The 72,089-nt window shown below is 35.6% G+C and overlaps 3 protein-coding genes across 4 annotated transcripts; 2 read left to right on the forward strand and 1 right to left on the reverse strand.

Moving 5' to 3' along the window:
* Nucleotides 1-19,499: 19,499 nt before the first annotated feature.
* LOC110095427 lies at nt 19,500-34,948 on the reverse strand. The gene is made up of 4 exons (XM_028699657.1): nt 34,829-34,948; nt 26,506-26,708; nt 25,519-25,599; nt 19,500-19,759 (listed from the first exon to the last, which is right to left on the reverse strand). Exons 2-4 carry the CDS (start codon nt 26,617-26,619, stop codon nt 19,520-19,522), a joined length of 435 nt encoding a protein of 144 aa, XP_028555490.1. The 5' UTR covers nt 26,620-26,708; nt 34,829-34,948; the 3' UTR covers nt 19,500-19,519.
* A 7,756-nt stretch (nt 34,949-42,704) lies between these two features.
* Nucleotides 42,705-58,254, forward strand: LOC110095426 (calcium and calcium/calmodulin-dependent serine/threonine-protein kinase). 2 transcript variants are annotated; one of them, XM_020820966.2, is made up of 8 exons: nt 42,705-43,012; nt 43,198-43,980; nt 44,094-44,148; nt 55,977-56,087; nt 56,198-56,430; nt 56,835-57,042; nt 57,714-57,773; nt 57,841-58,254. In XM_020820966.2, exons 2-8 carry the CDS (start codon nt 43,280-43,282, stop codon nt 58,015-58,017), a joined length of 1,545 nt encoding a protein of 514 aa, XP_020676625.1. In that variant the 5' UTR covers nt 42,705-43,012; nt 43,198-43,279; the 3' UTR covers nt 58,018-58,254. The 2 variants fall into 2 exon arrangements, with proteins under 2 accessions (XP_020676625.1, XP_020676624.1); XM_020820965.2 differs by having other exon boundaries at nt 42,706-43,012; nt 43,191-43,980.
* A 3,932-nt stretch (nt 58,255-62,186) lies between these two features.
* Nucleotides 62,187-62,754, forward strand: LOC110095425 (late embryogenesis abundant protein Lea5-like). Its single transcript, XM_020820964.2, has one exon. The coding sequence runs from the start codon at nt 62,308-62,310 to the stop codon at nt 62,599-62,601; it is 294 nt and encodes a 97-aa protein (XP_020676623.1). The 5' UTR covers nt 62,187-62,307; the 3' UTR covers nt 62,602-62,754.
* Nucleotides 62,755-72,089: the final 9,335 nt, after the last annotated feature.

Raw genomic sequence — 72,089 nt, forward strand, 5'->3', positions numbered from 1 at the left:
TTAGGCAACCTTCCAATTCTTCTTCCAATTGCAATTTGAGAATTTCATCCTTCAGCTTGTCCTTGAGCATATTCATATTCTTACACTTATTTTTATTCTTGAAATAAAGAGACTTTAGAGTTCTCTTGATTTTCCTTTTTAAAACTTCAGCAGCCTCACCAAAATCTTGTTTCTCCCACGAATTGGAAACAATAATCCAATTTGTTGGATAGGATTTCCAAGTATCCTCAAACCTGAAAACTTTAGAATGAACTCGAGGCATTCCATTAAATTTAAAAGCAATGGGGCAATGGTCAGATGCCACCCTTGCTAGATGTCTAACCGAAGAAGAAGGAACTAAATGAAGAGCCGCGGAATTCAGTAAGCATCTATCCAATCTTTCCCAAATCCTAGCAGTTCATTATTTATTGTTACACCAAGTGAACCTTGGACCAATAACACCTAAATCATAAAGATCATGATTAGCCATAAAAATTTCATCTCTTTCGGTCCCTTGGACATACAAAATCATTTACCACCTAGCTTGTCCTCCTTAGAAAGAAGACAATTGAAGTCTCCAGCAACAATAGTGGCAGTACCACCCGACATATTCCTGCCAAGGCTCTCCCAAAGATCCGTTCTAACTTGAAATTCTTTATTACCATACACCATGGCCACATGCCAACATCCCTTGCTAGTAGTATCAAGGACCCCAAACACAAGTTGAGAAGAATGTTCTACCACCGTAAAGGATACAAGATTTCTATTCCAAAGAACCAGAATGCCTCTAGATGTACCTTCAGCCGGCTGATGGAAAAAGTCCCAATCAGCACCAATAATTCTATTAACATCTCTTCTATCTATGTTAGATAACTTGGTTTCAGCTAACCCAACAAAAAACACAGCATTGTCTTTCACAATTTCCCTGAGGTATAGAGAGGCTTCCCTCTTTCTTGCCCCTCTACAATTCCAAAAAATCAAGGAAGTCATTTATTACATAATGGGGAAAAGTCCCGGCCTTTCTTCTTTGCCTTGCCTTCAACTTTCCTCTTTCTAGATCTTTAGATATAGCAATATCGATATCTTCAGCAATATTGGTTCCTTCAGCAATAAAGTAAGAGGCAGCAAGATCAATAACGGTTTCTTCAGCAATAATATCAGAGACAGCAAAACCAGTAGCTACGGGATCCAGAACAGAATTTGCAATACCAATAGAATTAACAAGAGGATCGATAAAAGGAGATGCAACTTGTTTAGACGGATCAGAAAAAGGGTCAACTTTTGCCGCATCAGAGATTGTATTTACATTGCCGATAGGCTCAGTCAAAACATCAAACCTGTTTGACAGACAAACATCAGAAGAAGACTTCTCGTGAGCAAAGCCCTGATGGTTGCCACTAAGACTACTTTCCATAATCTGTGCCTCTTCTACTTGATTAATATTCACATCCTGGACACTAAGGTTGCACTTATCAACAATAGTGTCATTAAGATTATCAGGATGCTTGACATTAGCTTCCTTATTCCTGCTGCCCAGTCGGTTCCAGTTCTTATTTGTTCTGCTTTTGAACTTGACATGAATCCATGGGCCATAATCCTCATTTTGCCAATGATGTATAGTATCATTATCAGTGGCAAAATTCATCTCACTGTGTTTTCCTTTAGCATTATCATATTCAGATCGAAGAACATGACATTCGGATTTTACATGTCCAATTTTAGCGCAATGATAGCAAAAAGAAGTTAACTTCTTGTATTCAACTTTCTGGATGAATCTTCCACCCATACCATCTACACAAACTCCCAAAGGCAACTTGGATTCTAAGTTGATGCGAACACATACCCGAGCAAATTCCTTCTTTCCCCACTTAAAAGAGTTTCCATCTAAGTACGTTGGAGTTCCAATCCTTGAAGCAATTTTTGAAATATTTACTTCATCCCACAATAAAGCAGCAAAAGTGGAAATTGGATCCAAACGGGAGCAGTAAACCTTTAAGAGATAAAGGTGAAAAGAGGGGAAACCATTTATCCATACCTACATCTCTAACATTGTAATAGGATTCCATATAAGATTCTCCAAGGTGTCTAACATTGTAAGTGTCAATAATAGGACTCTTTTCTTTAGGTACCCATTGTTGATGATTCTTATTAAAGGCGGATCTCTAAGAGGTTGTATTAGATGTCACAATCATACTCTCAATTACTCTTCTTTCATGAGGCCTTAGCCTCCAAATTTCTTTGCCCTTCCACCAGAACCTTTTGACAGTGGATTCCTGAATACGAGGTCCAGGTGTGACACTCCAATGCTTATCACATGGAGCTGATATTGGTTTATCTAAAGTTATCGTGGTAGAAGATAACTCTCATGGTTTAGTTATTCTTGTCCCTGATTGCCAACGGCCTTTGATACCTCTTTTTCAAGCCATTTTCTTTTGTAACTTTTAGAACTCTATATACCCTAACGGACAAAGTTTCATGCTTCTTCTTCTGAGGAATAAGAGCTTGATGTTGTTACTCCCAAAAAGACTATTTTAGCTCGCCAGTAGAGCTGTTTCTTTTCACTCACTTCAAATTTGCAAATTTATTTTGCGTAGGAACGCTCATTTCAAGATCCTAGGCTGGCAGCAATAATGGATGGATGGCCAATGATTGATGAGCTCACAACTCTACACTCATCTTTCTCTATTGCTTTTTGGATAATCTTCTTCCATATTAGAAAGCTTCATGATCATAACTTCTTGATATGAAAGGCTCGGTTTGCAGTGTAATGACGCTTGATAAGATTGACGAAGTCTTCTTCTTAACTTCAGTCCTTTTTGAAGTTAAACTTCAGGATGTGAGAGCCTCTCAAAGACTATGACTAAGATCCTGTTTTGTTGAACTGCTTTAGCAGTAGCAGCTCTAGTAGCTTGTGTCCATTGCATGGAATAAGCACATCATGCATAAATTTTAGTAGCGTTAGGCCTCTTGGCAGGCCCTTTAGTATCCATGTCGTAAACAGGAACATTAACAGCCTTCGCAGTAGCTGTAGAGAATTGTAGTCGACCAAATTGAATGGTGGCTTCAGAGTTTCCAGTATTGATGTGTTGGCTCAAGAAAAATGGCACGTATGCACGAATCCTGCTTTACAGCTGTAGGATTCCATTTCCCTTAAGTTAGATTGTAGTTAACCAGATTTCCCCTGAGGGTAGTGTCAGGGTTTAAAGATCTGGGGTTCTTACTTCCTATGAGCGCAAGCACTCATAGTTAATTACCCCTCTTACTATGTAAGAGAGAACTCTCAATTAAGGATGAATATATTTTAGGTAATTTAGTCTCAATAATGGGAAGATGGAGGTAAACCCGATCAAGATCCCATGGTTTTGTCGTCCCGGGTATAACATAGTTCCAGTCTACCAACACTAACAATCATTGACCGTAGTGTCCAGGGAATCTGATTAGCAGCCATGGGTTGCCTCTTCTCAGGGATCCTGAGTAGACTGAAGTGGTTAGATATTAATTTTAATTTTATTATGTATTTTTGGGTTTACATCTATTAGAATACACAGAGATTTATTTAGTTTAGGATTTATGACTTCATTTAGAAGTAACCCAGGGATTTTAAATTTAGGTTAGGACTTACAACTTTCCTATGAAAGTAGCCCAGGGATTTGAATTGAAATGGGGCTTATTGCTCTATCTATAAGCTGCCCGAGGATGGGTATTACAACCTAGCTCTATAGCAAGGCTGTCCGAGAATTTTAATTATTTGGGTAGGACTTATGGCTTCCCTTAGGAAGTAGCCTGAAAAGCAGGTCTTAAAATTTAATCATTTAAATTAAGATGCCCAAAGATTTGAATTTGATTGTTTGGGTTTTAGGTTCATTACAAATTTATTTAGTAATTTTCCTAAAATGTTGGGGCTTGCTACTTCAATTAGAAGTTGCCCGATAATTTGTTTAGTTTGGGGCTTATGGCTTCAATTAGGAGTTGCCTGGGAATTATTTATAGGATTGTTAAGGTTGTTATACTTTGTTTTAAAAGTATCCCTAACACATGGGATTTACAACTTCACTTAGAAGTGGCCCGTTGGTGGGTCTTACAACCTAACCCTATAGGCTAGGATGCTCATTGGTTTGATTTAGATTATTTTGGTTAGATTTAGGTTAGGTCTTATAACTTCCTTTAGAAAGTTGTCTGGTGATGGATCTTATGACTTAGAACTTTAAGCTAAGTGGCCCGAGTTGTGGGTCTTACAACTAAGTCCTATAGACTAGAATGCCCAAGTGAGGGGTCTAGGATTGTATTATCACCTAAACATTTCCCTTAGAGGTCGGACTTACGACTTCTATTAGAAGTGGCCAGGGGTTTTAATTGAGGGTTAGGAGTTAGGTTAATTTTACCTAAAATTTTCCCCTAAGATCGGGCTTACTGCTTTCCTACGAAAGTTGCCGGGTAGTGGGGCTTACAACCAAGTTCTTATAAACGAGGCTGCCCATGAGTTTAAATTTGATTGTTTGTTTGTTGGGTTGGTTTGAGTTTGTAATTTTGATACTTCAGAGCTTTGACACTTGTGTTAGTGTTTTTTGTTGTTTTGTACTTGTAGTCTTTTCCTTACTACAGTAGTTCACGACTCTACCTGTTTTTAGCACTTCTGCTTTACTAGCTTTTTCGTACTCAGCTTTTCTTGCTTTTTAGTACTCTATTTTACCTGCAGTAGTTAGATTCATTTAATTTCATTTATGATGCACTGACTGCTCATTTATTTGTTTGCAGGTTCAAAGCCAATGGTTTCAGTAGTTGAGGCTCGCAGTTGCAGAGGATAGAGCCCAATTATAATTGCAAGATACAAGAGAGACTTTGGAGAACTTGCAGAGGAGTTCAGTTTGAGTGTGTTGAGTTGTTGCCGTTGTCAGAGAGTTTTAGAGTAATTTGTACAAGAGATTTGGGGAGTTGGTGAGGATTCTTTTGAGAGCTTGCATATATCTGATTCGTGAAATCAGTCTTTTTTTTTTCTTTGTTGTATTTTTATTTTAAAATTTCTCATTTGATTAATTAAATAATTAACCAATAGATCAATTCTAAGTTTCATTGCTCTCAAAATTTTTAAATAACTCTGGAATTATTTTTTTTTAAAATTTAAAAATTATTTCAAATTTAAAATATTTTTATATTTTAAACAACTCTTGAATTTTATATAATTAAATTAGTTTTAAAATGATTTATCACGCTCTTTATTATCTCATTAACTAGAAGGAGAGGTGATGAGTTGAAGATCAGAGATCTTAAATGTTTCAAAGAGAAATAATATTTGAAATATCAAAACAATTCAAAGCTTTCCACTTAATATTACTTGCGTTAGAATCTTTAAAGAGGGGTCTCATTTAGAGACAATTAAGATAGTTTCATTTAAAGTCATTCGAGTTATCTCAAGAATATTTTTTTTTTGGGCCAACAAATTATCATTTATGATGAGCGACACTTAGGAGAGTAATGAGTGTTTGTAAGTTCTCCACTTCCGCGCATTTGATGACATAGGAGACTTTGAATATCTCAATTAATCAATCATTTTGATTAATTTTAATCAAATTAATTTTATTAAATCTTAATTAACTGAATTATGAATTAGTTAATTAATACTTAAAAATTCATTTTGATATTTTAGTTCATTTAAAATTCAAATTGTATTTTCATTTGAATTTTAAGGAAATTTCGGCAGCCTCCCGGCGTCTCCTCCCCACCGAGAGAGAAATCGGGACGGCACTGCCGTTATTCTTCCTACCCGAACCTAAGGTCGACGGCGTAGGGTCTTTGATTTCAAGCCATCTCACCAGGATCTAAGATCGACTGCGTGAGGTCATCAATTTGGAATCATCCGCCCAGATCTAAGATCAATGGCGCGGGTCTTCAAAATTTTAAAACCATATTCCTGGATCAAAAATCAACGGCGCAGGTCTTCAATTTCAAACCATCCCGGTCGGACCTAAGGTACGATGACCGGGGTCTTCAATTTTTGTTTAAAATTCAATCTTCCCTTCTTTCTTTTGCGAAGCAACAAAGTCGAACAGCGACGAGGAAGCCGAAGAAAAGAGCGTAACCCCCACTTTTCTCTTTTCTTCCTTTTATTTGATCCCTTCACCGAATGGAGGTTACGTGAACGAAATGGCGATTCGTTTGGAAAGATCACACGAAGTGGGGTCGGCTGGGAGGTATGCCGGTTGTTCCGATTCATTTTTTTTTTAATTATTCCTTCTTCTTTTTTATAGTCAACATGATGACAACATTGGCTACCTAAATGCTAGCGCCACATCCCAACTGGACGATAAAAAGAGTATTCTGTAGTTTCATTCTGCACAAATGAAAGGTAAGAGTTAGTAATCAAGAGTTGATATATAACCCCATACTTTTAAAGTGTAGAAACTAGGCAGAATGAAATAATATATATAGTAAATTTTATTTGATTGTATTATTTCAAAATCTTAATTTTAATGAATTTATTAGGATTTTAATAACTTTGTTGACATTATAGTTTATGTATAACTAGTCAAAGATGAAAAGAGAAATCAATATTCAGCGGAGTAGCAAGCCAGAAATTTGTGGGCTCCAAAAATTTTGTGCCCCGACCTCTATGCGCCTGCTCTTTCTTATTTGTTTAAGTATGTGGGGGAGGAGAGTTTTGAAGAGTTTAGGTTCCGGGGTAAATTTTTAGAAGGCAGATTGGGTTTTTATATAAGACACTACCCAAAAATTTCGCTCTCATTTTGTAAGGACTTTTTGATCTAGTTTTGATTTCCTATAAGCGTAAGCCCCTATAGTTAACTACCCCTCCCGATAAAGAGATGGAACTTTTGATTAAGGCTAGTTGTAAGATAGATCTCATAAGTTGTAGACAGTGTATAATAGCAATAGTTTTAGGGTTTTGAGTTTGAAATTGAATTTTGAAGTTTATCATCATATACTTAAAATAAGTGATGGGGGAAAGGAAAACGAGCCCAATCAAGATCCTATGGTTCCGTCATCCCGGACTATTATGGTCTCTAGTATACTTAGTTAGAGAAGATAGTCGACCCAACCATACAGAAGACAGACCTAGGGTGGTGTTTATCTAAGAGAATAGATCTGAATCCACCTTAGATGATAGAGGGGAGGGCTTTATGCATATCAAATACATCTTATGATTTATTACTCAAGAGTTTGACGTCATTAGGGACCATACAGGCTTTAGTTTTGATTGTAATATAATGGCGTCATTTTGCGGAAAAATCACCCGATCAAAGGACACTTGTCACGTCCATGCTAGCAAGAGACTATTTGAGAAAGAATCTTAGTAATACACCTGATATGACATTTATTCTTAGTGAGCTGAGATTAATTTCAAATTTACCACCCCCAACAAATAGCTGCGGTAGGTGAATAAGCTTAGTTTTAAGTTTTAGAAATTATATTTTGATGTTTAATAGGCTTTTGAGAATTGACTCCTCCGGTTGAAGTTTACTGTCAACACGACCATCATCGGGATGACATCAAAGTCATTTGTATTTTTGTAGGAATTTGGGAGGTATTTTAAAATTTTGGGGCCTCCACCGGTTAAGATTTTCTATCAACACGGCTATCATCAGAATTCATGTTAAAGTCATTTAAAAAATATTTGTATTTTGTAGAAATTTAGGAGACGTTTTATAATTCAAGTTATGAGGACTCCAATCCTTTTAGGATGATAAAACTTAAATATTTGACACACGCAACATTCTCTGATCGTTGGAATTAGATGTTGGATATGATGATCGGAGCACATACATATAGATTGGAGCTATTATAAAGATATCGTCTTCTATCCGCTTATACAAGTGTTGCGGATCCGGTGGCATACATTATCAATGAATTTTGCTTCAGAAAAGATGTATTTTGGCTTTTCAAATAATTTTGTCTTCTTCATGATCATTCATGCTTCTATTATTTCTATGGTCCAATAATTTTGTACTTTCCTTACTCTCATTTTGTCAATAACTCTTCACGTATGCCACTTTCAATAACATTTCTATTATTTAACACTACAATTGTGTGGACACTATTAATTGTGAACATACCTGTTAACGGCGAATGGCACACCATGGCGCAAAGGACCCTTTGGAGCCATGGCGCACAGCGCATAGCGCGGCGTGCGTCATTTTGAACATGGTGCAAACTATATAAGAATTATAAAATAATAAGCATGAATATAAAATATCATTAAAAATAATTTTGAAGTTATGCTTATTTTTTAAGTTCGTAAGTCGTTTGTATGGAAAGATACCTAGCGGTACCGATTATGTACATAGCAGTACCAAGCATGTACCTAACGGTGCCGAGCATGCACATAGCGGTACCGAGCATGTACCTAGCGGTACCGAGCATGCACATAGCAGTACCGAGCATGTACCTAGCAGTATCGAGCATGTACCTAGAGGTACCAAGCATTTTTTTAATTTTAAGAGGTGGACGCCTCTAAACATGGTTGCTAGTGAAACACTTCAAGTAGCAATCAATAAGAATCATACTTGTTAAGTTGTAAATTCTTGTAAAAAATATTCATAAGTATAATGAAATTTAAAAATAATTTGGCGCCCTATTTTGCACCGTGCGCCATGTGTCATAGCTCACATGTGGCGAAAATAACGCGCGCTATTTTAAACACATAAGCCTCGCCATGAACATGGCGTCATAGGTGCGCCGCGCCGTGCGCCATGGCGCGCGCTATTTTGCGCCATTGACAACTATAATTGTGGATAGCATATGAAATATCATAATTGTTATCATATCAAGAAATTTTATATCAATCACTCTAATTCATAGTCCAATGCACTAGTTACCTTGCACATAGAGCATAGTGGCACCCGGAAAGCTTAAACCACGATTGCTTGAAAAAATTCTAATTTTTAATTTTGTTGTAAAGTTCATTCACTAAGAAAATCTCACACTCAATCATTGTAGATCTCTGTCGTCTGAACATATATTTCATACTTGATGTCCTCTATAATGTAAGATATTTGGAAGAGACCATTGATAGCTTTGTTGTTAATTCCAACATCTTTAGCATATCTAATTTCTAGTCCTCAAATAGAATATATTTTGCCAGAATTGTCATTTTCAATGTAACTATAGTTCTACAAATTCTCTGACCAGGAGCCAGTGATAGCTGCAGTTGTTGAAAAAGTCAGTATTAATTTATCAGATTACTTTGATGTTGTTAACCTGCCTACGGTTCACTTCCACCCAAGTCAGCAAAATCTGGAAGAATCCTTAATTAAACTTTATGAACTAACTGTCAGATGCAATTTCCCTGAATCTCATCGAAATATTGAAAAGTCTAACAGTTCCAGCAACATATCAACATCAAGCTCTAATGGCTCAAAACAAGATAGACCAAAAGAAAATAATTCCATAAGCCTGAATGCTCCTGATGACTTGAGCACCTTAAAGTAACTCTGAAATGTTAAATTGGACAATGTTGCTAAAGGAGAATAGCAAGACTATAGAATCTAAACTTGTTTTCTTCATGTCCTTGTGTGTTATGTAGCATATGACTCTACAAGCCTCGCTGAAGTAGTTAAATAATACATATAACGTGTATCCCCATTATATATTTTAACCATGAAATGGAAATCATCACATAGGTGTTATTTTCTTATTAAATGATTAATTTTATTATTATTATTATTGTATTTATTTTAAATTATTTAAAATAACAATTTGATTGTGTGAGGGTCCCCTTTTGTTCTGTTTTACTTTCAGCTGCCTCTCAACGTTCCTTCCCTACCAAGGGAGGTTGGGAGGCACTTGCCTTTGTATCTACCCGCTCGGATCTGAGATAGAACAGCTTTGATTTTACGAATTGACAATCATCCCAGGATCTAAGATACAACTGCGTGGGGCCTTCAATTTAAAAGATCTTCCCGCCCAGATCAAAGATCAATGGCGCAGGGGCTTCAATTTGTGCATTCCTGGCCGGATCTAAGATCTACGGCACAGGTCTTCAACACCTGTTTAAAATTCATTTTCTCTCTTTTTTATTTATTATTATTATTATCTTATTATTATTATTATTATTATTATTATTATTATTATTATTATTATATATATAAACATAGTGAAGGTGGGAGAAGGCATCGAACTCGAGCACGGAGTTGGGAGTCAAGCCGGCATTGAAGAGACGCTAGAGGAAGATCGAGGGCTGGGTTCGTGGTCAAAGTATGGTGTCAGGCTTACAGGAGTCGAATCAGGGGAGCCTGTGGCTGGTCTAGGCGGTCAGACCTGATCGAATCATAGGGAGGTCGGTGTCGGAGACAGAATCCAAGGTGTGGTTTCTTCTTCCTGCTTATGTGCGTGAGAGAGAATGGATTGAGAGGGAGGTATGGAGGAGATCGTGGGTAAGTCGGTTGAACGGAGGGAAATGAGGGCTTCGGCTTTGCCTGTGTGGTTTTGGATGAGAGGGAGGGAATTCCATCTGGTTTTGAGAAGCGGCGAACGGCAGTTGGAGGGAGTTACGTGAGGAGATTGTGGGTAAGTCAGTTGGGTCGTAGGTTAGAGGTCAACATTAACGAATGGCAAAGACGATTTCAATCGTCCCAGAGTTCATCCTATATGATCTGAAGAAGATTGAACTAATCTTATCGTACGATCTCAAGATCGTACTATACAATATGTATGAAAAACTTGAACAAATAGTACTGAAATTGTTCAAACCATACTGGTTGAAACGGATTTTTGAACTAATCACACAATACGATCCTCGATCGTACTATACGAACAGTTTCAACTGAATTGAAATTTTAGGTTTTTTTAAGCCGTGTATAAAAACTTTATTGTTAAACTCTTGAGAAGTCTTTTGGGTGTTGAAGGAATTCTAGGAAAAAGTTTTGTGAGGTCTAAGAACTTAGGAGGGAGAATGAGAAGTTGTGTGAGGAGTAGTGTAAGGGGGTTCACGCGATTGCTCCAAGCATGTTTTTGCCTTGATTCCTCGAGGTGAATTTGTTGGTCTCTTGGGCAACTCTGAGGATAAAGGCTTCAAGGCTGAAATCGAGATTCTCTACCTTTGCAATGAGCGTGAAAAATGATTCCATGTTCGTTGCCTTCACTAGAAGGGTGAAAAAGCTTCAAGGCTCTCTGCCTTATTGGGATGGTGAAAAGAATTTTGGTTTGGTACTCTGTCGTACTGGATTGGTGAAAAAGATTATTGTAAGGGCTTCCCTGCCTTGCTATGGGAGCTAAAGGAGAGTCACTAAAAATTTAGTGTAATACCCGTAGAGGAATCCGCGCAGTGGACGTAGATCAAGTTTTGATTGAACCACTATAAAATCTAGTGTGTTTGTTCTACTTTACTTTCTGCACCTTTATTTTTCTTGTGTTTTTATTTTCTTGTACATTTGTTATTCTTGCAAATCTATGTTGATTAACAAGTTGTGTTTAGTTTGATTCTTGTTTGGAAAAATAAAATAAAAATTTGAAAAAAATAATAATAATAAAATATTGACATAGATATTTGTTACAAAAATCAAAGAGCAAATTTATATTTTTTTATTATTAAGTTCTTACGTTTGCATTTGTGATTAGTTTAAATAATAAAAAAGATTTCACTGAAAAAATTTTTAAATAACCAATTTACCCCCCACTTGGTGTGTCTAAGGCAGTTCAACAAGGTTTAACAACCTCACTTGAACTTTAAATTTATATCAAAGAGCAGTCTCAGAATTAGTGATTTAAAAATCCCTGAGAAAAGATCAAATGAAACAATTTAAAAATCAGAATACCGCGGAGAGTTATTATATAACTCATCCACTGCTATTCAATAATATGTCATTTGACTTTTGAAAATTTTGTATGTCTATGTTTTTACAATCAATTGATTTTCGCATGTGACATATGATTCAAGAAGGTTACTCTGCAGCATTTAGGTTTGTTAATGGTATTAAAGTAGAAACACATTTTACTGAATGGAGCAATAAGGATAGAGATCTCGCACAACTTAATGTGAAATGCTTAAATTGTTTCTTTTGTGTACTCAAATCTAAGGACTATCTGAGAATTATTACCTATACTACTGGTAAGAAGATTTGTGATAGGTTATGCCTAACTTACGAGGATAAAAATGAAGTCAAGCAATCTCGTTTAAATATTTTATTGCATGACTATGAACTTTTTCACATGAAACCAAATGAGACTATTTTAGACATGTACACTAGGTTTATTGATATCCCCTGCATACTTTAGGTAGAGAACTATCAAACTTAAAGAAAGTGCTAAAGTTATCGTTATATATGAATCTAACGATATGAATGTCTACTTTATTGACAATTTGCTTGGCTCTCATTGTCTACGAGCAAAGTGAGAGTCAAAGACTTTTGCATGCAAGTGACACGAGAAAAGAGAAAGCAGTGGCACTGAAGACTAATTATTTAAAAAAGTGACAGTTCTGCAGCTAAAGAAGATGATGTCATAGCACTGATGACACGGCAATTCAAGAGCTTTTTGAAGATAAAACAAAGACGTCATCAACACTGGAATAAAAATAATTCAGGTAAAACTACTAAGATTTCCTCTGAAATAATCTATTTTGAATGCAGGAAATTAGACCACTTGAAATCCAATGCCCCAACTTAAAAGCACACCCAACTAAGAATAAGGGTGAAGAAAAGTAAAACTTCAAAAAGGAGAAGCAAAGGATGCAGAAGATTTTTTCGGTAGACTACGCCTCAAATTTATCAGAACATGAAGCAAAGAAACTAATTTGTGCCTTATGACGAATCATAGTCTTGATTACTCTTATCAAGATGAGATATGTGAACTCACCTATGAGGATTTATTTGCTCTTTGGAAAAATGCATGAATCATATAGGAAACTAAAGAAACTCCATGCTAGTTTGAACTTAAAATTTTCTGAACTACAAAAAAAGCATGATAGTTTGAGAACTAAACATTCTTCATTAGATAAAGAACATGCTTCTTTACTCAACGAGTTTGATGCATTAAACAATGAGCATATTGAATTAACCAAATCACATGAATCATTGAAATCTGAGCATAATGATTTATAGGAATCATAAAAGCAATTAGAAACACTTGCAACTAAATTAGACTATAGTAAGCATGCATTAATACATGACGTTCAAAGTCTTAAAAGTGTAAATGAGTTTTTGAAAGCAAAAATTAATGCACTTCAAAACAATAAACCATTGCCTACAATAGCACAATAGTATCAGCCGAAAACACAGTATGCATCTCATACCCTACAAGAAGGCACTACTACTCACATAGGTTAGTGGATCCATTTTCAGGTGTTAGGTGCTATTCTTGAGGTATGGTAGGACACATAGCCCACACTTGCACTATGCACCGTAGACACATCATGTATGGAAGCCTAAATCAAGTGCATCACAGCATAGTATGCATGTCATTCATTCAAGTAAGCATAAGGTGAAACTTAAACTCACTTGGGCTCCCAAATTTAACCATTGATTGACATTGTAGAATTGCTCTCATAAAAAGTCTAATGAGAGCATGTGGTACCAGAACAGCGGATTGTTGGCTCAAGAAAAATGGCATGAATGCATGAATCCTACTTTGTAGCCGTAAGATTCCATTTCCCTTAAGTTAGATTGCAGTTAACCTGATTTCTCCTGAGGGTGATGTCAGGGTTTAAAGATCTGGGGTACTTCCCATGAGCGCAAGCACTCATAGTTAATTACCCCTTTTACTACGTAAGAGAGAACTCTCGATTAATAATGAATAAATTTTAGATAATTTTAGTCTCAATAGTATGGGAAGTTGAGGTAAACCCGATCAAGATCCTATGATTCTGTCGTCCCGGGTATACCGTAGTTTTAGTCTACCAACACTAACAATCAATGATTGTAGCGTCTAGAGAATGTGATTAGCAGCCATGGGTTGTCTCCTCTTAGGGATCCCGAGTAGACTGAAGTTGTGAGATTTGAGTTTTAGTTTTTAATTTGATTATGTGTTTTGGGGTTTATATCAATTAGAATACCCATAGATTTATTTAGCTTAGGATTTATGACTTCCTTTAGAAGTAACCCAAGAGTTTGGATTAGAACGGAACTTATGGCTTTTTTAGGAAGTAGCCCAGGTTTTTTTTTATTTAGGTTGGGACTTACGACGTTCGTAGAAAGTAACCCGGGGATTTGATTAAGAATGGGACTTATTGCTCTATTTATGAGTTGCCCAATGATAGGTCTTACAACCTAACTCTACAGCGAGGCTGCCTGGAAGTTTTAAATTATTTGGGTAAGACTTATGGCTTCCCTTAGGAAGTTGCTTGAAAAAAAAACGAGTCTTACATCGTTTAGACTAAAATGTCCATAGGTTTAAATTTAATTGTTTGGGGTTTAGAATCTTTGTTATTTATTTAGTAATTATCCTAAAATGTGGGACTTACGACTTCACTTAGAAGTAGCCCGTTAGTGGGTCTTACAACCTAATCCTATAGACTAAGATGCCCAAGTTTAAATTTGGTTTTTAGTTAGATTTGGGTTAGGTCTTATGACCTCCCTTAGGAAGTTGCCTGGTTATTTGCAGGATTGTTAGGGTCGATATATTTCATTTAAAAAAATTTCCCTAACGTATGAGACTTACGACTTCACTTAGAAGTAACCCGAGGATTTCAGTTGGGTAAGTCTTAGTACTTCCTTTAAAGTTGCCTAATAATGGGTCTTACGATCTAACCCTGTATGCTAAGTGTCCCGAGTTGTGGGTCTTACAATCAAGTCCTATAGACTAGACTGCCCGAATGAGGGGTCTAGGATTGTATTATCACCTAAACATTTTTCAAAAAAATTTGGACTTACGGCTTCTATTAGAAGTGGCCGGTGTTTTAATTGGAGGTTATGGGTTAGGTTAATTTTACCTAAAACTTTCCCCTAAAGTCGGGTTTACTGCTTTCCTTTGAAAGTTATCGGGTAGTGGGTCTTACAACCAAGTCCTTATAAATAAGGCTGCCCAAAGGTTTTGAGTTTTGATTATGTGATTATATAGACAGTAGTTGCTTGTACAATATTGGGAGGTTTGTTATGTACTTGTTTGAGTTGGTTTGAGTTTGTGATTTTGAGACTTCGAAGATTTGACACTGGCATTAGTATTTTAGTTGTTCTGTGTTCGTAGTATTTTTCCTACTACAGTAATCTAATACTCTACCTGTTTTTTCAGCACTGTTGCTCTACTAGCTTTTCGTACTTAGCTTTTCTTGTTTTCTAGTACTCTGTTCTACCTGCAATAGCTTAGATTTTCAGCATTCATTCAATTTATTTATGATGTACGGACTCTTCATTTGTTTGTTTGTAGGTAAGTGGCACTTGCAGCTATTTAGGGAATTCGCGGATAATTGCAAGAGCTCGTAGCCACAAGGGATACAGTTATAGGGGTGCTAGCAGAGTGTTGTTTTGTACTCGTTTGAGTTTATAGATTTGTTTGTACAGTGTTGAGAGAATTCGCTGAGTGTTTTGGAGAGTTGGAAACCAATATTGTATATACCAATTAGTAGAACTTCCCCCTCCCCTTTTTTTAATGCATTTTTTATTTTATAATTATTCAATTAATTAAAATATTAATTAACAAATTAATCAAATTTAAATTTCAAAGCTCTCTAAATTTAAAACTCTCATAATTTTTAAAAGCCCTCGGATTTGAGACGCTATCGAATTTTAAACTTATTCTTGATTTTTTTTTTCAATCAATAAATTTTAAATTCAATTTATTTTAATTAATGAATTTAAATTCATTAATTAATTGATAAATTAAAATTCGAATTGAATTTCTCTCCAATTATTTTAAAAAAAAAATTCTATAATTTTCCAGGAAATTTCGACAACCTCCCGACATCTCATCCCCACCGAGAGAGAAATCGGGACGGCACTGCCGTAATTTTTTCTTACCCGGATCTTTGGTCGACAGCGTAGGGTATTCGATTTTGAACCATTTCACTAGGATCTAAGATCGACTGTGTGGATCTTCGAATTTTGTTTCATCCCGCTCAGATCTAAGATCAATGACGCAGGGGCTTCGAATTTAAAACCATCCACCCGGATTTAAGATCACGACGCGGGTCTTCGAATTTAAAACAATCCCGGCCGGACCTAAGGTACGACAGCTCGGGGTCTTCAACACCCGTTTGAAATTCCATCTTCTAAATTTTTTTCTTCTCTTTTTTTTTTCTTCCTTTCTTCTTCTTTCTTCTTTTTTTTTATAATATATTTAATATTATATTATTTTTAATATAACAATATAATATATAACATCATATTATCATATTATATTATATATAATATATAATATACTAAAGGGAGAGAGGGAGCCCAATCAGGTTAGGGTCGGAGGAGCACAGTCGGATAGCCACTAAGGAGCTGAAGGAGCAACCTGTGCAATCTCTACTCCTCCCACGAAGCAATGAAGTCGGACGACGAGGGAGCCGAACGAAGCGAAGTCGAACGGCAACGAAGGAGCCGGAGGGGCGACGCGTGCAATCTCTGTACCTCTTGCGAAGGAACGAAGTCGGATGACACCGAAGGGGTCGGAGTCGAACGGCGATGGGGAGCGAAGCAGTGACCATGTAATCTCTGCCTCTTTTGAAGCAAAGTCGGACAACAACGAAGCAACTGAAGGAGCAATCCGTGCGATCTCTCCCTCTCGAGCGAAGCAACGAAGTAGGAGACAAGGTTACACTGCAAGATAACACCACCATGAAAATAGTGAGCACAGGTATGAAACGATTTCAATTGTTCCAGAGTTTGTTCTATATAATCTGAAGAACATTGAACTTATCGTACCATATGATCCCTATAAAAAACTTAAACATAATGTATTGAAGCTGTTCAAACCGTACTGGACGAAATAGATTTTTTAACTAATCATACTATACGAACAGTTTCGGCTGAATTAAAATTTTAGGATTTTTTAAAGCCTTGTATAAAAACTTTCTTATTAAACTCTTGAGAAGTCTTTGGCTATTGTAGGAATTCTATGTGAGAGCTTTATGAGGTCTAAGAGCTTGGAGAGAGAGAGAAGTGTGTGACAGCTTCGTGGTGTGGGGCACATTCAACGCGGATGCTCACGACACATGATTGGAGATTTAAATCAATTCATCATGTTGGAGGACAGGGTAGGAGACAAGGTTACACTGCAAGATAACACCACCATGAAAATAGTGAGCACAGGTATGATTGGAGGAATAGCATAGACGATTTCAATTGTTCCAGAGTTTGTTCTATATAATCTGAAGAACATTGAACTTATCATACCATATGATCCCTATGAAAAACTTAAACATAATGTATTGAAGCTGTTCAAACCGTACTAGACGAAATAGATTTTTTAACTAATCATACTATACGAACAGTTTCGGCTGAATTAAAATTTTAGGATTTTTTAAAGCCTTGTATAAAAACTTTCTTATTAAACTCATGAGAAGTCTTTGGCTATTGTAGGAATTCTATGTGAGAGCTTTATGAGGTCTAAGAGCTTGGAGAGAGAGAAGTGTGTGACAGGGAGAAGTAATATAAGAGAGTTCACGTGGTTGCTCCAGGAAAGCTTTTGCCTTAATTCCTCCAAGTGTCTTTGTTGGTCTCTTGGGTAGCTCTGGGAAGAAAGACTTCAAGTCTGAAGATTGAGGCTCTCTACATTCACTAGGAGGGTGAAAAAGGATTCCAAGTTCGTTGCCTTCACCAGGAGTGGGAAAAAGCTTTAAGGTTATCTGTGTCACCAGGAGGGTGAAAAGGATTCCAATACTCTATCGCACCGGACTGGTGGAAAAGATTATTGTGAGGGTTTATCTGCCTTATTATGAGGGTTAAAGGAGAGTCACTAAAGGTTTAGTGAAATGCCTGAAAATGACTCTAGGGATTGGATGTAGGTTAAATTTTGACTTAACCACTATAAAATCTGGTGTGCTCGTTCTACTTTACTTTCCGCGCATTTATTTTTCCTGCATTTTTTTATTGCACATTTGTTATTCTTGCAAATCTATGTTGATTATCAAGTTATGTTTGGTTTGATTCTTGTTGGAAAAAGAAAATAAAAATTTTGAAAAAAAAAAATAAAGAAAAATATTGTCATTGATATTTGTTATGAAAATCAAAATGAGCAAAATTATTTTTTTTTATTAAGTTTTTCTAGTTACGTTTGTGATTGGTTTAATAATAAAAAAAAATCCATTGAAATTTTTTTTTAAATAACCAATTCACCTCCCTCCCTCTCTCTTGGTGTGCCTAGGTTAGTTCAACAAGGTTTAACAACCCTCACTTGAACTTTCACATTCCACCCTCAAATTCTCAAAACTCTCATGTTCTTCCTTTCCATGCCCAATTTTCCAAAATGCTTGTCTTTTGTCTATTCCACCCTAAAATTCCCAGAATCCGCTTTTTCTCCCCTTCCACCCTCAATTTTTGAAAACCTTAGTTCTTCATCTTCCACCCTCGAATTCCCAAAACCCATTTCTTCTACCATTCTGCCCCAAAATGTTTGAAATCCTTAACTTCTCCCTTTTTTTCCCAAATTATTGAAACGCTCATCCTCCTCCTTTATGCACCCACTATTGAAAGTCTCATTTTCTCCTCTTTCGCACCGACTACTAGCTGCCTCTACGGGATATCAGGCTAATTAGACCTATTAAACTTCCCCTAAAAGCATATCAGCAGAACAGTCCATACAGCCCGCCTTTCTGTAGCAGACTGCATACTAAGAGGAGCGCATATTGCAACAAATTAATAGGAATGGGATGGCAATGGCTACAGTATGAAAAAAAAAGGAACAATTGACTAACCCCAAGGCAGATTCACCAATAATGTAGTTTGTTTATCTTGCTCAGAAAACTTAAAAGGCAGGTTAAATATTTATCAGTCCTAAAACTGAATAACTTTTCTTTCCATGGTTTTCAAGGTCCATGTGAAATTTTGATCATTTTTAATCTCATGAAACAGAATTGAACATTTTCAAACAAGCACATAGTAGAGGTACTTCGTGACTTAAAATTAGTGGTATTGTGCATATTGCATAAGAGCTAGGATCTTTAGACATTGTTTAGGCATTGCTTGTGTTTGACAAATCTCAAATCGTCCCTTAGAAAAATGAAAACTCAAAATAATTATCATTTGATTAAACCAAATAACTTGCCAAAAGCCAAATTATCAGAAAAGGAAAGGTCAGAATAAGCAAAAAAGGAATATAACAAGATTCTTCTGTATAAAGCATGAAAAAACTTGGAAACCACATTCAATGATCTTGCAAAAAATATGAAAACTCACGTCACTACCTTTTCAAGAAAACATAACGTGTCATCTCTTCCACAAAATGAATCCTAAAGCGTTTAGCTTAAAGTTATGAAACATCAAATATAGCACCAGTGCAGTGATAGAAAAAAGGAACAAATATAATCATAAAAATTACAATGTCCTTTATGATGCATAAGTCAGAAAATTTTTTTAGATGCATAGAAAAAGATCATAAACTTGCTATGGACTTTAGTAAAAGGTCAGTTCAACTTAAAAGTCACAACTTGTATAAAATTCGAAATTACAGGAGTTCAGACCTTTATAGCAGCTTCATTGCAGACATGGCATGGCACAACCTCATTATTGAGAAACCAGCTACGCAAATCAAGAAAAGAACGGACTCCAAGTCCAATTTTACCATCTGAAGTAGAGGACAGCCACTGGTCCCGTATGAGTTCACCGAGAGTTTTTTCCTTTTGAGAAATCGTGAAACTCTTAAATGCCACAGGAATGCGGGATTGGCTGTCCTGTGGAGCCTGTCCATCCTGGACCTGAAACAAAATTATCAGAGTTTGTCAGTACAAAAAAATAGCATTCACATACTTGACAAAAAATAGACTTTCATGCACATTGAATGCACAATAAACGCAACACAAGATGTATAATTTACAAAACTAGTATTTTACTGTAAAATTCGAAAGTAACAATCTTCAGCGTCGCACGCATTTCGATGCGCCGCGACGAGATTAAGTAAAATTTGGAAGTCGTCGAAATTCGACGCAATAAATTTTATAAAATAGTACGCAAAATTCTGAGTGAATCGGTATAAAGAACTCATATTGAATTTTGTGTATTTTGGAAGTAAAAATTCATCGAATTCTCAATATGACAAGATTGCCCTTAGTGTCTTGTAAGTGGAGGAGTTGTTAAGTGAGGGCATTTAGGACATTAGGCAATTAAAAATGAACCTTCCGCTCTAAATAGGGGACCGAAACATTAGGCAATTAAAAATGAACCTTCCGCTATAAATAGGGGACCGAAATGTTTCGGTCCCCCATTTCTTCCTTGAGTCCCGAACGAGTGAGAGAGGGAGAAGAAGCATCGGGGAGGCTTCGACGGTGGCCTTAGGGGTGGTTTCCGGCGGCGGTTTGCGAGGAGGATTGAAGGGAAATCGTAAGGAAGGTTAAGGTATATTGTTTATAAGAGTTTTCTCATTCTTTTATGGAGTTTTCTTTAAGGGGGAAAATCTAGGGTTTTGAAACTCAAAATTTCTTTAAGATAAGGATAGAGAAGGTTTAGAGGATGTTTCTAAACACAAAAATGAGATGATTCCTTGAAAAATATGAATTCTAAAATTTAGGACTTTCTCCGATTTTCATATTCTTTCAAAATAGCTTTGTAGAAAAGTTTCTTAACAATGTTATGGAGCTTATTTGTGAAGCTAGTTTTTTTTTAGAAAAAAATTTCATGCTCCAAGATTTAGGGGTTTCGAAAATCATGAAAAAAACTTTTAAGTGTGTTGGTTCCTAATGAACTTAGGGAGGTTTAAAAGCAAATATTATACCTTCAGCACAAATTATTATTTTTCTAAATTTTAAATTAAATAAATAAAAAAAAATTTCTTGTATGTTAGCTTAAGTTTAAGTGAAAGAGAGGGTTTGTATGCATGAGGAGAACAAAGGATTTGAAGGAGGTTTCCAAAATGCTAGATTTACGATTAAGCCCCAATTTAGAGAAAGTAAAAATGGTATTTATCTTAAATTGGGAAAAAGGGTTGAGTAGAAAATTTAAGTAAGGTGTATGAATGAGTTCCTTGTTCATAGATTAGGGTTTTTAGAAGTTTAAGAGAGAACAAATTAATGTTTACACTTTATGTACATCTCTTGTAGATATTGATCGCGTGAAGGAAAGGGTTCGTAAGGATATTTGACAAATCACACCGTGGTGAGGTAGGTAAAATGAAATTCTTTTAAATTTAGAAAGTTTTTTAATTGCAAACATGTAGAAATGGTATTTCTCTTTATGCTATTTGTAATATCATTTATGGCTAGCATGTTTTTATATAGAAGTTCATGATCACATGATACAAAAGCAAAGTTCTTATGCATTGTTAGAACCAAATGGTAAACTTCATGTTTTTTTCTTTACAAGTATTACATATACCTTCTCCTACATGCAATATACATTTGAGCATATCTCTTTTCTCATGTAAGTAGCAAATATGTAATTCCATATGAGAACATATATATGAATGGTATACATAAGCCGCTTTTATGAATAAATAAGAAATATTTGTATGTGCATGTTTAATGCGGAAGTATTAATGGTAAAGGGGCTCTTTTGACCTAATGGTAAAGGGGCTCTTTTGAGCCAAATAATAAAGGGGTTCGTTAGAACCAAATGGTCAAGGTGGCCAATTAAATGTGTACATGATCAGTACAAATGATGCTTCCGAGACGGGTGATAAATATTATATTGTTATGAAATTATATATTTAAGTTATATGCATATGAGGCATCTAATGAGGCATGAATGCTTAAGGAGAAAGAATTGCAAGTTTATGCAAAGAAAAAGAATTTAAAGGCATGTTTAATTTAGACAAAATGTTATGACATATTGAATGTTCATTTATTGAGAAGTAGAAGCATGTTGTAGTTCTTTCCTTATCTCTAAATTTAATTGAATGTCATTTTATCTACTAAGTTGTGCTCACCCTACTTATGAGACACTTTTTCAGGAGAACCTGATAAAAGATGATGACAGATAAACCACCATTTACATACCGTCGTAGAGAGACGACGGGCGACAGGTTCTTCTTTTTGGTTTTTGATGTTTTGAGTTAGAAGGACTAAAGATGAATTGTAAGGAAAGATTTTTGGAAATCTTTTATGTTTTGGAAATTTTATGTTTGAATTGCTATGTTGACAAGTTGAATGATGAACAGAATGAAAGAAAAATTTTACTTGGCATTTATAGTGGCTCTTTTTTTATATTTGGAGATGTTTTGTACATTGTAATATGAAGGTTTTTTTAAAATTTCTACTGTCCAATCTCCATTCTCACCTTACCTATGGAAGCTCACCGGGCCGGGTCGTGACATTTACAACGGCACTTCCTTTGACTTATTTGTAAGGATATTAAGTGTATGAAGAGGAATGTAACACCTGATAAAACCCAACTAGAAACCTATGAATAGTTAAACGAAACTTAAATGTCAACTGCATAGACACAAACATAGGATCTGCCGAAGTTTTGATTATCAAAACATAAAAATCATGTGATAATTATATCTAGATTTCCCAACGAGCTATAAAGCATCCTCTCTGATCCTAATCACCCAACTAAAATTGCCCGGTGATAATTTCTTGATTTGTTCAACCAGCTCACCCGTTTCTCCCAGATAGTCTTCATCAAAAATTTAAGACAGCACTTCAACAAATATATGACAAATATAATTCTGGAGACCTAGGAAAATATAATATCACAATATAGCGTCAGTTATTAGCAAAAAAAGAAGCAAGCTCCTATACTTCTAGCACCTTGTATTAAGCATCCAGAAAGAATTAAGGGGTTGTTTGCAAACATTTGGAATAAATTTATTTTTGAAATGTACATAAAGCGAGAGTAATGCTACATTTCACAAAGAATTCTACACAAAACACCAAATTGCAGTTCACTTTGTTAGGAGACCCAATAAAAGTCGCAACGAATACAATACACTTTTGCTTGGGAAGTGTGTGATTGAGCCACCTAATCAAACAAGTCCCTAATTTGTTTTTTTGTTGGTTTGTTAAGTAGTGAAGCTTTTCTCATAAGAAAATGCAGTATGTTCTATTTAGATTGAACTGTTTGATTGGATATAAAGCAAATATGGTGGAACTAATTTTCTTTCTTGATTTGAGATAAAGTTTGAAGTCTGCTCTAATGAAAATAAAAATCTTGAGATTGACTCCTATGCAGAGAGCAGTCTGAAAATGAAAATGGAAAAATTGCTTCCTATGCAGAAAGCAACAGACCTAGCCAATTATCATAAAATATTTGAATCAATCATAGAGATGCTTCTACAAAATATCCAAAACTACCCAGTACCCCTATTTCCACTTTCATAGCGCCTCTAGAGAAAATGCAACAAATCAAAAAAATTCTAAATTACTCATGAATGGAAAGAGCATTCAATTAGAACAATAGAAGCATGATGCTAGTTTAACAAATCATGCTAAGATTTTCTTAAAAATACAACATAAAGGTTTAGGAAAGATTACGGCAGAATGCTTCAGAGAGTGCAATAGGAAAAATGAGCTCCTTATGTACAACAATAAACTCACATGTGATAGAATTCTAAACGAAATTTGGTAGTGCATCTTTCTTCTAGATATAAAAATACTTTGTGATCCATGCCATTGCAGACATGCAATGAATCGGGCAACGGAGAGGAAGGATGCCCAAATAGCAATGAAAGGTTGACAAGATGATATTAACCATAAAATAAGGTAGATGCGGCCAATTTGGCAGGATCTACTTTGCAGGGTAGGTTAAGTTGAAGAGGAAAAATTGAAGCTTAAGTTATAGGCCGAAGCAACTTTACATGAATCAGGAAAATATGAAGGTTGAAGCTCAAGTTATCGGCCACAGCTACTTTACAGGAACCAGGGAAATATGAAGATTGAGGTATTGGAATTAAGGCTAATAAGAATACTCAAAACTTGAAAAACATTAAAAAAACTTGCTAGATTGATTATTCAACTCAAAGTAAATTCTAACTACTAGGGTCAAGTTTTGAACTGCGGTGCTAGCTCAAAGTTTGTACTTGCAAGCTTGATATTCAATTCGAATTACTTCACAAATTGTTAAATATTTGTTTATAATTGATGCACACTATAAACGAACTATTAGTTGGTTCACTGATAAAAGCTTTGCAACGGGTTCAATCCCTCCTTCCAACAACTTACTTATTTTTAATGTCGAGTCTAAGTCTAACTCATGATTTATTTCAAACCTGTCTGCGATTTATTTCAAGCCTGTTTGGACTTGAGCAATATCGAGACAAATCAGTAAGAATAGAAAATAAATCAATTTTGAGTCTAGTTCAAAACCACCAAAACTCGTTGCTTTACTTCATACAAAACATTTAAGATACATGTACTCCTTTTGTCTTAACCCATTTTCATACCAAACAGCCTATATAATAATATGGGGGAAAACATAATCTAGCAGCTTCATATTAAATCTGGAGGGATGATTTAATTCAACTGCAAAGATTGCATTTAGATCTTAGAAAGTTTTCATTTCCTGAAATAAAAGATGAGATGATCATAAACATTTAAGTAGGAGAAACATGCAAAATAAACAATATATATATATATATATAGAGAAAGAGAGAGAGAGAGAGAGGGGACCAAAATGGTCCCTCAACTCTTTATGAGGAATCAAAATGGTTCCCAAACTCTTTGAGGACAACTGGTTTCTAACTCCTAAAAAAAGGGCATTTTTATCATAAAATCAAATTTTGGGATTAATGGTGTTAAATCAAAGGGTATTTTGGACATTTTTAAATAAATTATTTATTAAATACAATTGTCAAGTAATTATAATTTTTTTAAAAAATCATAAAACATTTCTTTAATTAAAAAAATTATTAATAATTCTAGTCCATAATGATCTTAAATTATAATTATAATTATTAATCTTTTTTAATTAAGAAATGTTTAATAAATTTTTTTAAAAAAAATTATTATAACATTTAATAAATAATTTATTTAATAAATGACTAAAATACCCTATGATTAAATACCATTAACCTCAAAATTTGATGTTATGACAAAAAGACCCCTTTTTAAGGCGCTGAGGGATCAAATTGATCCCTAAAAAAAGTTGGAGACCATTTTGGTATTTTTCTCTCTCTCTCTCTCTTTATATATATTATATATATATATATATTATATATATATATATATTATATATATATATAATACACATACATACATACATATATAAAAATTATATAACTTGAAATTACATTTAATAAATAATTTATTTAATAAATGACTAAAATACCATTAACCTCAAAATTTGATGTTATGACAAAAACACCCCTTTTTAAGGCGCTGAGGAATCAAAATTGATCCCTAACAAAGTTGGAGACCATTTTGGTCTTCTCTCTCTCTCTCTCTCCTCTCCTCTCTCTCTCTCTCTATTATAATATATATATATAATACAACGCTTATCATAGAACAATTTTTGTAATCAAAATGACATAAAGCATGGAAGAATTTAATTAATTAGGAATAATAAAAGAAACACGAATCAAAACCTGATTTTCAAGGCGAATATTTAGGGCTTCAATGCTGGTTATATATCCTTGATTCATTCCATTCAAAACAATTGCTTCTATCTGCATGAGATTGACAAATAGTAGATTACTATAAATAATGGCAAGTTAACACATACTAGTAGAAACGCATTAAAAACATAGACAAAATAAAAAAAAAATCATCCAAAAACTGTAAATATACTTTAAAAAGTAATGTCTACCATAAAAACATTTGTCAATTGCTTATGGCCGGGAAATATGCATATATTTCATGATCTTTGTAGTAATTAGTGAAGGTCTAATGTGCAACTTTCTAGGAATAAATGATAACACGCCCAAGCAACTGAGTGGCAGCCGTCCAAGAATCCTTCCTAAAAAGCATGGCATCTTCATGGCTTATGATTTCAAACAATGAATTTTAAACAGAATAAAAGATAGAGACGGACAGTTATATATAAATGTAAATAATATGAGATAAGCTAAAAAGCAGGGAGAATACAGAAACCAAAGCACATTAACTAAGCTTACTGCATCAATAAGTACATGTATGTTGCAGAACCTCATTCGTATGTAATACAGAATGCTTCCTTCATGGAAATACTTTATTTTAGACGTAGCAGGGAAATGCTGAAAGATAATATAATTTTGTAGTCCAATTAGGTAGCAACAACTTAATACTGTTGCTGAAAAAAAACATTCACGTTAATTAGATATCAAGGAAATTTTGTCATATCTTAAATTTTTATTTAGAACACTTGCAGGAAAAAGAACAGGTACTCAACTAGTTATTTTGGATTAAGCTTTTTTTTTTTTTTTTTTTGAATGAATGTGAGGGGTAATATCATTATGGTTCCAAAAGAAATTTACATTATTTTACAAAAGAATTGAGATTTCAATAAACATATATGTATAGAAAAATTTCCCGCAACTCACGAATATGCAATTGCACACATTATCATCTCAGTAGTATGAGGATATCAAACTTACAATAGCCTTATAGAACACAATCTGTGGAACAGAGTACTTTGTCCCAAGCTTGGATTGCTCATCAGAAACATTATTAACAATTCCATAATAAATATTTCCATCATATTGGTCCATGCATGCTCGTAGCTCAAATTGGACAAAATCCAACTCCTTGTTTATCTTGAGTAGACAATCATTGAACAGTTGCTTGTGTGTAACTGCATATAACAGCATGAGCTATTATAAGCATAACATTCTCCAAGTACTATAGATCTATAAAAACCAAACCTCTTTCCTCCAGCAAATTTCAAATAAACACCTTTATTTTGACAGACCAATGGGTAATCCCGTTGGACTTCCAATAACTTTCAGGTCCAACAAAAAAGACTAAATTGCCACTGAAAAAGATAATGACAATATGAAAACAAAGATGGACCAATGGATGAACATAGAGTAAGACCTAAGACCTAGGAAATACAATCATGCAGCAAAAGAATTAATAAAAAATATTATGTTCATATGCTCAGTACAATTTGAAATTGTGATCTGCAAACCTTTACAATAAAATTTCAGATATGTACTTAGGGGGTGGTTCATTTTTATTTGAATAACAGTGTGATCTAGGAGTTGCTTGGTTCACCAACAACCACAATGTTATGTTATATTATTAGTAATGTAAGCTATTTGGTTAGGTGACATCCTTAAATAATAATTTAATAAATGACATAACATCATATTAGGACGACACCTAAATGTGAGTCAAATTAACCATAGGCATGTCCCAAAAAAAAAATTAACCATAGGCCAAAATAAATACGAAATTAAGAAATATCAATCGCAATTGATCATTCTAAATAAAATTACATTATTTAAATAATATAGAATAGACCCGCAATTTCCTAAATGACATTTTATCATTTTTTATGACATCTAAATGAGTCAAATTAGCCAATATCTGAATGTATGGCTATTTAATGGCAAAAATAAATGACAAAATAAAGAAAAATCATATATTTTTTGCTTTGTATAGTATATACATGAAACCAAAGATAAGTTTTTTGCTTTGTATGGTTTAATCTCACATTACTTGTGATGTTTTGCTTTATATAATTTATATAGCTTTTTGCTTTTACTCATGATAGAAGCTCAGATGGAATAATGGAGCCATGTGAGAATGTTGTAAGTAATATTTAATCATTATCTTTAATATTTATTTAAGAGTTTTAATATATAATATTTGTATTAATTGATTAAGTTTAACATTTATTTAATATTAAATAATTTGTTTAATTATTTAAATTAAAAATTTTGAACCAGCCAATTTTAGAAAACTGGGACCGGTTCCCGGTTGAATTGGCGGTTCATGCGGTTTTGGCCGATTTGGTGCACAACCTATTTTCAAGGCTGAATCGAACCGGCCTTCAGACCGATTCACGGTTGAATCAGTCGGACCGACCAATCTGGTTTTTAAAACACTGACTAGGACACTTGCCAAATGAGTTTGAGGAAATGGCCTTAACGCAATGGGCACCAGGCCTGAATATAAAGACAATGACCCTCTATGATAGATTTCAAGCAATTTCTTTAAATTTTTTGAATAGAGACTCTTTTGTTGTTGATCCTTTGTTATTGATAAAAAGAGCATCCCCCTTGGGGGAGAACACCCCTACGACACCACTAGAAAGGAAGGATGAGTTGTTGGTGGAAGTTATGGAGTAAGTATCAAAGCTAAGTATAGTCCAAGAAACTCTAATGACTCACCCAACGACAATAGTTGAGGCACGCCCCTCTCCCTCTCCATTGGCTCCCTAGGCGATAGGATCCCAATACATGGGCCACTCATCTTGGAGTCCTTGGTCGAGCACATCAATCTAATGGAAAGAGTCCTCAACGTCCAGGGCAACATCGGTGAGGGGGCTGGCAGGTCGCTAGAGTTTGTCAAGGGTGAGTCTAACACTCAGTTGAGGAAGGACGCAACGACTCTTCAAGCTAATATGGAGTCGACTTGCCACTTAATTAAGGAGAGCTCCTTTGTTGTAGGCACTGTTTAAAATTACACAATACGAGACGCACCTTATATGCAAAATGCCTCGAGGTGCATGCCTCGAGGTGCATGCCTCGAGCATTCAATTTAAAGCATAAGCCTCAATTTCACTGAGACCACCTAGCCTCACGGTATTAAGGTCTATGCTTTATTCATATTTGTTTTTTATTTAAAAACTTAAAAGTAAAAGCCTAAATACCCAACCATAACCCAGTTGAACACTTTACACACGCACGCCCACGAGCTCTAGCCCACCATTCCAGTCTACAGCATGACTTCAATCGCCACTATAGCAGTCGTCGTCCGTACACCGTTGAGATCACCTATGAGACACACGCCACTGCCACCTCCTCTAGCAAATACATTTCCTCCTCAAGTGTTCCTTATTATTTTACAAATTTTGTTCATAAAAATAATTTTACCCCATTTTTTTTGCATTATGGCCCATATATCCTTTAATAAACTTGTTTTAGAAACCCTAGCTTAATTTAATTTTCCAAATTTTCAATTTCTTTTTAAACCTTAATTTTTTGGAAACCCTTAAAAATTTTTTAAACCCTAATTTTTCTTGCTTGCAACCCTAATGTCATTAGTGATTAAATTGATATCATAATTTGTATTAGATCATTATAATGATGTTGATTTTATTGTTGTTTAATGATTTAGTGACAACGATTTTTTATGAGGATAACATTAGTGACTAGAGACTTAAACTGATTTGAAAATGTGACATCGATGGCATAAAATGGAGGATGTGAGTTTTTTTTGCTGATGTAGATGCACATCCCTTGTGATGAAATAAAAAGGCACATAAATGATAGAACTCATAGAAGTTCACTAGTTTTGAGTTGCTTTCAACTAATTTATAACCTTGTATATGATAGAATTGAGATCTTTGAACATTTAGGATTCTGCTTGCGCACATATCTCAAACAATAATTCAAATGATTGCAAATGGATAATACTCGAACAAAAAATTTCACACGGGCTTCCAATAGCTAAGGGATACCCAAGCGACGAGGTTGAGGCTACTATTCCTAAGTGAATTAGGACCATTATGTTGTAGGATTTTTCTTGGAAAATAGGTCTTGAATTTTATTTTGTATTAGAATATTTAAAGGATATAAAACATCATTGAAACTGAATGCCATGTTTTTAATGATCAAGCAAAGATATAAAACAATATTGAGAATGAATCAAGCAGGATCATGAAGGAGATAATGGTAGCAGTGGCCAAGGCTACTCCACCTACTCACCACAGGGGGGGTAATGATCAACGAGGAAGCCACCAAGTGGCAAAAGTGGCAAGCAAGCCCAAGGCAGCTGCTGAGAACAAGGGAAAGCATGTCACCCTGACCCTGAGGAGGCGAAAGAGTCGAGCCACTCCTCTGAGTTGTCATGTTCTGAGGAGGTGACCTACTCTGAAGGTAAGGAGAGCTCCATCCACCATCTAAAGAGGAGCAATGACCACAGGTGAGTTGTTTTCTCAAGGTTGTTGGAAGCCATCACCAAAGTAATCCTAGAGAAAGAATTGGGGTTTGTCATGATGAATTCACTCTGGAATGTTTGCAACCTACATTTGCCATAGCTCCTAGTCATCGACAAGCTATGGTGAAGGTAGGATCTCTAAGGAAAACCACTAAGTGATACAGTTTGCCTCGCCACTGAAAACAAGGTTGAAGAACATAGGGCTGAGCTCACTAACAAGGCAATCTTTAAGGAGGTTGGAAGATAGAGGTCACCTTGAATGAGGTTGCACAATATACAAAGGAGCAGGCAAAAGCTCAAGTTGCTAAATTGTCAGTTGAGATTAAGGCGACCAATGAGAAGTACACCTCCTTCAGATTCACTAGGTCTGAAGAGATCACCGGCTTGAATTTCAGAAGGGGGGGGGATCGAGTACTATTTGAAGAAGTTTATCTACCTCAACAAACTCGACCCTAAGTTTGAAAATAAGGTCGCTTTCTTCCACCAAGCATTAGAAACGAGGAGAGTGATGGTGTGAGTGTGACCAATGAATGAGGTCACCTCTCCTTGTATTCCTTTTCTCTCTATTCTTTTTGGCCTATAAGGGAAAATGTACATGTAATATTTTAAAGAGAAATGAAATGAAAATATTTCTTCCTCATCTCTTCTATTATTTATATGGTAGATGTAGCTTGTGGTTGCAATAGTACTTGCCCAAAGATAATCAAGAAAAATTTTTAAAGCTTTGACTAGACTATAATTGAACAATGAACAAAATAATTGGACTCTTTAATAACATGTTAATATTTGTCACATTAAGGAAATGTAAAATACTACAATGGAAATAAACAAGTATGAAACGCAATTCCAACTGAAGAAATGTATCGAATAAGGGACTCAGTGAACTTGGACTCAACAAAAATGAACTCGACGGGTTCTTTCAAAGTAAACTGATTTGGACATAATTGATTTCGTAGGTTTGTTTGCATTGGAAGGTTCAATAAATAGAGAATTCCCAAATGTAGTAAATAATATTGATAGAACTACCTGTATCAATCAAGATACTATTAATATGGTAGTTGACAATCAGATCAGGAATTACCATTGCCTTATTGAAGGGATCCTCACTACCTGATTTGTCTGCTTCACAGAAGGTGATCAGAGCAATGTCGACCATTGATGTCCATGAGGCGGTGGCCAAGTTAACTTCACATGTTCGCAACCTTTTGGAGATGGCTTCAGCAGAGGACTCGACTCACTCTCCACCCAAGATGGCGATTACCACTCCAACGGGGTCGTTTCTGCTGCTCTCCATTGGAGCTTTCCCTAAGCACCAACCAAGGACATTGAATATGACCTCTTTCAATTTTTCCTACTTGATGAGGTCCTTGAAAAGTCTGTGGAAGTGTCAACATTCATCAATATCATGATCATATCCCATGTTCTAGATAGATTCTATGAGCTTTGCCAATTATCTTTATAGGGGTGTGACTGCACAATAGTTTGAGGCATGGTTTATAACTTCTCCGTGAAGGGGGCGAGTGGCACTTCTTCCACTTATGGCGCAATAACTCGGCTATCTTAAGTGACCTCATCTGTAGAGACACTCTATGGTAGTTTGGACGGCATTGATCATGCAGCATGGATGGCTTTCTGTCAACCCTAAGATTCCTTAGGCGACTTCTCTTGCATTCTCAGCCATGGGGCCGGCTATTCCTGTTAGCAAACCCTCTAGAGTGAGTGGATGAGGACTCAACTACTCGATTGTACTCCTTAACGTTAACATGACTGTTAGTGAGTTCGAGTAAATCAGCCAATGTCTTCGACTGATGTAGGCATAGAAAAATGGACCTTCTCACAGCCATACGTTACAGCAACCTAGGAAATAGTTGGCTTTAGGTCATTTACCTCAAACATCTCCCTCTAGAACGTCATAATGAAACTGCAGATTGATTAGAGGTGTAAGTTAGTCAATCCGACTCATGAGCAAACTTGGGCTTGGCTCGATAAATGGCTCGTAAGCCTAACTCGATGAGCTAACAAACCAGTCTTGAGCCAACCTCGACTCAACTCGTTAGATTGCTAGCTGGCTCATTTAAAAAAAATATTAATATAAAATATATTAGGATTCAGGATTTTAAATACAAATTTCTTTAAAATGCTTGAAAATTATATTCATTTCTTTATATTAAATTATTCTTTATTTTTTTTTTCATTCTTTTTACTATTTTATTATAATTATTGTTTAAATCCTATGATGCACCGACACGGCACTTAGAGAGGGTATGTAGTGTCGGACACGTGTCGGACACGGACACGGCATGGACACGTGTTCGACACGGCATTGGAGTGTCGCAATTAAAAAAATTAAAATTAAAATCGGACACGCGTGTCCGACACGCGTGTATGGTTATTAAATGAGGTATCGCTAGGTACATGCTCGGTACTGCTAAGTACATGCTCGGTACCGCTCAGTACATGCTCGGTATTCCTCAGTACATGCTCGGTACCGCTCAGTACATGCTCGGTACCGCTCAGTACATGCTCGGTACCGCTCAGTACATGCTCGGTATTGCTCAGTACATGCTCGGTACCGCTCAGTACATGCTCCGGTAATTGCTAGCTACATGCTCGGTTACTGCTAGGGTACATGCTCGGTACTGCTAGGTACATGCTCGGCAGATTACTACTCGGTTCTTCCCATACAACAACTTACGAACTTTAAAAACAAGCAGAACTTCAAAATTACTCTTACAAAAAAAATTTGTGCCGGGGACGCTGCCCCCGGAAACCCCCGCAAGTCGAACCCGCCAGGGGCAGCGCCCCTTGGACCCCCGGAGAGCTGGTATATTGTTGTATTCATGTTGTCTTATTATTGGGATATTTTGATTTCACTTCATATCAATTAAATTTGGTGTACTCAGATGTATGATTGGTTTGTTAGCAAAATGAGCTATGCTACTAGCGGGGTGGATTAGATGAAGGTTCAAAAGTGACATCTGTCCACGCCATGTCCGTGTCCTATATTTTAAAAATATATTATATATTATATAAAAAATATTATGCCGTGTCCACGCCGTACCCGTGTCCTATATTTTTAAAAATTGTTGTGTCCCGTGTCCGTGTCGTGTCTTGTCTGTGTCACCGTGTCCGTCTCGGTGCATCATAGTTTAAATCATAATCATTTTCTCTTTTTCATAATAAATGAGCCGGCTCGAACTCGTGAATAAAACTGAGCTCGAGCTCAAACTCGATTAATTAACAAGCTCAAACTATGAGTGATTCGAGCTCGGCCCGCTTTTTAACAAACCTAGGAGCAGTCACCCGACTCTTAACACATTCTGAGAAGGGATTACGTAGTTCTTTTGAGGCTTTTGGCACTCATAAATGTTTAAAAAACATCTTTTTAAAATTCGTGAATGAGGTGATCACCATTATGAGCAGGCGATGTGAACCACTGGAGTGCTAACTCTTTGAAGCCAATGCAAAACAATTGACACTGCAAAGCATCATCGACATAGAGCGGTGATGTTATTGATTCAAAGTTGACAACATGATCAGCTAGGTCAGTCCTTCCCCAGTATGACTCTAGGCTAAGCATTTTGAACTTTGGAGGTGGCCTTGCCTATGTTGCCTCCTTGGACAAAGCATTAGTCATATTAGTTTTTGCTCTCCTCGCTCGCAGAGGAGGTGGATTTTTTCCTCGTTGATGGTGCACTACAAGTGGATCTGCATTGGTACTGAAGTGAGCGCCTAGGGTTTTCAACCTTCTATGGAAAATGGTCGGTCATGTATCCCCTCTTGGCGTACCCTCTTTAGATGAGAACCTAAAAATTAGGGTGAGTATGAAAAGAAAATATTAAGGAAATTTGAAAAAAGAATAAAAAAAGCTAAGAACTCAAGAATATTATGGGGAATCAATAGTGCCAAAATGATCCAAATATGCTCCTCGCCCTCAATTTATAGGGTTTTTGAGGCCACAATAAAAGCTACAAAAAAATTGTAAAAGAGCACATCATTAATAGAAATCCATTATAGATTGTAAATGATACTTGTTCTATATGATCTCCACATGGTTCTTCTGCTTCTGGTTGGTCCCCAGCTTCAAGGCAAGTCATCTGGTGAATTTTTGTGGCAATTTGTATGGCGAGTCTTTGTGCATAGTTCTAGGCCATTCAATGTAAAAGGTGATCCCCTTCGGTCATAATAACCACGAAGCGAATGAGATGGCCAAGTCTAAAGGATTGGGTTCTTAACCTCTTCAGATGCTCATTCCCTATAGCTAGATGGAGAGTATTAGTGGCGACTTGCTGATCTAGTGAGGGCGAGTGGCTTTTGGAGGGTGATCCGCCAAGCTGTAAGAGCTTGATGGATATGTATGAGTTCCTATAAGCTCATGTTGGGATTACTCTTTGATTTCACCGACCAGAGTGAGTTTGTTCCTCAGCTGGCGAGTGCCTATGGAGAGCTGGTGACTGCTTTGGCCAAGCTCTTATTGCTAGAATATGTTAGGCGTAGGTTATATAATATACTCAAACGCAAAATCATCATATACTATATAGCTCGTCTTCTACTGATTGAATGGTAAAAAGAAAAAACGAACTTGAAAACTTTTCAAATAATAGATATTAATAAAAAAAAAAAACCATCATGAACCCCAGCTCAGAATAAAAAGCGACGTGGAATAAATATTGCCCAATGACTGTATAAAGAGAAACTGGCTCCTTAAATGGAGAACTTATGTCAATCCCATTCAATCAAGAAAACCACCTAGAGAAACTTAAACTTTTCATAAAACCCTAAAATCAAGAATAAACAAAAATTAACCGTGGATTTTCCCAGTGATACCGGCGAAGACGTCGTGAAACTCCCGCTCCTTTAGGGCCACGAGACAGCAGCGCCTGAACTAACGTGTGTGTTCCCAACCAACAGCACCATTCTGACGCACCCCCCGACCGATCTAGAAACCCTAACCCCGGTCGGGTATGCAAGAGCAATTGGTTTCAAAGGGTTGATCAATAACTCTAATCCACGCAAAGGTAAACCAATGATCTGTGGGGAGAAACTGGGAGAAAAGATGAAAGATGCTTCTCTTGTTTGCCTTCCTTCCTGGCGGAATAAAATGTCTTTGCCTTTGAAATTTCAGACCTATCGAGGCTGAAGGAGCTGAAGTCAATCAACCAGAGCGGTTTGATGCATGAATCAATCCACGGTTCTCATTTTTTTTAGCTCTCATTAAGTTATAAGATTAACTGGCCATTTGGGTATTTTAAGGTTTCAACAGTTAATTTTTTTTTATTTTATTTATAGACATACTTGTATTTGTTATTTAACTTTTTAAATTATTTTTTAGATAAAATAAATATTTTTAAAATTAATAAAAAAGGGTGTTATTTAATGTGTCACATTTTTCTTGTATAAAAATCATAACAAACATAAAGTGTATCGTCGGTCGTCATCATTCATGTAATACACTTGTATGCAATGCTTAGTTTTAAAGATACCAAAAAAATTTTGTATTTCCAATTGCAATGAAAGGAAAAGAAGTAAAAATCATAAACAAAATATAAAAACATAAAGTGGTCCCTAGTGGCTACAAAATAAATATAATAAAAACCCGTTGACACTTTGGACCTTCGATATGCCTCATATATGTTTTAAATTGAAAACATTAATGAATGATATTTATTTTCTTAGTATAAATATTTATAAAAGTTCCATCTTCAACAAATAAAATGCTCATATCTTTTGATCACAAACTACTCATTTAAAGTATGTTGTAATGTTAATTTGAACAAGGTCATCGAAATTGGATTGAACTAGGTTCGAACCTTATTCAAATTGTGTTTGAATAGTGTTTGAATAGAGTTCGAAGTTCACTCTATCATGGTTCAAGCAAAAGTTACCTAGAACATATACATAGTGGATTTTGATAGTTTTAACACTAAATTATAATATTGATATAACATAATGCAATCACACTTTCTATAAGTCCATAACAAAGTAGATTATATAAGCAATAGAGTGTAATCCAGTAGCTACAACATAATATGGTGAAATACAATAACCATAATACAATTGGGAGCAATCCAAAAACTAACACATGATAGGTCTGAATAAAACTGATCAATCAAAGAATATATATATATATATATATATATAGGCATTTGGCCTTATAAGTGTGATATCCTTTGTCAAGAAATTCAAGTAATTACTGCTAATATTTGTTTAATCTTGATTTAATTAATGCTTATGAGTTTTAGAGTGCTCAATGAGACCTCTCAAGAAGTGAGCTGAAAATGTAATTTAAGACATTAAAATTTTTCCCTGAGGCGCTACGACGTCAGAATTTGCAGTGCTGCGACATCCAGTTCTTTGTTTGGGGAGGGAAAAGAGTGTACGCTGTGGCGCCGAGTGACACCGCTGCGAAAGCCGCCATGACACTGAGTCTTAGGTGGAGATATTATGGGAGAATCTAGAAGATTCTCTAGTAGTGCAGCGACACTAGGAAGTTGAGTGTCGTCACGCTAGGTTAAGTCAGTGGTTTTTAAATATTAAAATATCTAAAACCATCTCGAAAAATCCTCACCCATCCATTTTGCTGGAGAAGAGAAAGAATGAGACGGAGTTAGGAGACCAAAACTTGGGATTTATCTGTTTGTCTTATTTAGGATATTGTAGAGCACATGATAGACTTTTAAACCCCTATATCTAATTTCAATTTCATTAAGTTTATGAAAAGTTATGAATAAAAATGTATTTTTCTTGAGTTTTATGAAGTTTCACCACATAACTTTTAATTTGTTGTTGTATTTCTTATTATAAGCATTTTGACTATATAAAATTGAAGTTTTACCAGTTGATTTCTCCTATGTGAATGTTTTAGTATATTATTGAACTAAGACTTTTTTTTGGAAAATATAACAGTCTTAAAATGCTTTTATGAATGTTCCCTTAAAGTTAGAAATTGAATGGACAAAGTTCAATGAGTATTATGTTTTACAAGTAATGTAGCTTTTAACTAGTAATTCATGCATTATCTGAGCATTGCATTGAGTTTCTAATTTAAATATCGTTGCATTGCATTTGTATTATGCATAACATTTCATTGGAGATGTTCTAATTTGTGAAAAAGTGCATTATCTGATATGTTATAAGATCCCTATGTGTTCTGTTCTAGCCCCATCTACCTAGTGCAAGTGTGGGAGGGATTCTTGCACCACTTGTTGAAAGTGTGTGTTGGAGGTTATGTGACATGATTTTATTTTGATTTGGGCCCTACTTGCTATATGCAGGTGTGAGGGGTTAAAGGAAGGCATAAGTGGAAGTAGAGTTATAAACATGTATCAGGACATGTGCATTATAATCATTACATTGCATATGTTAATATTTTAATGAATTAAGCATAAATGAGATTCTAAATCGAATCTTATAAATTTTTGAGTCTCTATATAACTCTGATGAAATGGACAAGTCATGTGCAACTAAAAAGCTAATGATCTTCTAATAACATGTGTTATGTAAAGTATTGAAAACTTCTATGAAAATGGCAATAAAATTATAAACAAGGATTATGGATACAAGTGTATACTAAACTCTAAAAATTATTTATTATTAGTATTTTGTTTAAGTTTTTGCCTCTTCTTTTACTTATTATTTAATATTTTGAACTATATATTGATATCTCTGATGGATAAGGGAGGGACTATATTGAGCTAGTTGTGCTTATCCCGTTCTTTATGTATTATAGAAAAGGGTACAGGCCCATCAAAATAGAAAGTATTGAGGAATGATCCTTTGTATATGAGTGTCTACTATATTATTTTTTGCGATCTAGTTTCTAATTGTTTATGATATATAGATGATTGAAAAGTTAGCTAGATATTCTATTTATATTTTGATGCAATGAATCATGTTAATTTGTTTTGTATTTTAGATTTTAGTAGCTCTAATTGTCTTTGGTTAATGGATGAGTTAATTAATTATATGTTTAAGTGATCTGATCATTTCATTAGATCAAAAGGTGTCACAATAAGTAACTAAATTATGGCTTTCCACCCCACATTAGCTGTGACAACATTGCACCAGATCTTTCACCCCCTTTGAACGCCTTATATTTTCTCTCCTTGGAAAACCACTCTTCAACTTACAAAATGAGGTAGGATGACAACTTTGTTTACTTCATATGGAGCCTCCCAGGTGTCCTCATTTCAACTAAATATATATTCTCTCTAGATTTAGCTAATCATGCCTTCTGACTATGATATTTTGAACATAAATTATATCAATCCTAAACTATAGCTAATGCAGGCTTGCACGGGAGACCTATCACATCAATTTTTTTTACATGTGCATGTTCTCTCTTGAAAATCAACATCTCTATTAACATCAACATCAAGTACACATTATTCAAATTGACTAATGAGTTAAATAATCAAAGTTTGAGCCATATTCAAATTTTTCTCACTATTTGATCAATTTTCTTAGTTAAAATATTTTTATATTCACTACAATGATGCATATGTCAAATAACTATTTTTGCAATATGTCTCTCAAAAACTTCAATAAATTAGTCTCTATGTAGGAGTATGCACTTTTGGTTATATTCTGTAAGCTCTCTGAAATATCAACTATCATCAAGTTGCATTGATTTTTATGGGAGAAAGAATAAGCTCACTACTCAAAGTTAACCTTATTCTCTAAATATACAAATATGGTTGAATTCTTGATTTGATACATATTTCATCAAAGCATCTAAAGAACAACTCTTCTTTAAATATTGGAAACCAAGTGATATTCTCTATAACAACAATCATATCATGACATTTATTATGATATTATAAGTACAAGCTAATGGTGCGCCTTTAGAAAAATGGTTGATAAAATTTTAATGATATTGTTATGTCAATAATAGAAAAACACTAATTTTTTTCTATGCATTTGACTCCCTTAGTTTAGTCATGAAATACATATATGATTTATTATTTTCTCAACCAACTACTACAAATGTCACTAGATAAATTTGAGTATTAGCATCTTATTACAATATCATGAGCAAAGTATATCCAAAATGTACTTAAAATTATTGCATTCATACTTAATATTGGGTGACATGCATTTTTGAATTATTGAATATGAACACCCAAAAAGAAGTAAATATGCTTGGAACATTATGACTATTAAAATGAAGATCAATAACTATCCCTAGATGTATTTTTGTTATCATAATGAGTTGTGATGGTAACTTCTAAAAGGATGGTTCAGGGGACTCATATATATAAGTGATAGCTTACTCACATCATCGCCAAGCCTTCTCATATGATATGTTAATGTCATCATCACTCTTCATATTTGATATAAATATAATTGGCTCCAAATTAGGATCATATATGAAGAGCTTCTCCTTGATCATTTGTTTAATAAGTTATGGTTGAATCTATTGGTGGTCTTTTCATCGAACACCCAAAGTACAAATGTGTTCTGATTCAAATTTCCTAACCTAAAATATATATTAGTTTTCAATGCTAGTTTCTCACATACATGTCTTTGGCTCCCAAAAATATTTCAATTATAGATTTTGTGCAAATGATGATGATAAAAGATCAATTAATCCACAATATTCCATTGATGTAGGTGATGATGTGGACACCACATGCAAAGTAGGTAATGTTATGGGCATACTCGTTATAAGTGATTGTGGATCCATGGATGCTTCAATATTAAGGTGTCCAGAGGATATTACAACTCCACTTTATGACTAGAAAATTAATGAGTTCTTTTGATTTTTCATATATGTTGGGGCAAAAAAAGCATTTTGAAATATCAAAAATATATGGATACCCCCTACCCTACTTTAAAGACATGTATGTGGGAAACTAGCATTGAAAGAATATAAATATCTCATTCAAGAAATAAGCAAGATCATAATATGCTAATAACTCTGCTAGAGGAACTAAAAGGGTGGCTATACACCACCAAAGTGGCATATCACCTCTAATTTTAGATAAATTAATTCTTATTAATCTTTATAACTTTATAAATAAGTTCTATGAGTATAAGAATGTCCATCCAACTTAGTTGTCTTATTTTCATTATCTTCCATATAATATAAGAACCTTAATAATTAATTCACCTTTATAAAATAACAAATTAATATATAACTTCACTATCAAAGGATCATATTATTTGAATCATATATATGAACATGTTTTAATTGAACATAATTCAAACCTTATTTATACCATATTTAAATATGTTTTGAGCCATATTCAAATTTTATTTGAACAATTGTTTTAACCATGTTCAAACTATATATAATCATGATTCACATATCATTTGAATATGATTTAAACATATGTTCAAACAAGGTTCAAAATAATCCCTTCTATCATTTATTTAAGTTCATGTTCGAGCTCCATCAAAATGACAAGATTCACCAAAATCATGTGATACATGATACCAAAAAAATTAAAAAAACCTTACCCATGTTTAGTGAAGTTTCCATTAAGACTTCATTTGGAACGGCTTTTTTTTCTGCTTCTTAAAGCAGCTTTTTAGTATAAAAAATATTTTTTTGTACTAAAAGCTGCTTTAAGAAGCTGTAAGAAATTCATCCCAAACGAAGCTTAAATTGATTTTTTTTCAAATGAGTGTTACTATCTTGATCATGTTACATTATTGATTGAGGAAATTGTAAATGAAAAGACATTGACAACAATGAAGAATGTGAATGTATGGAAGTGTGAAATTAATGTTGTTCTTCCCAAACAGTGCGGATGTAAGCATAATATGGTGTATTGGTCTGAAATAAATTTTAGAATATTTTCTCTAAGAACATAAACATTGGGCATATTTCGCCAATTTCAGGTATTATGAAGCATATAAAGTTAAATTTTCTAATCCCAATCAAATGTTAATGATCTATCTATTCAAATTCTTGAGGAAAACAATAACTGGATTTTAAGATGGACCTTTTTAAAATTAAATTTTTTTTTAAAAAGGGGAAGATATATTTTTATTTAAAATTTATCAATAATATGTTCTGTTATACCTATGTTATATCCTAATTGACTTTGATGGCAACAACTACTTACACATATAAACTAATAATTTGTCTTTAAGATAAGTTAGCCTACTTTTTTTCAAAAAAAAATTGTAATTTTCTCAATAAATTAAAAAAAATGAAAGAAATGAAATGCAAAATTTAAATATTATTTGAAAAGTGCAGCAATTAACTCTTTTAGTCTTGTTATAAGTATAATAATGTGCAAAGTAAAATAATTATTCATTATTAAATTATAATAAAATTAATTATTATGAATGTTTAGGGCCATGACCTAGCAATTATTTATCTTAATTGACTACCTAAACATTAAATTTACAATTAAAATATTTGATTTATATATCTTTTACCTATAATTTGTGCATCAATATCAACAAAATAGAATCAAATTATATATATTAAATCCATATAATATCTTAAGATGTATTATTTTAATTATTACTGTGTATCTTAATTAATATATATTTAAAATTAGATAACAACCTTCTATCCTTTGATCAGGTGGTTAATAACCTTTAGGAGACTTAGATAAGATAGAGACCTTTCCTAAACAATTTTCCTCTTTGCCCTCATTAAGGCTGGCTTATTAGAGAGCTTCATTAAAATTTTAACAAGAATAATATCTTGCATTGGATGGCCTTATAGGAAATATATATTAATGAACACTATTGATCAATAGCTTTAAGCAAGATGCTCTCCCAGGCCTTAGTCATATAGGGATATTTTAGGACTTTATATAGGTAAAAACCCTTCCTATGGATTGCTGACATGTCATTCACATAAGGCCTTAGGACTTTTTTTCTGTGCGGACATCGGATACAGAGAACCGTCCGATTTTCTATCTGTCTACAGTAAAAGTGCAGGTGCTACAATAACTGCGTTTTATTGTACATAGAGAGAAAACCGGACGGTTCTCTCATGTCCGGCGTCTGCATAGAATAATCTCTCAGGCCTTAGACTGCTCTAGTTATAACGAACTCTAAATCCCACATTCAACATTTTTTTTTTGGAACCAGGTGATGAAACTCCTCTACAACTTACTTGATTCATGCCTCATGCACATTAAGGAACTTCAAATTCTTTAGTAGCTTTGAACACGTCGGGATATTATTTTATGAATCACACCTAAATATTCCAAGAAGGTGATGACAGTCAACAATGGTGAAAGCCATAGTGATAATTTTTTTTAAAAACACTCAAACTATATAAAAATTATTTTGAGTATTAAAAAAAAAACTAAATTTAAATTTTTAAACAAAATAAAAAAGATTAATTTAAATAAAAAATAATTTAGAATTTCTTTTTATTTGAGAAAAAAATTGCATTAGAATATCCTAACGAAATTAATATTAGAAATTTAGAATAGCTTCATACCTATTGTGCTTAGGCATTTAATACCATATATAATACTAATTTTATCTTAAATGTGCTCATATTAATAAAATCTATATTATATATTCTCAAGTATTTTTTTTTTAAATTTGATAAATATAAAAACATTTTTTTTCTATATATAATAAGTAATTACCGTTGGGCCGGTATCGTTCAGCTCCTCGCGCGTCTTTTTGGTCCCGCTCTGTTCTCGTTTGTCTTTGTCTTCTCGTTCGTCATTCTCTCTGGCTCTATTCTCTTCGTCCATATTTTATAATCCTTCTCTTCACCTCTCTCTCTCTCTCTCTCTCTCGCCACACGGTTTCTTTTTATATAAGAAATCCTTTTTTTTTTTTAATCTGGGGACTCTTCATTGGTCAACCTCTGCTTGGGAAGTTCCTCGTTGGGACCATCTAGTTTCAAAACCCAATTCTAACATCATTTTTGTTTTGAAGAAACTCTTCTAAAGATTACTACTTTTGTCTCCATAGATCAGAATTGCTGTTGACTCGCCTTAATTTCAGATTTTGTTAACTGATGAATGTTTCTTGACTCCTTGGCTCATAACCCTAGCTGATTTTCAGGTATTCATCACGTACATCTCTTCCTCTCTCTCTCTCTCTCCCTCACTTTCAATTTCGAGCTGTTATCATTGATTGTTTTTAAAAGATTTATCTCGACCTTTTCAATTCGTTGGTCAATTAGTTTCCAGTTATCTTTGGTTTTAAAGTCGGTGAATGACCAATTCTTCATTATTTAAAGGGTACAGTCGCGGTGATTAAAAAAAACAAAATCGGATTGGAAGCTTTCTCGGCTCCCTCTTAAAGATTAACTTCCAATCACTTGATCCAATGTCGAGCCTGGAGAATAGAAAGCTCACTGATGATTATGAGGTACTTGATGTTCTTGGTAGAGGTGGTTTCTCTGTTGTACGAAGAGGGGTAGGCAAGGCTAATGGAAGTATGAGGCATGTTGCCATAAAGACACTCAAAAGGTTAGGGTTCATACCCCAAGGAATGAATCGAGGTCAAGCCGGGCAGAAACCTCCAACATTGAAGCAGGTATCCATTTCAGATGCTTTGCTGACTAATGAGATTCTGGTGATGAGACGGATTGTGGAAGATGTTTCTCCTCATCCTAATGTCATCCACCTCTATGATGTTTATGAAGACATGTATGGAGTTCACCTTGTACTGGAGCTTTGCTCTGGTGGAGAGCTTTTTGACAGAATAATTACTCATTCACGCTATTCAGAAGTTGAGGCAGCTGAAGTAGTGCGCCAGATAGCTTGCGGCTTAGGGGCTCTTCATAAAGCCAAGATAGTTCATCGTGATTTGAAGCCTGAGAACTGTCTGTTCTTAAACAGCAGTGAGCGTTCTTCTCTGAAGATAATGGACTTTGGTTTGAGTTCTGTGGAGGATTTTACTGATCCAATTGTAGCGCTTTTTGGCTCGATAGATTATGTCTCTCCTGAAGCTCTGTCTCGGCAACAAGTGTCTGCAGCTAGTGATATGTGGTCACTGGGTGTGATATTGTATATTCTACTTTCCGGGTATGCTTTTGGTACTGTGTTTAAGTTCATGATTGAGAAACTGCAAAGTTTTTTTTTCTCCTTGGTGTCTTCCCCAATTGTTTCTTGATTGTTGAATTTTTCTATCATTGCAGGTGCCCACCTTTTCATGCTACTTCTAATAAAGATAAGCAACAGAGGATATTAGCGGTAAGCTGTCTATTTTTTAATTGCTAGGATTGATAGTAATATAAAAAATGAGAGTTTCATCCTTCCTTATCCTTCTTATCTTCCCAACTCATTTTAAAAGACTACTTTTGATACTAGTTACAGATTTTAGCAACATATCAAAGTTTAAATTAATACAAACACATTTCATAGAACTACAACAGGGTGTTTAGGAATTGAAAATGTTTATTTCCCATGTTAGAATCTAGTGTTGATCTATCTGCATAAAGAAGGAAGAGTTTTGATGAAGGCGAATGTTGTTGATTGGACGCTCTTCATTGTCCACATGCAATTGTGTACAATTGTGCCGACTTGCTAATGACATGAAAATCATGCGGTGTCATGGAAAGGAGAAGAGATTATTACGTGCGGTGTCCGGACTGTCCGAAGGCGAATTCGGACGCGCCACGTCACCCGGATGCACCGGGCCCCAGGTGACATGGCGCGTTTGGATTTGCCTCCGAACGAATCCGGACGCCGCACATAATAATTTTCCCATGGAAAGAGGCGTTACACAATAGATTTGTATGTTAGGTTTAGCAGTTTATGACAATAAGTAATGCTGATAATTTTTGTGTGCCAGAGTGCAATACTAGGCCTAGATCATATCAGCTACGCTCTCTTAATTTGCCTTATATTCTTAATTGATATGGAAGTCTTTCGGATATGTAGTTGCTATACTAGGAATGATTCAGATTCAATTGAGATGCGTTTCACTTTGAGTTTGTATCATTCTTCAGATTTTGTTATTCCCAATTTGGAATTTAATTTTAAACTCGGTACTCTAAACCAAGTCTACCTACTCACTGCATGAGTTCTATGCATCTCACTGTGTTGCTCCTAAAACAGACAATCATGTTCTTTTTGGATTTGCTTTTTAAATTCAAAATGAAACTTTTGTTTTATTAATGTTGACATGCTCAGACAATACCTAATACATGAATGACCCACTGCAGTGTTCTGCAAGATTGTATACTGGTTTGGTAAAGTAGATGTAGTAGAGACTGGATTAGTTGAGGATTTTTGCTGCGGAACTTTCAATGATGTCTAGGCCTTTCCAATGACATATGACATGCTTTTCTGTTGGGAATCTGGTTCTGAGAAGTGCTTTGATTGGGAAGAAGTAAGGCTTTCAATCTGGATTGTTTGCAGACAACTCATTTTCAGCCCAACAAATGGCTCAAGTTTGGGTATTTTGTTGAGCTTGTAAGTCAAGGTTAACCTGAAGAGGAGCTAACTAAAGTATGCTTAACTTGGCAACATCTTCATACCGCACACCTATGCACACTCCTTATGTGTAGAAACCCTCACTCTCTTATCTTATTGTTTTGAGTAGGGCATTGGCCTGTCTTAACCGAATGAAATTATCTCAATTTACTCTTTTTTTAATCATAAATCCTCAGTCACTATATGATGATCAAACAATCGAAAGTACCTTTAAGATCATAGCCTGTGACCTGAATTCTTTCTATCCTCTCCAAACTACTACATTGCATGTCATTTCCTCGCTTACTCTCTTATTTTTTTAATTTGTCTTCCACAAACAGTCTAGATTGCTGAAATTTTTTTTTTCATTCAGCTTGTATTTTACTTTGTAGCAAACAGCCTGAGCTGGAACAATGCACTCTTTAGAACTTATGTTTTAATACGTTGTGAATCTCAATGTATATTTAAAATATTTAAAGTTAAATTCATGACAATCCAAATTCAGATTTCAGCAAACTTATAATTGAACTGAACGTCTCGATCGATTTGATGAATGCAATGATACCAAAAGTAACCCAATCCGAGTATGAATGAGTCCAAATCAAGGGCCTGAAGCATAATTAAAAATTTTAAGGCATTAATTGGATAACCAAATGATCTCCAAATTTGGCATGCTTATAATCCAATCAAGTGTCTCAATGAGTCGAATCTAACGAGTCTAAGATTACTCAATTTCAACAATATTAAGGCACTTAAATGATGAATGAATACTTTATGATTAAGAGAATTAATACGGGTCATCTAATGGAATGTTCCAGATTTTCATCATATTCACAAGTATGCCACTCACAAAAATCTATAAATAGGTTTCCATTCTCTATATGGAGGGGGGACTTGGAACATAGTTTTGGCTTGAGATTCAATGGAGCTCTATGTTTCTATATACCATCACCTGAGCACCACCGTTGGACCATTGTTCGACCATTAGCGTCAGACCAATAATTGATCAGTGCCATCGGGCCAATGCCCAATTGTCATTGTTGGACAATTGCCCAATGCCACTGTTAGGCCATTGCCCGACCGTTACCATTGAAACACTATCTAATGCTACTGTTGAGACACCACCCAAGTTCTACCATCAAAATATCGCCTGATTGCCATCGTTGCATCACCATTCTCTAACCAACGTCACCCCACTATAGTCCTCTAACCTCCGTTGTCCGACTACAGTCCTCCGACCTTCATTGCTTTACTATCATTTATTGACCTCAATCTAGTGTCAAGATTGAATCGATCGTGCACGATGAGTTTCAAAAGAGAAAGAGCACGACGTTGCATAAAACATGCCTGACGCACTTCAACCAAAAACCTAAATCATCAAAATAGCCTCTATTTGTGAAATGGATAGGGTCGGGGCATTTGGAGCAACTGAAATAGTTTAAATCGACACCAATATTGTATAGAGTTGTTGATCAGTGAAAAATTAAAATTTCATGCACGTAAATCAAGGCAGCATTGACATGTGTGAATGAAGGCAATTTGGCGACCAACTCGAGGCATGATAAAATTTTGTCTATAATTTTAAATTAATCCCAATTTCATTTAAATTAATTAAATTTTTTAAAAAATACTAACTCACAAATAAAAAAAATTAAAAAATAACCTAAATACCTAATAAACCCTTATTATTAATTTAAAACTACATTAACAAGGACTTCCTAATCTAATAACTAACTTATAAAATCTATATTTATTCTTACCTATTTTTTTAGAATATAAGTTTAAAGAAATATATCGCTGTTTCTTGAGATTTAAAAAAAAACAAATAATTAAACCATCATAAGTCTTAACTGTTGTTGGAGAAAAATATCGCGATAAAAAAATAAAAATTCTTAAAAAGGATCATAAAATGAAAAATATCAAGCTGGAATCATCCTAAGAATCAACAAGCAAGTAATCGATTCATTATTAAAAAAAAAAAACTAAAATTAGGGTTTCACAAAACTTTTGCAAACAACCATACAAAAAAATGAATTGCCCTATAAAATGTAATGAACATTTCATAAATATTTTGGAAACTCAAAAGCTCAAGTTTTTTTTTTTTTTTAACTTCAGTTGTAAGATTTTTCAAAAGCTCAAGTTAATATATCAAGAAATTTAAATATTTTTGGGAAGAAATCTTGCATTCACGTGAGAAAACCAATGTTGTAGAAGAGAAAAGAAGGGTGCATTGATGGAGACAATGAGTGCTTGCTGTGGTGAGAAGCCTTCGTCGGAGAGGACGAGCTAGTGGTAAAGCTTTGAGTTTGGGAAAGGGAAGAGGAACAAGACGGGGATGGCTCATGAGATTGGGAGGGAAGTTGAAGTAGTAAAATAGGTGTCATTGTAATTTTTAAGTTCAATTTGGAGTTTTGGATCATTGGATTTAAAATCAACGGCTGAAATCCATCGCTTTTTGAACACCCTAGTTTTTATAAACCAACACTAATTTTTTGGTTCAGCGGTCGAATCGTTAGATTGAGCCAGTTATTCCCGGTTCCGTGCAAAACCAGTTTTTCTAGGGAATTAAACCGGCTAGCTGACTGAGTTCCAGTTGATTTGGCCGATCGGGTTTGATTAAACCAACCAGTTTGGTCCTGTTTTAAAAACTTGCTTATAAGAAAGATTCACTCATTAAAACATAAATTCTTTGAACTGATGCTCTTTGAATTAACTCGACTATTTAGTTTTATATGCTCACATTAAGCCTTTAAGGCCTCTTATAAAAAAGGTTCACTAATTAAAAATATAAATTCTCGGAGCTAACACTCGTTGGATTCACTAGAATATGTAATTTTATATGTTCACATTAGACCTTTAAGGTCTCTTACAAAGAAGATTCATTTATTCAAATACAAACTCTTTGTTTTGATATTTATAGGATAACTCTAAGAAGCCAAACCAATCCTTTATTTGCAAGAAAAAATAGTCGACAAAGTTTAAATAATGAAAGGAAATTACTTACAAACCTCGATGATGACTGTGTTGAAAGTTAATCTCAATCGAAGGGGTCTCTATCATTTAAATGCCCTCAAATCTCAAAATTAATCATTAAGAGGCTCTAGTTTTAATAAAAGTTCAAAACTTAAGAATAACCAAAACTTAAAATATTCAAGATAAAATTATTTTAGCTCACAAAGAGCGAATGTCTAGTCTAGAATATCACTAAAATTCATTCTCAAATCATCTCCTTCCAATAAGGATGTCACACTTGTTCTCTCATCGGTGGTTTCGCCACCAAATAACACTACAGGTAAACGGTTATGACCGGAGCCCTCTAATCGGGTGATTTTACCGTAAAATGATACCACTAAATTACAGTCACAGCCAGAGTCCATATATTCACTAATGGCTCTAAATCTTTGAGTAATAAATAAATAAAATATAATTGATATAAATCGATAAGGCGCAAAGCCCTATGTTAGCTAAGGTGGACTCAAATCTATCATTTTAGGCAAACATTTACTCCAAGTGTATAAGGTATCCTTAGACGACGCAACCCATGGTCAAATTGGCTCGGCTTCCTCCTCTGACTAAGTAGACTAGAAACTATGACATCCCGGTATGATAGAACCATGGGATCTTTGTGGAGCCCATAATCATTCCCTCATCACCCTCTTTATTTGTACGGTGATAAATTTCAAATCTTAAAAAAAAAAAATCTTAAATCCAATTTTAAAACCTTAAAGCTACTGCAACTATACGCTGGGTACTCAGTGCCTCTCTAATGGTTAGTCTTAATTGAAAGTGCTCTTTCATTATCAGGAAGGGTATCAGCTATAGGGGCTTACGTCTATAGGAAATCTGACTCAGATCATAAAGTCATCGTGAAATGAGGGTGAAATTTCTAAGTAGTGTCTTATCTAAAATTCAATTTGTCTTCGAAAAATTTACCCTGGAAGTTAAACTTAACTCTCATCACCAACAAAAAGGGGGGAGTGTCTAGGGCATGAATTTTTGGAGCCCACATGATTCACCGACCACCATCGTCTAAGGACAATCCTTCCGGCTTCTATCGCCTGCTAACTATGGTCCTTTCGACTACAGTCTCTTACTTATTATCCTCTGACCTCCATCGTTTGTCAATTATATTCATTCTGACCTTTGTCAATTATATTCATTTTGACCTTTGTCTCCTATCGGCTATGGTACTTTTGACCACTATCATATGACGACTACGATTCTTGTGACCTTCATCAACTGCTAACTATTGTTAAGATAGTTGCTATTTGCATGCTTTACATTTTTGCAACTTATGAAGTTTTGATAATTCCAAACATTATTGTTCAAATGTGTAGTTATCTCCTAACATTTTTTAGAAGAATTGTATTTGCTCTTGTGTGTACTGACATTTCAGGAAAAACGAAATCCAGACTACAAAGACTTCAAATTAAAATCAGCATGCGATATTTTTGTATAATTTGAAGCTTGCACTTTTCTTAGAAATCAAATTGAAAGGGAGTGATTGTATTTTGAGTGAATAAAAACATACACACACATAAGGAGATCATATAAAATTTATACTGATCGTACAGGACGATTTCCAGTTCGTACTGGACGATCAGACAGTTATCTCCTATAGAGCATATGGAACGAATAGGAACTTGCTCGAAAAATTTTTCTAAGTCCTATTCGTCCAGGACAAAATAAAATGGGTCCTAATGCACCAACAGTACCTACTCTAGTGATGTCATGAGTGCATAACTTGCAGTATTAGGAAGACAGACTAAAACCAGAGAGTTTGACTGGTAAGAAATTTATTTTGAATGATTGATTGACATAGCATTCATAAGTGAATGACATGTGATTGAATGAAATGCGTGACTATATAAGAAAGCTATTTCTAGGTTGATGTAAATCCTTCAATCCGCTTTAATTATATTTTGATATGGATTTTTTTTGAATGAATTTATTATATACTGTCTTTATGCATGAATTCTTATAGAAAATATTGAGGATGATATTTTTTTATGGTGGGTAAATTGTAACAACCTAAAATTTTAAATAAATTTAAAATGGGAAATCTAAATTTTAGTTTGAACTGAGCGCTGTGGTGTTGAGCTTGTGTATGTGGCAGCACTGGCTTGTAAGCACAACAGTGCCAAAAGTTTCCACCACGATATTGAAGGCTCTATTATATAGTAATTTTAAATTTAGTATACAACACTGCGATGCTGGCGTTACAATGGTATGCACTAAAATAAATTTTTATACATATTAAAATCCATTTTACTCCAATCACTCATGTATCCTCACCCACCAACTCCAACTTACTATGGAAGGGAGAAGGGAAGGAGGAAAGAGGAAAGAAGAAAGAAAAAGTTTTCATTTTGATCTTCGATCCATTTCACCGCTTTGTAAAATTTTTTCAGATTTTGGTATGTTAATTTGGAGACTATTTGAACTCCGATTTCAACAAACCTATAGTTGAACTGAACGTCTCAAAAATACGAACCCGACGACACCAAATTTGATTCAATCAGAGCTCAAATGAGTCCAAATCAAGAACTTGAAGCACATTTGGAAGGTTCAATCCATAATTTGGATTACTAAACATTTTTTAAACATGACATGGTTATAGTCGAATCGAGCAGCTCAACAAACTAATCTAATGATCCCAAGATTATCAAACTCTGATATCATTAAGACAGTCAAATGTCTGGTAAACGGTCCATGAAAGAGGGATTCAACATCGGCTGTCTATTCAAATAACTCCCAATTTACAATTGATTTTCCTCCTATTTACTGGTCATGCCACTCCCAGAAAACTATAAATCAACACTTTATTTCTCATGAGAAGGGGACCCAAGCAAGGGGGAGGAAAGAAGGGACCCAAGCAAGAAGAGAGGGAAGAGAAGGAAGAGTCTTATTTCCACCAGACTCCTCCTCGATCACCACTAGACTTCAACCTGGCCATCTACTGACACTAAACTTTCACCCATCTACTGATGAAAGTCAATTTTTTTCCTGACCACCAACTGACGCCGGATTTTCTCCCAGCCACCAACTAACTCCAGTCTTTGGTCGGTCGCTAGATTTTTACCTAAAGTCAAACTTCCATCCGTCGCCATATTTCTACTCGACGACGAACTTTCACCAGTCACTAGACTTTTATCCATCACCGGAATTCCACCAAACGACGGACTTCAACTTGTCGTTGGATTTTGACCTAACGCTGGACATCCGCCCATCACCGGACATCAAATCATCTCTGAACTTCTACCCGTCGCTGAACTTTCATTAGAATTCTACTTGATGAAAAACTTTTGCCCGTCTCCAGATATCTGCCCAACGCAGCACTTTTGTCGGACTTCTACCCGACACAAAACTTTCACCCATCGTCAGATTTTTGTCCATTTTTGTACTTGTACCCGACATCGAATTTCTGCCCGTCGCCAGAGTTTTTTCCATTGTTGGACTTCGACCTGAAGTCGGACTTCCACCCGTCTCTGGACTTTTACCAGTCGTCGGACTTCTATTTGGCACTGGACATCTGTCCGTTGCCAGACTTCTACCTGACGCCAGACGTTTACCCTCATTAGACTTTTACCAGTCACCAAACTTTCGTCAGACTTCTACCCGATACAAGACTTCTGCCTGCATCAGATTTCTGCCCGATGTTGGACTTCTGTCGGTCAGAGGTCCTTCTATTCTCCATCTCCCACCTACTATGATCTTTTTAGCCTCTATCGCTAGACAACGATCCTTCCGACCTCCGTCGCCTGTCGACTACGTTCCTTCTTATTGTTTGAATAGTTGCTATTTGAATGAGTTATATTTATGCAACTTATGTAGTTTTGATGATTCCAAACATTATTGTTCAAATGTATAGTTATCTCCTAACAATTTCAGAAGATTTGCACTTGCTCTTGTGTGTACTAACATTTCAGGAAAATCAGACTCCAGACTACGAAAACTTCAATTCAAATTCAACATGAGATATTTTGTTTAATTGATGTTTGTCTTTTCTTTGAATTAATTTTGAAAGGGAGTGATTGTAATTGAGTGAATAAAATCTCACACACACAAATAAGGAGATCTTGAAATTCTATACTGATCGTACAGGACGATATTTATCGTACTGGACGATCTGTCAGTTATCTCCTATAGAGCACTTGGAACGAATAGGAACTTGCTTTGAAAAATTTTTCTAAGTCCTATTCGTCCAGGACGAAATTTATCATCGTCCCAGGCGATGGGTTCACTGCAAAATTTTTGTCCAGACGAATTTTACCATCGTACGAGGCGACCAGTGCTCTGGAAAATTTTCGTCCAGACGAAAATAAATATCGTACAGGACGATCAGTTCTCTGGAAATTTTTCGTTCAGACGAAAACAAATTATCGTCCGAGGCGATTAGTTCTCTGGAAAATTTTCGTCCAGACGAAATAAATAATCGTCCAGGACGATCGGTTCTATGGAAAATTTTCGTCCAGATGATCACATTTTCGTTCAAACGATAAACCGACTTAGAACAGTTTTCAGCAGTTTCTAGAACCGACCTTGTAATAACCGTTCGTACTGGACGAACCATGTTCGTACAGGACGATCAGCTGTACGAAGTCAGTTCGTACACATATACAAATTGGGTCGTTTCAGATCGTTTAAGTAAAATCGTACAGGACGATCCATGATCGTACAGGACGATCCACTGCGTACAGAATTGAAAATTTGCAGTTTTTGGGCGGTTTCACTTGTCTTTTATATAAATAGTCCAAATTAGACTGCCACCCAATCTTTTTTTCATTTGATCTTTGTTCCTCTTGAGATAATAGCCAAGGAGAGAGTTGAAGAGAGCATTCAAGGGAGGATTCCTACCACTGGAGCGAGAAGGCTTCACTTAGATTTTAAAGGTAAGAGTCTCTACTTGTGAATTGGGATTACTTCACTCTTTTCCTTCTTCCTTCTAGATTCTTGTGAGAAGATCTGTCAAGGAGATCCGGTTCTCTGCCGACACTTGGAGAGTGTGAACAGCCGAAGGGTTCTCTGCCCACACTTGGAGAGTGTGAACAGCCGAAGGGTTCTCTGCCCACACTAGGAGAGTGTGAAAGGATGAAGGTTCTCTGCCTACACTTGGAGGGTGTGAAAGGACGACGGTTCTCTGCCAACACTGGGTTTTGTGTGAAAGGACGACGGTTCTCTGCCAACACTGGGTTTTGTGTGAAAGGACGACGGTTCTCTGCCAACACTGGGTTTTGTGTAAAAGGATGGACGGTTCTCTGCCGCACCGGGGAGTGGTGAAAAGAGTGTGTTGTAAAGGTTTCTCCGCCTTGCTGTGGGTGCAAAAGGAGAGTCACTATTGGTATTAGTGCAATACTCAGAGGGTGCCTCTGGGGAGTGGATGTAGGTCTGGTTATAGACCGAACCACTATAAATCTGGTGTCATTTACTTTACTTTTTTTTTGTTTCCGCACTTTCTATTTCAGTTTTAAAAACTCTGTGATTGAAAAACCTTTTTCTACAAAATTTAAAAGAGATTTTATTTCGGTTCAATAATTTTCAAAAAGGGGTCTTAAATTTTAACTTTATTTTCTAAACTACCAATTCACCCCCCTCTTGGTAGCCTTGGGACATTCACTTAGGCTTAACAACCTAATTACTAGACTCAACAACTATGATTGCCCAACCACCGTCGATTGCCAACTATAATCCTCCAACCACTTTCAGTTGACTTCAGTCCTCCAACCACCATGGCCTGACTACAGTCTTTTGACCATTGTCGCCCTAACTACAGTTCTTTGATCTTTCTATCCCGACTATGGTCCTTCAGACTTCCTTCGCTTGATTTCAATCCTTTCGATCACCGCTACTCGACTATAATCCTCTGATGTCCATCACTTGACTACGATTCTCTAACTTATAATATTTTAATCATTATCACCTAGGTACTTTGATGCATAATGACTTCATCACCTACAATCACTCATCAAGCCAACATACATCCAACATCAACTCTGACTCTCAACTTCATCACTAGGAATTATGTTGGATTTCTTCCATAGGGATTTTCAAACTTAAACCAAGTTAAATATTTTGTATGAATGCCTTCCCTCGAGGAAGGACATCATTTTTAATTAATAACAAATTATAGTGGAATTATTTTAATTGGGTCGGGCTCGTGGGTTTTCTCTTTCCTAGGTTTACCACATAAAAATTATGATTTCTCTTACAATTCTTGTATTTTTTATCTTATTTGTGTGTGTGATGGGTCTTTGTATAATGTTAAAACGTTAAAATCTCAATCTCTCTACCACCAGGAATGTTCCGACATGCAACACGCTCATATTATTTTTTGGCTTGCTGTCAAATGAGCTAAAAAGGTTGGAGTAGCTTTAGTGGAATATAAGATTAGAGAGAGTCATATTTTAATGGTTTGTTAACATAAAACGTTGACCTTCAGATGATCACCCGAATAAGAGAGCAGATGTATTAGATTTGACCTATGTTAAGAAAGGCAGAAGTATACCTATAAATACTTGGTTAGAAAGTATTAGAAATGACTTTTTTTTTTACTAGATTTAAATGAGAATTTGAGTGGTAATAAGACATAATGAAGAACAAAATTTATGTAGCAGACAACATGTAGTGGGATAAAGGCTTGACATTGTTGTAGCAAATGAGCTGAAATTAACGAGGCTATAGCTTCTTTCATGCTCAATTCATCTACACCGCTAGAGAAATGAAACACATAATATTTTTGAGTTATGGTGGAATTAATGAAGTTATATAATGTTAAAGTTAGGTACCCAAATTTTATTGCGCTTGGGCTAGTAGGTACCTATCACGGTGTGGACCTTTATTTAGAGTTATGTAATTATATTGTATGTCAGCTGCCATTGTTCTCTGGTACCATTTTTTGACAGTGAATTATTTTTCCTCTACTTATGTTTTTTTTTGTTCTAGGACTTTTCATGTAAATCTGCATGTTTCTTGTTGTGTTTTGTTCCCTATTTTTTGATATCATTGTTATATTTAGGCATAGCTTTTTCCATCCTATTCTAAGTTTTACTGCAGGAGTACTATCTAACCAATTTTAATACTTAATATGAGATATTGCTAAGTTTGGATGGGTTGTAATCATAAGATGCTTTAAGTTAAGTAGTCTCCTACTTACAAGGAGGAAGTCTTTGAAGTTATCTCATGGACAATTTGTGAGTAAATGTTGTGAAGTGCTTGGTTCATGACGAGAAGCAGTTTGATATAACTTTCATTGAAATAGTTGTTCTCTCTTTTTCTCAATAAGGACCAGAAAAAGTGATTAGATTAAGTTATTTGATGAACTTCTTTATGCATAAGCCCGAGCTCCTTGTAAGTTGAGTTGCTTGCCTATTCTTGATTGTTGTCCGTCGCATGTTTTTTTGGCCAATTAACAACTTTCGGAGCGCTTGAAATCTTGGCCTTGTAAGGTTATAAAATTCAAGATTTACAAAAGCATGTATCAGCTTGCTAAACTACTTCATCCTTCCTCGCTTTTCCTTTGAGTACTAGAAACCTTTCAAAAAATATTTCTACCAATTACCGTATTGTTCGACCATCTATTAAATTTTGATGATGTGACATTGTAGGGTGACTTCACCTTTGAAGAGCACACTTGGAAGACCATAACTTCTTCAGCCAAGGATTTGATTTCCAGCCTTTTAGCTGTCGAACCTCATCGGAGACCAACTGCCGACGATGTATGATTATCACTCTCTTAACTCTATTATCGTTACAGTCAGCAAATCTTTGTGGTTTTGGTTTAGCGCTTCAACTTAAGAATGTTATTTGAAAATCTGCTGCCTAACAGCTTTTGAAGCATCCTTGGGTTATTGGAGATTGTGCAAAGCAAGAGCTTATTGACGCTGAAGTTGTCTCAAGGCTTCAAAGTTTCAATGCTAGAAGAAAATTCCGTGCAGCTGCAATAGCTAGTGTATGGAGCAGCAAAGTTTTCTTGAGAACAAAAAAATTGAGGAGTCTTCTAGGCTATCATGATCTCACACCTGATGAACTTGAGAATCTTCGCATGCATTTCAAGAGGATGTGAGTCATAAAGTAAATCATCTTTGAATCATTAATTTTAAGTTAAGTAGAGGAGAATTTGGAAGACTCATTTATCATGCTTGAACTTTATGTCATAGTTTTATTGGAAAATGAGCATGCTTCCATGCATTGTTACTCTTAAGTACCGTAAAAATCTTAATTTAAGTTTCGTTTGGGATTGCTTTTTTGCTGCTTTATCTTAAAGCAGGTTTCTAGTACAAAAAAATTAATTTTTGTCTAAAAAGCCGCTTTAAAAAGCAATAAAAAAATCGTCCCAAACGAAACCTTAGTCTTGACTTCAGTTTTTTTTCGCTCTTTATCACCAAACAGGTTCAGAAGCACTTGTATACACTATTACTTCGCATTCTCTTTCCATTTCTTAATTGTAATCTTACCCCATGCAGATGTTCAAATGGAGACAATGCCACGCTAGAAGAGTTTGAGCAAGTTCTCAAAGCCATAAACATGGAATCGCTCATCCCTCTCGCCGCTCGTGTATTTGATATATTTGACAATAACCGTGATGGAACTGTTGATATGAGAGAGATCCTGTGTGGGTTGTCGAGTCTCAGAAACTCTCGTGGTGATCATGCACTAAGGCTTTGCTTTCAGGTATTGTGATTCTACCATGTCATCGCTCATTTCTTCTTTAAAATTTGATTTAAGCATTGTTCTCTATTTTCACTTGTATTCCTGATGCTTCAAATTTGGTCATGCAAAGATTCATTCTCTGTTTTTTTCACTAATAGGATCATTATGTTTCAAACAGTTTTCAAATGTCTTTGTAGTCATTTTGCGTTTTGAATATTTCTGACTTTCATTTTTTTTTTTTTTTTCTGAAAAAGTGTAGAGCTATTCAGCTTTCAATTTTGTCTCTCTCTACTAATCTATTTAAGATTTCATCCTCAGCAAAGCCTCAGTGCCGAAATGTCAGTGTGTGATTTCATGCCCACTAACAAGAAGAGAGTATAATTTGGTCTTTTGTCAAGCTAGTTGATAACTTATTTAACAATGAAATATTATAACCAACTTGTTATGCTCTTTGTGATTTAGATGATATTATTATAAATAAAAGTAATTAGATGTTACTTGCATAAATATGCAAAATTTAAGTGTTACATGCATAATTAACCCTTTTTGAAATTTATTAAAACCTTGAGATTTCATTGATCCAATTATTTTTTTCTTGAAAACCATCATCAAAATCTTTAATGTGAGAGATCTACAAGAAATTTATCCTACTTGCTTCTTAACTAATGTCCTTATATTTGATGCATTAATAGATGTATGATGCCGATCGATCGGGTTGTATCAGCAGAGAGGAATTGGCATCAATGCTCAGGGTGAGTTCTTTTACTTGACCTTGATGACCTATCAGGAAGACTGAAACTCACTTACCTAACTCTGCAGGCGTTGCCTGAAGATTGCCTTCCGGCCGACATCACCGAGCCCGGAAAACTAGATGATATATTTGATCAAATGGACGCTAATAGCGACGGAAAAGTCTCCTTCGAGGAGTTCAAAGCAGCCATGCAAAGGGATAGCTCCCTGCAAGATGTGGTCCTCTCCACACTGCGCCCTAACTAGTTATCTCTTTCCTCAGAAGCTTTCTTCTTTGCAGTTTTTAACCATTAATGTAGTTAAATTGCATGAATATTAGAGTGAAACATCGAAGTTTCATGCGAATAACTATCTGAAAAGTTAGAGGTAATGTGACTGTGTCAGCTCGCTTTGTAATGAATGTTCAATAATATTTGAATGATCTATTGGAATTATAGCTGAACTTTAGTTATTATATAAAATGGGATTTGGTTGGATTTCTCATAGAACACCTGTAATGTTTCTGCAAATAATTTGTTTTCTCTGTGAGGAATGGCTTTCATTCTTGGCTCAAAAAGATTTGCCCAAACTATTTTTCAATGTCTTCATCAATAAAATAATGGATATTTTTAAAATTATTCACATCAATCTATTCATTAAAGCTTCAATCTATCACAACAGATGCACTTATAATAATATCATGCCTATAATATGTTAAGTTCAAAACATTGATCTAATATGTAAAAATTATTTTAGATAAAGATCAAAATACCTCTGAAAAAACCTATAATTAGGATGCATTTTAAGTCAATTGATAGGTATTTTCATTCAGATGGAAATAACATTAGAGAAATTCCTAATATATATTGATGCTCATCATTGATGACTATCCAACTATCATTATAGAAATATCGAATGTGTTTCTATGATGATAGTAATCGCATAATCCATCATAACCTAAGGTTTACACAATGCTTAGCTCTTGTCATCCTATTGCTATAATAGCAATGCTGGACATTTCGCTAGACACAACTAGCGACTAAGTTACTTGTCGCAATTTAAATATTACAACAATAATAACAACATCGAACACAACTCCTCAATATGAAGACATGTAAATGTTTAAGATTGCAACAAGTAATGCATGCAATCTTTGTTGATGCTACTTGGACATATTGATATTTGCACTATCCAAGTATCGACCATGTTGTCAACATGCGGGAGGTCCAACAATGGTGTATTATGTGTTGCTTTTTTTATTATTCTAACTTCATCTATATTTAATTGCTTAAATCTGTTTAGAGGGGAGTCACTCTTGTACTTATAGTTTATAAAATAATTAATCTTTTCAATTGAACTCCAGCTTTAATGTGATTTTTCACATTAAAGATGTTGTGACCTTAATGTCCCTTCATTTGTTTTTTACTTTATCATCATATGCTTTATAGAGAAAAAAAAAAGAGCGAAATCAATCATCACACTTATGATTTGATTTTTTTGTTGTTGCATTAATAATTATTCCATGTGAAATTTTCTACACATGTGATTTGCTTGCTTACACTTAACTTATCAAACATTTTTATTAGAAACCAATTAAATCTAATTGCTATCGAGAACTTTTGAAGGAAATACATAGGAAATAAGCATGAAATTATATGAAATGTAAAAGAGAAATGCTACACATCCCTGTCAAAGTTATATATGCTGGCACAATGAGAAAGATAGAGAGAAATAGATAAAATTTAAAAGCATCATATATATATAGTGCCACCACCTCCTTGTTATCCTTAAGACATGTGCTTCTCAAAGTGGAATCAATTTAAAATATGGCATTCATCATGTAATTGATTATATCTAATTTAATTAAGTTTTTTTCTTCTCCTTAAGTTTGATTATGGTTAATTTGTGCTCTTTGTTATTTCTAGATCTAAGTTGATCAATTTGGATATGTTTCTTTCATAAATATTATGCATCTTTTTATCCATTTGAATAAGAAAAATATAAATATCTTCTCTTTTTTCAACATGATATTAGAGCCAAATCTTATTAATGTTTTTTTGATTATTTTGTTCAAACCAAAACTTTAGCACTAGAAATCAACATCAGTCAAATTACTCCTAACGTTATGGCCTTGAATGCCTTCAGTTTTCAAAATGGAAATCCAAATCTTTGATTGTGGACTTTGAAGCCTCTTATCATATGATATGGAGCACTTCCTTATTTCATACTCTTTATCCACAATTGAAGAAATATATAGTTAGAGTTGTTGATGGCTCAATATTGCAAGTAATTGGAGTTGTGTTGACCACCAACTAGTCGACTGGCCAGACTTCACGAAACGATGTGATCGCACATGACAGCCGCCCCTCACATAACTCCACACACATGACTAAAACCCCTCAGAAAAATTGCTCACCCCATTCAATTCGATAGAGACAGACACAGGAAACTTACGCAATAGCTCAGACTCCTATTCATCTCACTCATGCGCCCCTGCCTCCTGCTCAGCCTACGCGAATATGTGCCCGACTGCATGCCCATCTATGCTTTTGCAAGGTTCGCTCACCTGCATGCATGACTCGATGCCGTGCCTACACTCATCGCCTTCAAGTCACCCCCGCGCTCATTGCCCACTAGGCTTGGCTTGATTCCATGCTTCGTTGCCCCGCCTTGGTATAAGCAATCCAGCAGCTCGTCTCCACTCCCATGAGTGAACAAACTGAGTCTGCACCCTGTTGCCTCACCTTCGTGCACTTGACCATACTCCACTCCCACGAGGAATGACCACCTAGCCCCAATCTATATGCAACCTACCTCAAGCCTGCCAATAAACACGACCCTATCTTCTCATCCCTCTTTGCTTTCAACCAAATTTTAAAAATAGGTATAACGATAGGGATTGTCGAAGGCTTTTGTTGGGACTAATAATCATCCCAAAGCCCTTGACCATACAATCTTTTATCTGATTGGGTATATTTGAAAGGAAAGTGCCTCCCAACCCCCCTTTTATGGGGAGGGGACAACTATCAAATTTTTAATAAAAATGGATTTTTTTTAAATTAAATCTTATTTTATTAATACGTATCACGACAACAAGTTGAATGATTTGAAGACATGTACCGATAATTGAAGCTCCTGATCGTAAATTTTTAATCCGACCGAGCAGGGCAGATTTGAAAGAAAAGTGCCTCCCAACCTCCCTTTGCAGGGAGTGAACGTCGAGATGCTGCCAAAATTTTGAATAAATAATAGACCCTCATGAAATTAATTTTAAATAAAAAAATTGTCATTTTAAATGATTAAAAAAATAAAATAAAATAAAAAATTAACTATGTATAATTTTAATTTAATAAAAAAGACCACATTTTAATCATAAAATTTTGTGCATTTTAGCTAATCGACAGTATGCATCTCACTATAAAGAAAGAAAGGATTTTGATGAGCTATACTTGTATTATGTTGGCTTTTTGATCACCTTAGTCCTAGTTGTTTTCCCCCTAATCTGCCTTTTTTAAGTGTTTTGTTTTTGGGGTTGCTTTTTCTTCTTTACTTATATGTGCTTTACAGTTGTTTTTTTTTTTCGATTTAACTGTAACTTTTTTTCTTTGATATTTTATATACGGGCTCAGTCCCAAATTTCCCCCAAGAAAAAAAAAGTGTATAGCAGTGAAAATATTAATGTAGCTCATCTTGATATGTTATGAATATATATTCAAATTGATCTAATTATGCTAAAAAATATATTATAATTTATATTTAAATTTAAATATGTACGATATTTGTTGAAAATAAATTTAATGATTTTAGTGGGTCGAACCCTCACCCAAAATGATAATAATATTTAATTTTGAGTTGCTGCAGAATATTAAATTTGCCGTCGTTCCTCACCAAATTAAAATTTTGGCATATTCATTGTCAAGCGCGTAACGCATGTGCATATTGCCCCCTAGCTGTATGGTTTCGTCGAGGCCTCTGTTAGCGCGGGCCCACAGTTGGTGATTAACGCCGTCGCCCAGAATTCCGGCCAAGAATCGAGGATGTTAGCAAGAGAGAGCTGTCGTCAGCAGCATCTCTTCCGTTTCGTAATTTTCTACCTTCCACCAATCGGAATAATCCAACACGTCCAACTTCGTCAGCGCATAAATACGAATCACCAATGCCGAGAGATATTTTTTCTTATTTTCACAACTATTTATAAAAAATCACGCGCAAAATTCACCAATCGTGGACGGTCCAGATTTCACGAAGCACCGTAGGCACCTTCGGCCAGATATTTCTCAGTGGACAAACACTTGTGGGCCCACCCTCCACTCAGGCCGGCAACACAAACTTTGTTTGCTAGTCAGGAAACCACTTCCTCATTGCCATGTATTAGCCATATATTTTATTTATTTATTTATTTTAATCAAGCGGTCTATTTAAAGGAAATCGTCGCCTTGTTTTGGTCACGGTGAAGAGAATAGAGGAGAAGAAGAGGAAACGAGTTTTTCATTCTTCTTTTCTTCTCATTCTCTTTTTAATTTCGCTCAGTTCTGTTGTTCTCTATCTATCCAATTAATGGCTCGCGCTCTCTCCAATGGAAAGGTTCTCTTCGCCGCCCTCTCCGATGGACTTGTTTTAAGTGGAAGGAGGTTTTCGTCGGCGGCAGCGGCTGCGGGAAGGGTTATGATGGAGGAGAAGACGGTGTTGAGGAAGGGAGTAATGAAAACAGGAACGGCGACAGCAGATGAGGCGGCGATGTCTTGGATTCCCGATCCTGTCACTGGCTATTACCGGCCGGCGAACTGTCACAGGGAGACAGATCCGGCCGAGCTCCGCCAGATTTTTCTCAAGAACAAGGCTTATGTTTAAGAGAGAAATTGATTGTGGTGGATTTTAGTGCCTTCGTTGCTCCTTTTTCAGCCTTGATGTTGTTGCTGGATGAGTGTCATATTGTTTTTATTTTAATAATAATGCGCAGAGTTTTTAGTCATCTTGGAATAAAATTTGCTTACGATTTTTTTATTCGGTCAATTAATCTTTTTTTTCTTTTTGAAAATATGCAAAATAGCATTAATACAAGCTACTATGTGATAGTCAATCTATCATAATTGATACATCTTACAAAAATTATCTTGACCGGGCACTAATCTCAAAGCAAAATCAAGTTGGAAATTTTCAAAATAAAAAACAGGAGCATCTGAACTCCGATTACAGCAAACTTATAGTTGAACTGAGCATCTCAAAAATACGAACCTAACGACACTAAATTCGACCCAATCCAAGCCCAAATGGATCCAAATCAAGGACCCGAAGCGCTGTTGGAAGATGCAAACCACAATTCGGATTACCAAACGGTTTCCAAACATAACAAACTTATAGTCGAATCGAGCGGCTCGACGAGACGAATCCAACGAGCCCAAGATCACTGAATTCCGACATCACTACGACATTCAAACGTCCATCGAACAGTTCATGATCAAGGGATTCAAGATCGACCGTCCATCCAGCCACTCCCAACTAACTCTTGATCCTCCACCTATTTATGGGCCATGTCATTCCCAAAATCTATAAATAGAGCCCCCTCTCCTCTTTAAAAGGGACCCCTAAGCCTACAGAAAAGAGAGAGAGATCGGAGATTGCTCTTGCTTCCTAGCCTCCTCGACCACCGTCGAAGTTTCGCCGGACCACCGCCGGACCACCGTCGGAGTTCCGCCGGACCACCACCTGACGCCCTGTACTCCACCAGACCACCGCCTAACGCCGTCACTCTGCCGGACCACCACCTAAAGCCCTGTGCTCCACCGGACCACCGCCTAACGCCATCACTCCGCCGGACCACCACTTGACGCCCTGTGCTCCACCGGACCACAGCCTAACGCTGTCACTCCGTCGACCACCACCTGACGCCCTGTGCTCCATCGGATCATCGTCTAACGCCATTGCTCCGCCAGATCACCACCTGATGCTCTACGCTCCGCCAGTCCTTCACTTGAAGCTCTCATCTTCGCCAGGCCACCGTTGAAGACTCTCACCTTTGCCAGACATTCATCTAAGGCCCGGAGTTCTGCCTGATCTTCATCTAAGGCCCTGAGTTCTGTCTGATCTTCATCTAAGACCCGAAGTTCTGCCTGACATTCATCTAAGGCCCGAAGTCCTACCAGACAATTACCTGACACCCGAATTTCTATTGTATAATTGTTACTTGTAATATGATCGCTCTCAGAAGCGAGTCAGCCCATTGTAACCAACTCAAGTTCTAGTGAAACCTTTTCAACTGGGCTAGGCCCCGTGATTTTTCCCCTTTTAAGGATTTTCCACGTAAAAAAACCTGTGTTCTCTATGTGTGAGCTAGATATTTGTGCAACACTAAAACGTAGTATTCTAACTCTATCGCCGCATATATTCTAGTCCGCAACAATAATCTTTCCTAATCAAGTCAATAAAATTTGAAGGAATAACACTATCAATAAAAACATCCCAAACAAAATCACCTAAGAGAGCTTGATGAGAACAGAAATCACTAATTCTATTGTTATACCTATAAACAAAATGAAAAATTATATTCTTAAAGACTTTTAAAAATGAAAAATCTAATCAATGAATTCTTTATTCAATTAGTAGGAGTACATAGAAAAATTCCAAATAAAATCATCTAAGAGGACTGGAAGAATATTATTGATTAAAGCTGCTTTTTAATATATTCCTTCAATTATTATGACTCTCTCATTGATTCCTAAATGTGTTCTAGATGATATTGACATGTTTTGTAGAAACTTCTTATGGCTTAAGGAACAAGGAAGATAGGGATTGCATTATATTTCTTGGAATATACTATGTACTTCTACTAATCAAGATGGTCTTGGAATAAAAGGTGCAGCTGAAAGACAAGGATCATTAAGGGGTCGATTTGCTTGGAGTTTCATTCAAAATTAGGATTGTCTTCTAAATTAATTAATTGTAGTAAAATATGGTAAAGATATCATGAAAGAAGAAATAAAAAGATGTTCATCTCCAACTTGACGTATTATAAAAGACGGTGCTCATTTTTTAAGACGTAATATCAGATGGAAGGTCATGAATGGAATAAAAATTAATATTAAAGATGATATTTAGATTCTTAAGAGGGTTGGAATAATATTATTGATTAAACGTGCTATTTCATCTATTCCTTCAATCATAATGACTCTCTCATTGATTTCGAAAGGTGTTCTAGATGATATTGACATGTTTTATAGAAACTTCTTAAGGCTTAAGGAACGATATTTAGATTCTTGACACATGTTTAAATAAGTGGCCTTCTACATGTAATATGAGGAATCTTCAAAATAACATGGTGTCAATTCTTCTTGATGAAAATGGCAGATGGAATCAATCTACGTTAAAGACGTATTTTTTTGATGATATGGTAAAATTGATCCAGAAAATTCCTATTAAATCTGATTCATTTGAGGTTAAATCAAAATTTATTGTTTCAAAATATGGTAAAACAATTACTACGATGACATTTAAAGCTTCATTAAAAGTTCAATAAGCTATAGGAATAAATATGAAATGGCTAAGAAAATTAAAGGTTACTCCCAAGGAAGTTTTATTTTGGTGGAGGCTTTTAAATAATGCTCTTCCTATAAATTTCTAGTTGAACTATAGAAGATTGCAGAATTGTATAACCTTTCCGGTGGCCTGTCAGGAAATTGAAGACCAAAATCATATTGCAGTTCATTGCAATAAGTTAATTGAAGTTTTTGATATATTTAAATAGTGGGGAATTCATTTACCAAAATGTCAAAGTTTATCTTATAATATGGGGAAGGCTGCTTTTTCTAATCCAGGATTTGTCAGAATCTATATTTCTTCGATTTATCAGAAATGTAAAGCAATAAATTACTTTAAGCATGGAAAGATGGTTCCTTCACCTTCAATGTTTGCAGCTCAAATTCTTTCTCAATCAAACCAACTGCAGTTGTTTCCAATTTGTCAGAACTGATATATTAACTAGCATGATGTGCTGTTAAAAAATTGGTATCCCCCTCCGACAGATTGGATCAAGTTGAATGTAAATGCTTCTCTTATGCAGTATAATGTGGAGGGTATAATAGGTGTATTATGTGATCATAAAGGATTATTCTTACTAGCATATGGAAAGAAGTTAGTTCACTGGGATATTTTGTTATTAGAATTGATAGCAATTTGTTTTATTTCAAAAACATAATTCAAGAATGGATGATTGACAAAAAAATGTATTATTATTGAAGGTGATGATATTAAAATTACAATTTATTGTGGAATTCAATTATGAAGACCAAAGAATTAATTTTGCTTTGGTCATCAAAGAAACAAACAATGATTTTTTTAGATTTGGGACATGCAATTTGTTATGAAATTGATTAAAAAATTAGTTATTAAAACATATAAATTTTTTTGGAACAAGTTCTTTTAGTAGTAAATCCTAAGAGATCTTAGACGTGCTTATTGATTTAGGGGCAATTTGGTTGTCCGGAAAATAAAAATAAAAATAATGTAGTGTAAAAAAGTATTTTAGAGTTATTTCAATGAGTGCAAAAGGAATGCATGATTTTACTTTTTTATTTGGTTTGAAGTAACATAAAATAAATGTAAAATGTAAAAAGGTTGTGTTTGCCCGACGTTGGAGCGAGGATGATGATGGTGGTTCTAACCGTGGAGTTCAATGGTAGGCGGATGACACTTGTAGGCGACGACAGAGGCTAGAGGCTATAGCCGGCGATGATCAGTGGTGGACAATGTGGCACCTGATGGCTTGCGGCTGATGGTCAACAACAATGGCTGGCGGTGTCATGACCCAACCCGACCGGGACGGACCCCGCTCGCATCAGGCCGCGACGGAACATTCGAAATCTAGGATCTGGCTTTGAAATTTGCTTTAGACTTTCTTCCAAATATTAAATAGATAGAAAAACACAGAACTATAAACACCCAAATACATAACAGTTCATATATCTTTTTCTTTCATCAAAATAATCATATACAAATACAGTGCATGGCTTACAGACAGAAAGAACAGAACAGATAAGCCATGACTGTACAAAAATCAAAAGTATAAAATACCTAATCTCAAATCAGACTTTGAACTGCTAATCCAAGACCTCCTTCCCTTTCCCAGAACCTAAAAACCACGTAGAAAACAAGGATGAGCTAACAGCTCAGCAAGACATCACTCGCCAATCCAAATCATCAGAAATTCACATCAGAAATAGCCGTACGAAAATTATAGAACAGATACTTGATCAATCATAAATCAAACAACTGATACATAAAACTGAAGTCATGTCGAATCGGAGTTCAAAACAGATATCATAAAGCTTTCAAGTCACAGAGCAGACAGAATCGTACGGAATAACCAGAATCATATCGAAATCAGAATTCAGATAAAATCACATTCATATCAGATAATTCATATCAGATAGTTCATATCAGATTCAACCAGAATCGTACAGAAATCAGAAATCGTATATCAGATAATTCATAAAACAAATCAGATAAGTCACATAACAGATTTCAGATTCCCATACCCTTACAGAATCTCTACGGATTCTGACCCCTTATATCTCCCTTCCCTGACACTTACAGAATCTCGACGGATTCTGGCCCCTTATGTCTCCCTTCCCTAACACTTACAGAATCTCAACGGATTCTGGCCCCTTATATCTCCCTTTGTACTTATAACACTAGAACATAACAGATATTCGCAGAATTTCGAAACATAACTTATTTTAAGATTTCAGAGCTCATATCAAATTTCCCTGACACTTACAGAATCTCAAAGGATCCTAGTCCCTTATAACTCCCTTTTGATAGCACACAAACACTTCAATTCATTTAAGGAATCAATTCAGAAAAATCGGAATTCATACGAGATTTCAGCGGCATAACGACAATATACGGAATTTACACAAAATTCACAGATTCAGAAATTTACCAAATTACCACAGAACATTCACAACAACATTGTAAGACTTTCATTGTACTGACAAAACATTTTTCAACATTATGATAATTTATAGTTCAATTAAAACACCGCAGAATTCAAAATATTCGGTAAAAATCTTCCAGAAAATACTTAAAACGTGCACAATTATCATTTCAAAGACATACCAAAATTTACGCGGTAAAACCTTTGTCAGAAGAAAATAATACCAGAAATTCGCTAACGGAAATAAAATTCGAAACAGAAAAGTCATCAAAATCCTCATTTCTGAAAATTGAGAAAGGCGGAATGTGCCTTACCTCGAGTCGGTCAACTTTCCCAACTACGGTGACGGATGAAAACGGACGGAAGTCACCCAAAAATCCACTTTTCCTCTTTTTTTTCCTTCGTTTTTCTCTCTCCTTAGCTTTCTCTCTCTTCAAAATCGGCACTATTCAGATATTTAATACACAGGATCGTCCTGGACGATGTCCTGTTCGTCCCGGGACGATCTCCCATATACACAGATCATCCAGATGAAATTAAATGCCAATTTCATCGTCCCGAGACGAAACCCTCGGGTTTGGTTCATCCCGACTGTTCGTCTCGACTCTTCCAGGTTCGTACAGACGAACATGTATATTTTCTTCACCATTTCTTCAGTTCGTACAGACAGCTCGTCCCGACAGTTCCAGGTTCGTACAGACGAAAATGATAGATTTCTTCACAATTTTTTCAGTTCGTTCCGTACTAAGGTCAGTTCGTACGGGACTAACAGCACTAAAAAAAAACAGCTTTAACTAAAAAAAAAATCAGCTTCGGAGGGGCTTTTACAATCTACCCACCTTAAAACAAATGTCGTCCTCGACATTTTCAAAGTAAACTAAGTCAAAACAGATACGGATATGACTGCCTCATGTCCGACTCCTTCTCCCAAGTCGCTTCCCGTGCTATTCTGTGTTTCCACTGCACTTTAACCATTAAAATTTGTTTACTTCCTTACTTGCGCACATCATAGGCCAAAATTTTCTCAGGTTCTTCTTTGTACTGCAGATTCTCCTGAATCTCAACCTCATCAGCAGACAACTTCTTGTTAGAATCAGATATCCACTTTCTCAAAGAGGATACGCGAAAAACATTATGCATGTTAGACAACTGATCAGATAACAACAATCTATAAGCAGATTTACCAATCCTTTTAAGGATTTCAAAAGGTCTAACATACCTTGGACTTAGCTTGCTCATTCTACCAAATCTACTGACACCTTTCATCGGACTGACTTTGACATACACAAAGTCACCAACCTGAAGTTCCACAAATCTGTGCTTCTGATTGTAATACTTCTGTTGTCTATTTTGTGCAGCTTTTAATCTTTCTTTAATCAGATTGATTTTCATAACAGTTTCATCCACAAATGTTGAACCCATCATTTGTCTATCTTTCACCTCAGTCAGAGTCAAAGGAGTTCTACACTTTCGGCCATACAATGCTTCGTAAGGTGCCATACCAATACTGGACTGAAAACTATTATTATAAGCAAATTCGATCATTGGGATATGATCTTCCCAGCTTCCTCCAAAATAAAAAACACATAACCTCAGAAGATCTTCCAGTACCTGAATAGTCCTCTCAGACTGTCCGTTAGTCTGCGGATGAAAAGCCGTATTGAAATGCAACTTCGTACCCAATCCTTGTTGAATACCATTCCAAAGTCTGGAAGTAAATCGTCCATCTCGATCAGATACAATCACTTTAGGCACACCATGTAACCTAATAATTTCCTTCACATATATTTGTGTCAGCTTATCCACCAGATCCGTCTGCCTGATCGGAAGAAAGTGTGCATACTTCGTCAATCGATCCACAATCACCCAGATGGCATCATGCCCTTTCCTAGATCGAGGAAAACCCATAGCAAAGTCCATCGTTACCTCCTCCCACTTCCACTCAGGGATAGGCAACGACTGCAAAAGACCTCCTGGTCGCTGATGCTCTACCTTCACTAACAGACAGGCTTCGCATTTCGCAACAAAATCTGCTACATCCTTTTTTATTCCAGGCCACCAAAACAAACTCTTCATATCTCCGTACATCTTACCACTTCCCGGATATATCGTATAGCCTGAATGGTGAGATTCGTACAGAATCTCTTTCCTCAGATCTCCAAACACATGAATCCACAGTCTATTCTTGCAAAAAATAACACCAGAATCAAAAACTCATACTTCAGGTTTCTTACTAGATTCAATCTGAGCAATCAACTTCAAGTAGTCATGATCTAACTTCTGAGCTTCCTGAATCCTTTTTTCCAGAGAAGATTGAATGTTCATTTGAGTCAAAATAGCAGAATCTGGACTAGTAGAGAAAATCACCTCTAACTCTAATCTTTCCATATCTCGTATCAGATACTCATCAGAAGTGAGCTGAATACCTGATAATCCAGAAGACTTCCTGCTCAGAGCGTCTGCTACCACATTAGCCTTACCAGGCTGATACTGAATCGTCAGGTCGTAGTCCTTGATCAACTCAAGCCATCTTCTTTGCCTCAAATTCAAATCCTTCTGAGTAAATATGTACTTCAAGCTCTTATGATCCGTAAAGATCTCACATCTGACGCCATACAAATAATGACGTCAAATCTTCAAAGCAAAAACAACTGCAGCTAATTCCAAATCATGGGTCGGGTAATTCTTTTCATGTGATTTCAACTATCTCGAAGCATAGGCTATTACCCTACCATGCTGCATCAAAACACAGCCTAAACCTTTCAGTGAAGCATCACTGAACACCTGAAATCCTTCCGTACCAGACAGAAGTGCTAACATAGGAGCAGATGTCAAATAATCCTTCAACATCTGAAAACTGACTTCACATTCTGGTGTCCAAACAAAAGCTACTGACTTCTGAGTCAGTCTCGTTAGAGGCGTAGAAATCTGAGAAAACCCCTTCACAAATTTCCTATAATATCCAACCATGCCTAAGAAACTACGTACCTCAAATATCGTAGTAGGCCTTGGCCAATCAGCAACAGCTTGAATATTCTGGGGATCAACAGAGATACCTTCACTGCTCACCACATGCCCCAAAAAAGAAATGCTCTTTAGCCAGAATTCACACTTGGAAACTTAACATACAACTGATGCTGCCTCAAAGTCTCCAACACAATGCTCAAATGTCTGACATGATCTTCCTCAGAAGCAAAATACACCAGAATATCGTCTATGAAGATGATCACAAACTGATCCAGATACTCCTTGAACACTATGTTCATCATATCCATGAAAACAGCTGGTGCATTGGTTACCCCAAAAGGCATAACCAAAAACTCGTAGTGCCCGTACCGAGTACTGAAAGCTGTCTTCAACGCATCAGCTTCCTTCACCTTCACCTGATAATATCCAGATCTCAAATCAATCTTTGAAAATATAGAAGTGCCAGAAAGCTGATCAAACAAGTCATCAATCCGTGGTAACGTATACTTGTTCTTGATCGTGACTTTATTCAAATCTCTGTAATCAACACACATACGGAGTGTTCCGTCATTCTTCTTCACAAATAGTACGGGTGCTCCCTAATGAGAAACACTATGATGAATAAATCATCTATCCACCAACTCCTAGAGCTGAAATTTCAACTCAGAATGTTACTTCGGTGCCATCCTGTACGAAGCTTTTGATACTGGAGCTGTACCCGAAAAAACATTAATACAGAACTCAACGTCTCTATCCGGAGGCAAACCAACCAACTCATCAGGAAATACATCAGAAAACTTTCGTACAATTGGTATATCAGAAATAGAACCCACATCTATGTTCATATCCCGTACATAAGCCAAAAATACCGGGCAACCATTCTTCCATAATCTTCTAACTTCCAACACAGAAATCAGACAGGATAAAACTCCTCTTAACCCTTGAAATACACATCTCTCACCATTCATAAGCAAGCTCACTTGCTTCTTCAAACAGTCAATCTGAGCCTCATACAGACTCAGCCAATCCATACCTAAAATCACGTCGTAAGAAGAAATCGACAACAAAATCAAACTTGACTTCCACTTCTTGCCAGAAATATCAATATCACAAAAGCAAAACTTCCGGGAGATCAAATTGCTTCCATCCGGCAAAATAACGGAAAGCGAAACCGGTAAAGTCATAGAATCTAAATGCAAAACGTTGTAGCAACAGTCAGAAATAAAGGAATGACTCGCTCCAGAATCAAACAAAACACGACAGGGATGTTCAAAAATATAAATAGTACTTGTCACAACATCCGGAGCATCTCGAGCTTCCTGCTGACTCAAATTGTATACTCGTGGCTGAACTGGAGCTGGAGCTACTGAACCACTAGACTCCCGCTGACTACTAGTAGGTGGTCTCCGTGCCACAAAACTCGACCCACCACCTCTACCAG

The sequence above is a fragment of the Dendrobium catenatum genome, unplaced genomic scaffold, assembly GCF_001605985.2.
Source record: "Dendrobium catenatum unplaced genomic scaffold, ASM160598v2 fragScaff_scaffold_1355, whole genome shotgun sequence".
Taxonomy (NCBI): Eukaryota; Viridiplantae; Streptophyta; class Magnoliopsida; order Asparagales; family Orchidaceae; genus Dendrobium; species Dendrobium catenatum.

Excerpts from the sequence above, each read along its gene's own strand:
- LOC110095427 (XM_028699657.1), bottom strand. The coding sequence starts at position 26,619 with ATGGACCAATATGATGGAAATATTTATTATGGAATTGTTAATAATGTT. Across the intron at positions 25,600-26,505 it reads TTGTGTTCTATAAGGCTATT|ATAGAAGCAATTGTTTTGAA; the intron begins GTAAGTTTGATA and ends AATCTCATGCAG. Across the intron at positions 19,760-25,518 it reads ATATTCGCCTTGAAAATCAG|GTCCAGGATGGACAGGCTCC; the intron begins GTTTTGATTCGT and ends ATTTTGTTTCAG.
- LOC110095426 (XM_020820966.2), top strand. The coding sequence starts at position 43,280 with ATGTCGAGCCTGGAGAATAGAAAGCTCACTGATGATTATGAGGTACTT. Across the intron at positions 56,088-56,197 it reads GGAGACCAACTGCCGACGAT|CTTTTGAAGCATCCTTGGGT; the intron begins GTATGATTATCA and ends GCTGCCTAACAG. Across the intron at positions 56,431-56,834 it reads CGCATGCATTTCAAGAGGAT|ATGTTCAAATGGAGACAATG; the intron begins GTGAGTCATAAA and ends TACCCCATGCAG.
- LOC110095425 (XM_020820964.2), top strand. The coding sequence starts at position 62,308 with ATGGCTCGCGCTCTCTCCAATGGAAAGGTTCTCTTCGCCGCCCTCTCC.